Source organism: Nicotiana tomentosiformis, chromosome 9 (assembly GCF_000390325.3).
Source record: "Nicotiana tomentosiformis chromosome 9, ASM39032v3, whole genome shotgun sequence".
Taxonomy (NCBI): domain Eukaryota; kingdom Viridiplantae; phylum Streptophyta; class Magnoliopsida; order Solanales; family Solanaceae; genus Nicotiana; species Nicotiana tomentosiformis.
In genome coordinates, this window is record NC_090820.1 from 77,830,021 (window position 1) to 77,902,109 (window position 72,089).

The following is a 72,089-nucleotide window of genomic DNA, read 5'->3' on the forward strand; positions in this document are numbered from 1 at the left end:
ATAATGCATGTTTGAAAGGAAATGTCACTAATCAATTTAGGATGCGGCAATGGTTCATGTCAAACAGAAGAAATCCATGATTTATTGATTTGATGGGTGGTCATGAATTTCTTTATGTCTCCTTCATCATAGTAGTATTGCGAGGTTTGGAGCAGAATTTTATATGTAATGAGGTGCATTATCGGTGTTGGGTTCGGAAATTTGCAGCTAGTGTGGTTGGAAGATATTACTATGGGCATGTGAATTATGTGGTTCATCATATGGTTACGCCTTGGGTGTCTATGTATGCTTTGGTACAACTGGTGGAGAATGATGTGTTGTATGTATGCAAGAATCGAGCCTTATAGGAAATTACGGATGTTGGAATTTGGATCTAAGGCTTGTGGGCTAAGGTAGCAAGAAGGATTGTGGTGACACGGGAAGGTGCACAAGGTGTTATACAGTGATTTCGATGACTTTGGAATGATTCTTGGCACGTTCGAGGACGAACTTATGTTTAAGTGGGGGAAAATGTAATGACCCGATCGGTCATTTTGAGCTCTAGCGCGTCTTTCGGCGGTTTGAGGCCTTGGGCAGCTTCACTTTATGTATTATAACTTTCACTTGTGGTTGGTTTCGGTTTTCGAGGAGTTCGAAGTTGATTTGGAAGGATAATTCTCAATTCGAAAGCTTTAAGTTGGAAAAGTTGACTTGAATTTGACTTTTGAGTAAACGACCTCAGAATCGGGATTATAAGTTTCCTATAGGTTCGTAAAGCGATTTTGGACTTGGGCGTATGTTCGGGTTGAGTATCAGATGGTCCGGGAGTGTTTCTGTAATGACCCAGCCGATCATTTTGAATATTTACATTCCATTCAGTTTTTTGAAGTCTTGAGTAGCTCCGTACGATATTTTATGACTTGTGTGAATCGTCGGTTTTGGTTTTCAGGTGATTCACGATTAGTTTGGAAGAATGATTTTCATGTTAGAAGCTTTAAGTTGGATGAATTGACCAAGTTGACTTTTGTGTATTTGACCTTGGATCAGAGTTCCTTTAAGTCCTGATGGTGATTTTGGACTTGGGCGTATGCCTGGAATTGCATTTGGATATTTCTAGAAGGTTTCGACACCAATTGGCGAATGCTGGCAATTTAAAGGTTTGTAATGTTCATAAGTTGCACCTCAAGTTGAATTTCATGATATCGGGTTCAGATTATGATTCCGGAAATTGGAATAACTTCATTATGTCTTTTGGGACTTGTGCAGAAAAATTTGAGTTCATTCCGAGATGATTTGATATTGTTCGGCATGAGTTTTGGAAATTGAAAGTTCAAAAATTTATTAAGTTTGATTTGAGATGCAATTCATCATTTTGATGTTGTTATGTGTGATTTGAGGTCTCGAGTAGGTCCTTGTTATGTTTTGGGACTTGTTGATATATTCAGACGGGGTTTAGAGGGGCTCAGATGAGTTTCAGACGAGGTTTGGGTCATTTTGGATCATTTTCGCTATGCTGGTTTGGCAGGGATTCTGGTGTGGCCGTACCTACGGAGCTATGGGTGCAGGTGCGGAGCTGCAAAAGTAGCGAGAGAGTCACAGAAGAGAAAGGTATGGCCTGGGAGTAGAGTCTGCAGATGTGGTAGTTTAGGCGCTAAAGCACGTCTGCAGATGTGGTCACTGTGATCGCAGAATCGAAAATGGACGATGGGCGAGAAGGTCGCAGATGCAGAGTGCAGACGTATATGCGAGGCTGCAGGTGCGGAGACTTTAGGGCAGAAGCATGTATTGGTGTCGCAGATACGACAATTGCTGGGTTGAGGCTTTCTCGTAGGTGCGAGTCTTTTACCGTAGAAGAAAAGGTTGCAGGTGCGACCATTTGTTCGCATTTGCGAAATGACTGGGCAGAAGGATATAATATCAAGGGTTTGTTCATTTGGTCATATTTTGAGTTGGGGAGCTCGGATTTGGGTAATTTTCCCCACATAGATTGGGGTAAGTGTTTTGTACATGGTTTTGATTATATTTCGTGAATCTATCTTCATTTTTGGCATTTAATTAATGATTTCAAAGGAGAAATTGGGGGGGGGGGGGTTGCCTAAACTTTCATAAAGTGATATTTTGAGTTTTGAACATTGATTGGGAGTCGAATTTGAGTGAAACTAGTATGGTTGGACTCGTGATTGAATGTGTTATCAGATTTTATTAGTTTTACCGGGTTCCGAGGTGCGGGCCCGAGTTTGACTTTTTTGTTGACTTTGAGTAAATGAGTAAAGATTCGACCTTTATCATTTGAGATTATTTTCTTAGGCATTATTTGATATTTTTGAGTTGCTTTTGGCTAGTTTCGATCCGCTTAGAGGTTGATACGCGCGGGATGACATTTCTAGTTTCGATCCGCTTAGGAAAGTATCTTATCTCAACTTGGTTGAGACACTAGTTGCCTTAATTATTTGTAATAGCTACGTGCTATAGGTGCGCACATGTGTGGGTTTTGAGCCCATGTGCTAACACCGGGGGTTCTTATTCATGCTCGGGTTGTGCTTCGGTTATGATAAGCCTAGAATTGACTGTTAAGCTTTAAACTATGATATTTCTCACTTGTAACATTAGGTGAACTATTTGAGCCATGTATGAGGCTACATAGAGTTTACTCCGTGAATGAACTTGATAAATGCTATTCTGTGATGAGATTTGCCGATTTGAGCTATGATAGCACACTTTGTACATGCCTACACTTTAGCATGTCATTATACCAGTCCAAGAACATGAGATTGTTATTCATTCATCACCTACATATATTCTTGTTTAATTTCTCTTGTGTGATATGATTGTACTAGATGCATGTGACCACGCCAGGCGGATTATGTTGTTATGCATGTGACCACGCTAGGCGGAATGTGTTGTTATACCTGTGACCACGCCGGACGGATTGTGTTGTTATGCTTGTGACCATGCCGTGCGGTTTATGATATTGAGTCTGTGACCACGCTGGGATGGTAGCACGTTGAATTGGTCGTGCTAGCGTGTGTATACAGATCCATCCCCCTAGGGTCACCCTCTCCATGTTTCTCTCTTGATGGTGTACACGCAAATTGTGAGAAACTGATGGGTTTCTGGTTGATGTGAGCTGTGGGAGAGGTGGTTACTGTTATTAGATCAGGTTGCGTGCTGCAACAGACTAATATTTGGTTATTGCATTTTGTCTTTACTTGAAATTGCCTTGACTGTTTACCTGATTTTTGTCACGACCCAAAATCCAACTAGTCGTGATGGCACCTAACCCAACCCGCTAGGTAAGCCAATTAACAACTACCCAATTCCAATGAAATTTAATAAGACAATTAAGTGAAAGAAAATATCTGAATCTTAAACATTCCCCAAGGACTGGTAGTACAAATCATGAGCTTCTAAGATTATAATTTACAAAGCTGGTATGAAATAAATATATCATCTGTTCGAAATGTACATAAATAGACTTTTATAAATCTAACGCTACCATGACCAACATGCAGCTATAACCGGAATGCAGGTAAGTCTTCAAATCCCGCTCCCGTCGATCACAGCAACATCATCATCCAATATTTGCACGCAAGGTGCATAAGTATAGTATGAGTACAACCGACCCCATGTACTCAATAAGTAACAAACCTAACCTTAGGTTGAAGGTAGTGACGAGTTGGGACAAGGGTCAGAGTCCAACTCTAATAACCAGAAACAGTTCATAACAATATAGTAAAGATGTTCCAAGAAATAACCTAATAAATAAATGTTCAGCTCGTATAAAATTTCGAAAAATAAATGCTTCTTTTCAAGTATACAGTAAAACTCAATTCCTTTGCCGAAATCACCAAAACATGAGTAGGTTCGTAAAACTGTGATTTTTCCCAAAACTTTTCAACAATACTTAAGATGTTTCATTTTTCATATAGCACGAGTAAAATACATCTCTATGCCTACATGTCACTATGTAGGTAAAATCATGAATGACACAATGTCGTACAACATGGGGAAAATACATCTCTATGCCTGTATGTCTAGTGTGCATGTCAAATGTAATGTATCTCAGAGATGAACTCATGTACTCACACTCTCAGAGTACTCAATCTCACCGTCTCACCCTTTTCACTCATCATGCTCAATCATTCAATACTGTACATGGCTAATTCAACCTAGGGAAGATCCATCCCAGAATATATACATCAAATGACCATCAGTCACTCAGTACTGGGTAGGGCCAATCTAGCCCGTGGGGAAGATCCATCCCCAGGTATAAAAGATTCAGACAAGATCCATGTCCAAGGAAGATCCATCCCTCAATATAAATCAATTGCGCTTACTGGGGGTGTGTGCAGACTCCTGAGGGGCTCCTTTAGCCCAAGCGTTAAAATCCGCACGGACAACTCACTTGCTGCATTGACAACTCACGTGCTATAGTATCAATATCTAGATCCACACGGACAACTCACGTGCTTCACGGATAACTCACATGCTATAGTATCAATATCTCAAAATTAGGCCCACGACCTCACTCGGTCATCAACCTCTCCACTCTCTCGGGTTCACAATGTCATGAAACTAGACCAAAATGATGATATGATGTAGCAATAAATAACAACAGAGACTGAGATATGATATGCAATGAATGAATATGACTGCGTATGAAATTGCAATGTAAGCAAATAACTCAACAACAGTAATGACCTCAGGGGGTCCCAACAGAATAAACATGTAGCCTAGACATGGTTTATAACATGGATCACATCTCAATAGCTCTAGTACGTAGAGATTTCATGGTTACAAATAAGCTTAGGTAACTACACAGTACCACAGAAATAACGGAGTTACAATTCACATGGTGCACGCCCACACGCCTGTCACCTAGCATGTGCGTCACCTCAACAGCAAACACATAATACGAAATTCGGGGTTTCATACCCTTAGCACCAAGTTTAGAAGTGTTACTTACCTCGAACAAGCCAAATCCAATACCGAGCAAGCCAAATGATGCTCCACAATTCCATTCCGTGCGTATCAACCTCCGAACGGCTCAAAAATTGCAAAAAGCAACTCAAGTACATCAAATAAAGCCCAATGAAAGAATTCCAAATGATAAAGGTCGAATCTTAATAAAAAACCCGAAATCGACCCAAAATCCCAACTCGGGCCCGTACCTCGGAACCCAATGAAACATACAAAATCTGAGAACCCATTTAATTATGAGTCCAACCATACTAGTTTCACTCAAATCCGACTCCGAATCGACGTTCAAAACTCAAAAATTCGCTTTATGAAGTTTTAGAAAAAAAAAACCCAATTGTCTCTTTAAAATTCATAATCCAATTACTAAAAATGGAGATAAAATCTCGAAATATAATCAAAACCGAGTTTAGAACACTTACGCCAATCCTTGTGATGAAATTTGCCTCCAAAATCGCCTCAATCCGAGTCCCACATCTCAAAATATGAACAAAATGACCAAGCCCTCGATTTAAAACTTCTGCCCAGTCATTTCCGCTTCTGCGGACACAAGAGTCGCTTCTATGGCGTCGCTTCTACGACACGAGCTCCGCTTATACAGACTCCACTAGCCAGTCGACCCCTCGCACCTGTGGATCTCCATCTGCTTCTGTGCAACCGCAGGTGTGATGCCAAACGCGCTTCTGCGCTCCATCTCGCTTCTGCGCCCAAGACCATCACTTCTGCGGGGCCGCAGATGCGCCCCAATTTCCGCTTATACGATTTTCCTCACCAAGCTCTTCCTTGCTTCAGCGACCAATTGTCCGCTTCTGCGGACTCGCACCTGCGTCCATTCTTACGCAGATGTGGAAGCACCAGAACCAGCATACCTTCAACAATGCAATATGAAATGAAAATGATCTGAACCTCGTCCATAACTCACTCGGGCTACTCGGGACCCCGTCTAAATATGCCAACAAGTCCCATAACATAACATGGACCTACTCGAGGTCTCAAATCACACATAACAATATCGAAACGACGAATCACACCTCAATTAAAACTAGTATAAACTTTGAACTTTTAACTTCCAAAACTCGCACCGAAACATATCAAATCAACCCGAAATGAACCCAAATTTTGCATACAAGTCCCAAATGAAATAACGAAGCTATTCAAATTCTTGGAACCACAATTTGAACCCGATATCATCAAAGTCAACTCTCGGTCAAGCTTATGAACTTTCCAAACCTTCAAATTTCCAACTTTCGTTGATTAGCGTCGAATCCTTCTAGAAATATCCAAATGCAAATTCGGGCATACACTCAAGCCCAAAATCACCATCCAGACCTAACGGAATCATCAAAACTCTGTTCCCGAGTCAAATTCACAAAAGTCAAACTTGGTCAACTCCTCAATCTTAAAGCTTAAATCATGAAATTCATTCTTCCAAATCGATTTCGAATAAACTGAAAACCAAAACCGACGATTCACATAAGTCATAATACATCATACAGAGCTATTCGTGCCCTCAAACTACCGAGCAAAGTGCAAATGCTTGAAACGACCAGTCAGGTCGTTATAATTTTACTTGCATATCTTACTTATATGCTGGATTGTTGACTGAACAGAACACTTTAAAACAAATAATTATGAGCATCAAAAATAGTTTTACCTGAGATTTTCTTGATTTTATCATATATCTATTCTATACTTGTTAAAATTATGGACTGCATATGTGTTAGTGAGTATCATCTATAGTTCTTACTTCTTTTACCTCACCGAGGTTAGTTAGGATACTTATTGAGTACATAGGGTCGATTGTACTCATACTACACTTCTTTACCTTACGTGCAGTTCTTGGAGTTGTTGTTGTTGTGTATGGCGGGAGATGATATTGAAAAAGTACATGCGTTCCAGTTATGACTATCATTTTTCTTTGATAGCTTTAGATTCCAATTCTGTTCATGTACAATCCAAACAGATGTTGTAATTATTTCAGTTCAGATTTTGTAAACTCTAATTCTTAGTGGCTCATGACTTGTACTACGAGTCCTTGGGAAATTGTATAAAAATTTAGTTCTTTCACTCTTGACTCTTATCATTATCACTATATTGTGTTTTATTGTTATTTGGCTTACCTAGCAGGTTGGGTTTGGTGACATCACTACGGGTTAGATTTTTGGCAGTGATAGTTTCAGCGCTTAATATTGGAAGTTGGTATTTTGAAATTTTTGAAATTTGCTAAGTTTGACTTGGAATGGATTTCGGTGTTATAGGACTTTGGGTGGTGTTCTGGGACCTTGGATAGGTTCATTTTATTGATTGAAACTTGTGTGTAAAGTTTGGTTGTGATCCGGATTGTCTTAGTGTGATTCAGACGCGTTCGACAAAGTTTGAAAGTTAAAGGAAGGATTTTGATCTTTGATTCGTGATAAGTGTGGATAAGGTATTGGGCCTTGTTGGTAAGTGTGGATAAGGCATTGGGACTTATTGGTATGACTGGATGGGGTCTAGGGGCCTTGGGTGTATTTCAGGATGGTTTCAGACCAAGTTTGGATGATTTGTTACTGCTGGTGTTTGTTTCTGGTGTTATTCTTTGTGAAGGAGAAGGGATGCACACGTTCGCGAAGAAGGATTTGTGGATGCTAGGAATTTGTGCTACACATTTGCGATGGAGGTCTCATGTTCGCGAAGGTTTGGGGTAGAGGTGCATCGCGTTCGCGACAAAGGTGTCGCATTCACGTAGGTGAAGCTGGCCTGGAGACTTTGGCCTTCACGTTCCCGTAGGTTTGGCCGCGTTCACGAAGGGCCTGCTTGGGAAAGCATTGTGTTCGCGAGCCTTGTCTCACGTTATGAAGAAGGTTTTTGGAGTAGGAGCTGGTTGCGTTTCGTGAACGCGAGGGACATGCCGCTTTCACGATGAAGGGTCGTCTGGATAGAATATATATTAGCCAAATCGGGTTTTGGCTCATTTCATCCCTTTTTCTCATTTGGAGCTGATTTTGGGCAATTTGGAAGAGCCATTTTCATCACCTATCATGATTTAGGTTATTCCCAGTGGTTGTAAGTTAGATACATGGATTATATATGATTTTGAACATGAAAATTTGGGGAAATTATGAGATTTATGAAGAAAAACATAGAAACGGTAATCTTGAATTTTGACCATAAAATTGAACATGGAATTATGAATAAATTATATATTTGAGTTCGGGACGTACGACCTCAACATAATTCGTGCGTAATGTCGCTAGGAGTCAGAATTTTCATGAGATTTCCCTTTTGATTTGAGACTTGGCATTTACATGGTATTTCTTATCTGTTTGAGATATCACATGATATTTGAGGAATTCATACTGCCATTGTGTTGGAGGATTATGCTAGTTACTGTTTCTTACCTCATTATTGTCGTTGTATTTCATATCTATTTATAATTTATTGTACTGATTATTAGACCACTAGTAAGTGTCGATGTCGACCCCTCACTACTACTTCTTCTGGTTAGGCTAGATACTTACTGGGTACGAGTTGATTTACGTATTCATGCTACACTTCTGCACTGATTGTGCAGGTACTGAGATAGATACTTTTGGTGTCATTTGGGCGCATGGATGTAGTTGTTGAGAGGACTTTATGGTGAGATGAATTCCATGTTATGACCCGCAACACACATAGTTTCTATCATATTCATTTATTTTGTCCTGTCTATTTTACATTCCAGACAGATGTTGTATTAGTATTGTACTTCGTAGTAGATGCTCATGCACTTGAGACACCAAATTTTGGAAGTTTAGAATTTCTCTCTTGATTGTATTCCTCTATGATTTTTTAGTATATATTTTTTCCTTATTCGGACATTTAAAATAATAATATCTATATTTCTATTAAAAAACAAGAGATTTCGACTCCTTATTTCTTTAGTTGCTTCAAAATATATTTTGGATTAACTATTAATATGTTGATATATTTGTTGGCGTTGGGTGCCATCACGGCCTATAGTGAGATTTGGGCCGTGTCAAGTTGCCATGTGAAGTTGTTATTGGAAAGTATGTGGATACATGGGGATTAAAGTTTATTTTTGATCTCAGAGTTATTTCTTATTATGGTAAAGTGTCTTTGGAGAGTATGTTTTTTATTGTTTCTTATGACACTTGGTTATACCATAAAAGTGTGAACTGTGTTGAGAATTTTACAAGATTGTGATTTTACTGAAAGCATGGAACGTTACACTTTCTTGATTCTTCTCATGGGTATTATTTTCCTTGTAATTGAGTTTGTGTCATTTGTGTTGAAGATGTGTTCTTTATAGATTATGAGAGTTGGTTATATCATAAGAGTGTCACTTTTGAGTGCAAGACTGTGATCTTTGTTCTTTTAGCTTGGACATACAATGCTTTGATTGTGATTGGCTTGGTACTTATGTTTTCCCCTTTTTTGGTTTTGCAAGGTCCAAATTCGAGGACAGATTTTTTTTAAGGGGGGAGGATGATACACACTAGATGATCATGCTTAACGAGGATGATTTTCAAGTCAACATCATAGCATTTGAGTGCTTTAAAGGAGTTAAGATCAAGAAGGCTATTTTGGCAATTTATCTATTTGGGCTAATCTTATAATTTAGTTCTACTTAGTTTCCTTTACTAGCTAAATGTATTTTGGTTATTTAGCCTAAATAGCACTCTAGTATAAATAACTAAGTATTAGTGTATTTAGAGTTAGACTTGATGAATGATAAACTTGAAGACATGCAAGTATCACACTCTTTCCTTATCTTTTAATTAATGCATTTATGAGTTTATGTCTTTAATTCCTTTATTGCTTTGATTATGCTTTCATTAGTATTTTAGTATTAAATTAGTCTTAGTTGGTGAGCGATTAGTAGTGAATTATTAATTGTTTAATTATTCTATCCAAATTTTTAAGAGTTGCCAATCTTTTGAGAGTTTCCTTAGCTTAAGGTAATAATCAATTGAGTTCATAGAGGTAATTAGGTTTCATAGCCTAATTGATTCTTGTTCTTCCAATCAATTGTTGGTCAAGCTCTTATTTTGATTCCGCATATTTTTCTATATCCGTATTTTTGTTTATAGTCCGTATCATCTTGGTATCAAAGCGGAGGTTGAGGATTGTTCTATGACGATGGATGATAAAATAGATTCATGTGAACGATTTTTTTTAAGTAAAGTCAAAAGCGAATCATAATGTATCAATAATAATCAAACAACTATAGTAGCAATGTGGGAGGTGAATTTTCATTGGTGACTATTGAAAAGTTATAACTTAAGACTACTCCTTAAAAATTAATGATGAAGACTTTGGAAAGTGGCTTATTATTTAAAAATATTTTGCTTTATATAATTCAAATTTGGGATTTATTTTAAAAAAAGGAAGTACTAAGTGCACAACCAACTTTATTTGTAATTTCCTACTCATTCTTTTTCAATTCAATGACCGACTTCATTTGTAGTTTCCTACTTAATATTTTTAATTATTTTTTACTAAAATAATAAAATTATAAATACTTAATTGTCATGACCCTAATCTTCCACCGTAGGATGTCGTGATGGCACCTAGTCTCTAATACTAGGTAAGCCTAACATATATGAAAAATAACATAAATAATAATAAAATTTTCAAATGTAAACTAATCAGCTATCATAAAAGAACTCCCCAATGCAACTGATAATAACTCCCAAAATCAGGTAAGATTGAATCATAAGCTCTGTACGAGTATATTGAAACATCCACAATACATCACTATCTGAATAAGAGTATGCAATAGAAAAAACAAGGAAAGAAGGTGACTCCGAGGCCTGCGAACGCCGACACGTATACCTTGAAGTCTCCGATCTGGAAGCTCTACTCACCGGTGCCTAGCCTGGTATGAGATACCTGGATCTGTATAAAATGATGTGCAGAAGTGTAGTATGAGTATACTACAACGGTACCCAGTAAGTATCAAACCTAATCTCGATAGAGTAGTGACAAGGTCAGGTCAAGACACCTACTAGGATAAGAAAAAAAATTAAACTAGTATAATATAGTCTAAGAATGTAAACAAAGAAAAATAGGCAATAAAGAAATACAACAAGATAGACTACAACTGAATTCAAAGCAATAAATGCAATGAGGAAGGAACACATAATAAGAACATCAAAGAAACAATGCGGACAATACATGTGAGGTAAATAAGAGATAATAACAAGAATCACACTCGAGGTACCACCTCGTGATCTCAATTCACAATCATAATTTTTCCTCATATCACTACGGGAGCCTTACATTTAGTTTTAAAAATTATTTTTTCCGAAATAACTACCCACGTTTTAGCCCACCTTATCACGCCGCGTGGATTCAAGTAGTTTTCCTACTAGTAACACGCGTATCAAGCCCACCTTATCTCACCGCATGCGTATCATCCCCTAGTCTTATACCACCGCATGCGTATCAATATCACAACATATCACAACTCGCATTTCAAGTGTCCAAATGCCACAACTTGGCAAAAGAATCAATAATATCAATGTTTCCACAACAAATAACCCATGACTCAACCACAATGTGTACAAGAGTCCCAACAATAGCAACTGAAAGCGAATAGTTCAACAAAAATGGTATTTCAGCAATTTACAACTTTGCCTCAATGTGATCACAACTTTTATAACTTCAACACCAAAATTCAACAATAAGATATTTCAAGAAATAACAACTTCAAGTAAGGTAACTCAACAGTTAAATAATTAACAAGGCAATAAGAAGAAAGTAACTTCAACTAAGCATGTAAGGGCAATTAACAAGTAAGAGATGAGACAAGTATTAACAATGTCAAATAAAGCACTGTATAGACATATTAACAATGATGAATATAACATGTTATGGCAATTCGATTAAAGGCATAAAAAGAATCTACTTAGCTTATACCGGTCAATTACAATATATAGCCCGTATACCTACTCGTCACCTTGCGTACACGGCTTTCACTTACCACAAATGACACAAAATAACTCCAATCCTAAGGGGTAATTCCCTCACACAAATTTATGCAAGATACTTACCTCAAACAATCTAACTCAATCCACTAGTAAGCCTTTTTCGCGAATATCCAACTCCAAACGACTCAAATCTAGCCAAAATAACTTTATACCATAAATACAAACCATAGAAAACTATTCCGGTTAATAAAGTTGCAATCTTTAAAGAAAATTAAAAAGTCAACTCAAAAGGTCAACCCCGAGCTTACGTCTCGAAACCCGACCAAACTTATAAAATTCGAACACCTATTCAATAACGAATCAAACCATACTAAAATTATTCAATTCCGACCTCAAATCAACTTTCAAATCTTTAGATTATAGCTTAGGAAGTTTTCCCAAATTTTCTCAATTTTTCCAACTCAAAATACTAATTAAATGATAAAAATAATGATGGATTCATGTATAATAGTCAAATCCGAGTTAAAATCACTTACCCCGATCAACTCCTTGAAGATCTCTCTCAAAATCGCCCAAAATCGTGGTCTCTAACTCAAAAGATGAAAAATGGGAACAAACCCTCGATCTGCCCCTTTTCTGTCCAGTAGTTCCGCTTCTGCGAACCAATAGCCGCATCTACGGAAACTCCATCGCAGGTGAGGCTTCCACTTAAGCCATAGACTTCCGCTTCTGCGGAACAGAGACGCCCCTTCGGTCCCGCTTGTGTGAAGCACTGACCGCTCCTGCGAGCCTGCTTCTGCGGCGCACGACTGCACCTGCGGTCTATTACCAAAGGCCGAGATTCCGCATCTGCGCGCCATACTCCCCACCTATGGAACTAGTGCACAGTCCAAACTTTGCCTTTGTGACTCTGAGGCAGCATCTGCGGTACCCACACATGCGGCCCAAAGTGCGAAGGTGCGATTGCACTAGAATTAGCAGTGTTTCAGCAATCAACCAAGTCCAAAATGGTTCCAAATTCAATCCGAATCACATCCGGGGTCCCCGGATCCCCGTCCAAACATATCATCAAGTTCCAAAATACATAACTATCCTACTTGAGGCCTAAAATCGCATCAAACAACATCGAATCAACAAATCTCAACCCAATTCAAACTTATTGAATCAATGAACATTCAACTTTCAAATTAATGCCGATTCATACCAAACAACTCCAATAGACTTCAAAATTTTCACACAAGTCATAAATGATACCACAGACCTATTCCAACTTCCGAAATCAGAATCTCACTCCGATTTCAATAAAGTCAACTCTCGGTCAAACTTCTTAATACAAAACGATTTTCAGCACAAAATAATAACACCCAAACGATTTAATCAATATTTATTCAATAATTTAGAATTTTCAGATTCAAGACTTGAACTCAAGAATCAACAATAAAGGAACCTCTGTTGGTATTTTCCGGTCTGTGGGTTGTGCCAAATATCTAGTACTCCATTCGTTTATTTTTAGTTGTCCACTTTTTATTTTGTATTTATTTTAAGAAAAAATAAATGAAGTACATATTTTACAATTTTACCCATAATAATGATAACATTTTAAAAAGTCTTGAAAATGATTTGAGGAATGAGTAGTTAATGATAAGGATAAAACGAAAAAAAAAGATTGTCTTTTTCTTTATTTCGTGAAATGGACAAGTAAAAATAAAAAAATATTTTTATTATAATAGACAAGTAAAAGTGAACGGAGAGATATGATACTAGTGACTATAATAATTCTGGTCGAGTTGGTATATATGAGCTATTTTTATATTAAAATTATTTATATATAAGCTTAGTTAATCCCAAATAAGGATTAAAAATGAAAAGTTTTAGATCAATTCTAATACCTTATGAATCCTTACGTATCATTATGTACCTGGTAGGACCAACTTATTGTATGATAGTATTGCGTTGCGCGTTTGGTGAACTTCTACGAATTATTTTTGATTTCAAATAAGGAAGATATAATACACAAAATTTAATTGATTTTGAAATCCTATATTAAGAAAATAATTTAAATGATTACTCCTAAATATAAGAAAAATAATTTAAATGACTATATTGTCTGGTGATAAATCTATTTTTAAAGGATAAAAAAGATAAAAAATATTCTGCCAGGGGCATCATAGTTTTAATATAAATATAGATAAAAATGTTATAGATTCAAAGATATCTGGAAAGAGGGTATTTCACCATCACTCTGTCTATTTTCACTGTTATCTCCTACCATTCTCGCTACCTACCACTATCATCTACCGTCCACCCACAACTATCATCCTTCGCTACACACCACCAATGCTACTACTGCCCACTGTGAGCACCTAATTTTTGACTATATTTGAATTTTTATCACCTTCTACTTTGTAAATATTTTTAAAAATTTAATATATATATATATATATATATATTTTAGCTTTGTTATATTTTTTTTATATAGGGTAATAATTAAAAATAATTTAAAAGGTCAAATTATTACTATTAGTATTATTTTTATTTTTTATCTTTATTTTTAAATAAAATAAATTTTAAAAGAAACCGAAATTTTTTTAAAAAAAAATTAATTTTCGGATGGGAATAAAATAATAGAAAAATTAAAGTATGAAATAAAAAAGTAAAAGTAAAAGTAGGTGAAAATTATTTTTTTTAAAAAGTAAAAGAAAGTGGAAAATTTAATAAATAAAAGTAAAAGAATGTGAAAATTTTAAAAATAAAAAGTAAAATAAAGTTGAAATTAAAAAACAAAAGTAAAGGTAGCTGAAAATTTTAAAATAAAAGTAAATGAAAGTGAAAATTTTAAAAAGAAAAGTAAAATAAGTGGAAATAAAAAAAAAGTAAAATAAGTGAAAAATAAAAAAAGTAAAGTAAACAAAGTGGAAAATTAAAAAATAAAAGTGAAGGAAAGTGGAGAATTGTTTTTTTTTTTAAAAAAAAAATGGGAAGTGGGAATTCTTTTTAATTAAAAAATATTTAAATAAAAAATAAATCTGAAAAAATTCCGAATTTTTTTCTATAAATAGAAGAGAAATGTGAAGAGAAAGAGGGGAGAAAAAAGGAAAAAAAAAGGAGAAAAAAAGAAGGGAGGAGGGAATTGAGAGAAATAATTTTTTTTTCTTCTACGCTAAGGGAATTTCTACTCGTGTCATTCTTTCTTCGTCTTTCTTTCAAATAATCCAGCAAGTCATCACCCAAAACCCAACAAAAATACTTCATAACATCTTTTTTTACACGCCAAAAAGTGGAGTCAATAGTCGAGGTCGAGGATTCCGTTGTAGCTCCGTTCACTAGGTTTGATGTTATTCGTCGCTTATGCTTGTTCGACGTTCGTCTGAGTTATTGTACCTGTTCTTGGAGACTCATTTAATTGAAAATTTTGCATTAAAGGTTTATTCTTCCCTCTGTTCTTTTTATCTTATTTCATGTGATTTTATTTATTTGCTTTTAAACTTTATAAATAATAATGTAAGTTAGTACTTAAATGCTATATGCTTAATCATGTATTTGAAAATATGGTATTCAAACTTGCTTTAAAGTTGGAAAGATTTGGGCTTCAATTATTGGGTTGTATGGTATTGGTATATGATGGTTTATTTATTCAAATGTCTAAAATCATACACTTCTTTCACAAGTAATTCCATAATTCATGGCCTTCACAATAATCTCAAACTTAGGAAAGAAACAAATCATGAATGCGCTAGAATGCTGTAGGCGTACTCATAATTAATTGAATCATCGTGATTATGTATACGTTCATATGACATAATTACGATTCCCAAAACTAAAATCAAGGTATGCGTTCGCGCAACTTTGGGCGAAACAACTTTAAATATACTAAAAATGCTATTAATTGCGTACACGTACACGTGACATGATTTTGGCACAATAAACAAAACGGATTCACACACGTGATTCGTTTAAAAAATAATATTATATTTTAATATAAAAGTGGACAGATAAAACATGAAAATCAATAAATTAAGTTTATCTAAAATTAATTCAAGCCAAGTTGTAGTCAATAAAGCGACCTTACTAGAACCACGGGACTCAGGGAATGCCTTACACCTTCTCACCGGTCAACAGAATTCCTTACCCGGACTCTATTTTTGCAGACCAATAATAATAGAGTCAAACCTTCCTTTGACTAGGGATTCAAATAAAAGGTGACTTGGAACACCCAAAAAATCAATTCTAAGTGGCGACTCTGTAAATAAAATAAACCCTATTTAAATTTGTCACTTTAATTGGAAAAACTCTTTAACCCACAACAATCTATAACACATATATCTTTTGGGGCAAAAAGCGGTGTGACACCTGCTACTATCATCTACCATTCACCCACCCGAATTATAATATTCAATCACACCTACTATTATCGCCAAAATAATAGCCAACCATCATCACCACTAACTCACTATTTTCAAATATCACCACCAACCACCATTGTCATAATCACCGCCAGTTACATATATAGCCATCACCATATATCGTAACCAACAATTACCACCATCAGTCACCATCATACATCGCCAAACACTACTATTAGTCGCTATCACAATTAGCTATCATCATCATCATCCACCATAATTATCAGTTGTTGCCACCAACTATCAGTCACTACCTGAAATTTCAACCATGGGGTTGTAATGACGCCTAACATCTACTTGCTAGGCAGGCCAATGTTAGCTAATCAGTTAACCATTTTAACAATTTAAAACAGAGTAACAATAATAATTAACGCTTGGCAAAACTGAATTACATAAGATAAATTCATAAATAACACGGTCTAGACTAATCCCAAAAATCTGGTGTCACCGGTGTATGAGCAACTAGAGTACTACAAAGTATGGTCTGAACGAAGTACAAATGTTTGAAACAAAATAAATAGTAAAGACATAGAAGGGGACTTCAACGACTGCAAACTCTAGGTAGATCTACCTCAAGTCTCATGTAGTAGTCGAATATGAGCAGAACTCCTCTACGTGCCACTGGGAAAAACACCAGGATTTGCACAAGAAGTATAGAAGTGTAGCATGTGTACAACTGACCACATGTATTCTGTAAGTGTCGATCCTAACCTCGACGAAGTAGTGACGAGGCTACTGCAAGACACTCACAATAAACATGTACGGATAATAATAACATAATACAAAAATATAACTAAAGTAGTAAGCTCATAAAAACGAACTCGAAGGTCAACTACAAGAGGGCACTAGAATAACATGATCTCGAATCTCATATCACAGTACCGAGATAAAACTTTACAACTACAAGCAACTACACCACATCAAACAGAACATTAAGGATATTAAGGAACTACCAATACAAACGGAGAATAACCAATACCTCGTAATCCAAACCTTCACAATTCAATTATACGAGAATAGCTAAATGGCTCACATAATCAAAATAACATAATAACGTGCATCAAGTAATATAAAGACAATAAAAGCAAGTAAAAAGATGAGACAATGCAAATATACAATTAATGCAAGTAGGAACATGTAGCAGGTAAGCATATATTGAGTGAGAAATGATCATATCGAAACATGTAATAGCTAAATGACAGATAACAAAGAAATGAATTACAAGTACGAACATGTAGCAATCAAAGCATGTAACAAGAGATAACATTGAATAAATGAAGACATGAAAGTAAATAGACCAACCCGCATGCTTTAACCCGTTACAACGTATATACACTTGTCACTTCGCATATACGTTGTTTTCCCACATTATTCACATAACAAATAGACCAACAAGTCCTAATACCCTCAAGTCAAAGTTAGACACGTCACTTACCTCTTTGCGCAACCAACTCAACAATCAACCACAACTTTTCCTTTCGAACAAGCCTCCAAACCAACCAAATCTAGACAAATATCATTCAAACAATTCAAAATAAGCTTGAGAAACTACCCACGAATGAAAAAAGGTTCAATCTTTCATGAAATTTAAAAAGTCAACAAAAGTCAAACCTAAGCCCGCTTGGTCAAAATTCAAGATCCAGACCAAAATATGATTACCCATTCACCCCTGAGCCCGGTTATGTGATTTATATCAAAATCTTACCTTAATTTGAGAAATAAATCTCAAATTTACAATATCCCTAATTTCTAACTAAAACTCCTAATTTCTACCATTGAAATCCTAGATTTGATGTTAAAAATTCATGAAAACTAATGGGGAATTGATAGAAAATGAATTAAAGTTGCTTACCAATGATTTTAGGAAGAAACGCTATTAAGAAAACTTCCTCTAGGGTGTTTAGGGTTCACAAATGGAGTAAAATGAGCAAAGACCCATTTCCCCCTCTTTTACCTAGCTGCAGACATCGCATCTACGAAATCTTGTTCGCAACAGCGAGACTCTGATCGCATTTGCGATCACTGTCACTGCATGAGATGTCGAAAAAGTGACTAAATGTTCACATATGCGAACTGCTAACCATCGCAAATGCCTCTCCCCCACCCTTGCGATGACCTCCAGTCTAGGACCTGAATCGCAAAAGCGACAGAATTTTTGCTAAAGCGGAAACTCAGGATCGCATTTGCAACTTGTTCTTCGCATTTGCGAACAGCACCATGCTCGGCCTATAATTGCATCTGCGAGTCCAATTTTGCAAAAATGGGACTCGTAATTGCGAACAGGTTCTCGCAATTGTGAGACCTGCAATCAGACACCATCAGTTCCAAATCATTCCGCAACACATCTGAAACTGAACCAAGCCCCTCGGGCTACAAAAATAACATGGACACAAATGTATTAACATGCTACAAACTTGTTCGCTAACTCTAATCATCGACATAACATCAAATAACAAGAATCGATCATCAAAACTCATGATTTTCAACTTGAAAACTCATTTTAATAATTTTTTACATAACGCGCTGAAATGCGCTCGGCTCACCCCTGACCCCAACTAAACGTGTTTAAAATTTCAAAAATATCATACAAACCTACTAGAATCGTTGAAATACCGATCCAAGGTCGTTTACCAAGAATGTTGATCGTGGTAATAGAGATCTTGAAATACCATATGTACCCCTAGTAGGCTAGAAGGAAATTCAAGCCTATAAGCAACCTCCCCAACTCTCTCTAAGATCTCAAATGTGCCAATAAACCTCGGACTCAACTTGCCCTTCTTCCCAAACCGCATCATGCCCTTCATAGGCGACACTCGTAGAAAAACCTTCTCACCCATCATATAAGCTACATCTCGAACCTTCCGGTCCGCATAACTATTTTGCATGTACTGAGTTGTACGAAGTCGCTCCTAAATCACCTTAATCTTTTCCATTGAATCACAGACCAAATCAGTGCCCAACAATCTAGCCTCTCCGGGCTTAAACCAACTAATTGGCAAATGACATTGCCTCCCACATAAGTCCTCGTACGGAGCCATCTGGATGCTCGACTGACAACTATTGTTGTAGGCGAACCCTCTAGAGGTAAGAACTGGTCCCATGAACCTATGAAGTCAGTAACACAGGCATGTAACATGTCCTCCAAGATCTGAATAGTGCGCTTGGACTGTCCATCCATCTGAGGATGAAACGCGGTACTCAGATCGACCTACGTGCCTAACTCACGCTGCACGACTTTCCAAATATGCGATGTGAACTGCATGCCTCAGTCATAAATAATGGAAATGGGCACACCGTGCAGGAGAATAATCTCCTAGATGTTAATCTGAGCCAACCGCTCTGAAGAATAGGAAGTCACCACCGGAATGAAGTGTGCGGACTTAGTAAACTGGTCAATAATAACCTAGACTGTGTCATATTTCCTCAAGGTCCGTGGTAAGACTACCATAAAATCCATAGTGATGCGCTCACACTTCCACTCTGGTATCTCCAATCTCTAAGTCAATCCACCCGGTTTATGATGCTAGTACTTTACCTGTTGACAATTCAAACACCGAGATACATATGCAACAATATCTTTCTTTATCATTCGCCACTATTAATGTTGTTTCAAGTCATGGTACATCTTCATGACACCTGAGTGAATAGAATAGCGTGAACTATGAGCCTCCTCAAGGATTAACTCTCTCAACCCATCAACATTTGGAACACAACCTCCCTAGCACCTTCCCACTACACCGTATCCTTCAATACCAACAAGTGAGGATCATCAAACTGGCGAGCCTTGATACGCTCCAACAACGATAATTATACCACAACACAAGAAAGAAACTGGCTAGGCTCCGAAACATCCAATCTCAGAGATCGATTGGCCAAGGCCTAAACATCCATTGCTAGTGGCATCTCCACTACTGGTAAATATGCCAAACTACCCACCCATGCTCTCAGCCTTCCTACTCAGTGCTTCAGACACTATATTGGTCTTCCCCAAATGATATAATATGGTGATATCATAGTCTTTCAATAACTCTAAATATCTCCGTTGCTGCAAATTAAAGTCTTTCTGCTTGAACAGGTGCTGAAGACTCTGATGGTCAGTATAGATCTCACAGGGAACACCGTATAGATAGTGCCTCCAAATCTTCAGTGCATGAACAATGGTTGTCAACTCTAAGTCATGCATAAGTTAATTCTTCTCATGAACCTTCAACTGTCGAGACGCGTAGGCAATCATCCTACCGTCCTGCATCAATACCGCATCAAGCCTAGTACGCAATGCATCACAATACATGGGGTAAGATTCCGAACTTGTAGGAAACACCAACACTGGAGTTGTAGTCAATGCAGTCTTGAGCTTTGGAAATCTCAACTCACACTCGTCTAACAATCTGAAAAGAGCACCCTTTTGGGTCAACATGGTGAATGAGGCTAAGATAGATGAGAACCCCTCCACAAACCGACGATAATAACCCGCCAAACCCAAGAAGCTCCGAATATTTGTAGTTGAAGTGGGTCTAGGCCAGTTCTGAATTGCCTTAATCTTCTTAGGATCCACATAAATGCCCTCGAAAGATACAACATAGCCCAAAAAGGGCAACCCAGTCCAACCAGAACTAACACTTTGGAAATTTGGCATATAAACAATGATCCCTCAGAGTCTGAAGTATGATCCACAAGTCCTGCTCATGCTCCTCTCGACTGTGGGAGTAAACCAAAATATCATCAACAAAGATCATAAAAAAATCCAAATAGGGGTTGAACACCTAGTTCATCAAATACATAAAGGTTTCTGAGGCATTAGTCAAGACAAATAACATCACTAAGAACTCATAGTGACCATCCCGAGTCCGAAAAGCTATCTTAGGGACATTCGATGCCCTAATCTTCAACTAATGGTAGCTAGATCTCAAATCAATCTTGGAAAATATCTTGTCACCCTGAATCTGATCAAATAAGTCATCAATCCTCGGAAATGGATACTAGTTCTTGATAGTGACCTTGTTCAACTGTCGATAATCTATACACGTTCTCATCGTTCCACCCTTCTTCTTCACAAACAACACCGGTGCACCCCAAAGTGAGACATTAGGTCTAATGAATCTGTTATCAAGCAAATCCGGTAACTGCTCCTTCATTTCCTTCAACTCAACTAGGGGCATACGTTATGGTGACGTAGAAATGGGCTGAGTGTCCGGAACAAAGTCAATGCAGAAATCGATATCTCATACGGGTGGCATCCCCAGAAAATTTGCAAGAAACACCTCTACGAACTCGCGCACAACTAGTATTGAATCCTTGGAAGGTACCTCCGCACTAGGATCATGGATATAAGCCAAATATGTCAGACTCCCTTTCTCAACCGTATGTCGAGCCTTCACATAAGAAAGAACCTTGATAGTAGAATGGCAGGAGTCCCTCTCCACTCCAATCGAGGCATCTTAGACATGGCTAATATCACAATCTTGGCGTGACAATCCAAAATAGTGTGATAAGGTGACAACCAATCCATGCCTAAGATTACGTCAAAATCCATCATATCAAGAAGTATAATGTCTACCCTAGTATCATAGCTCATGATAGTGACCAAACAAACACGATATACCCGTTCTAACATAATAGAATCCCCAACATGTGTAGACACATAAACATGAGCTCTCAAAGAATCACGAGACATATCCAGATATGAAGCAAAATAGGATGACACATATGAATAAGTGAAACTCGGATCAAATAGAACTGATGCATCTCTATGGCAAACTGGAATAACATATGTGATGACCGTATCCGACGACTCTGCCTCAGGTTAAGCTGGGAATGCATAGAAATGGGAAAAAGCCCCACCACTATTACCTCCGCCTCTCCACGGCCTCTAACTGGATGCCCTCAACCTCTAACTGTTTGACCGTCATCCCGATCTGCCTGACCCCCGCCTCTAGCTGCCTGAGCGAGTGGTGGAGAACCCGATGACAGAATCATAGTATGAGTACACTGTTGTGGTATGCCGCTCCTCAATCTAGGACAGTACCTTATGATATGACTTGCATCGGCGCACTCAAAGCAACCCCGCGACTGACCTAACTGCTGAGTCTGAGATGATTCCTGATAACCCGAATGACCACCGTAGTAACTCTATAGTGGTAGTGTGCTAATAGGAGCTGAAGGTGTGCTGAATACTGGATGCTTAGGACGAGACCCATAAAAACCACGACTGCGCAAAGAGTTGTGTGCTACCTGAAGCGCTAATCGAATCAGCCTGTGAGGATGGCCTACGCCAAATAAACCCTGCCTCCAGATGGGGCACTACAAAAATCACCAAAATGACGAGGCCTCTTCTCATATGATGCCTCTCTTCCATGACCACGAACCCTCTCGATCCGTCTAGAAATCTCTATAACCCGGTTGAAAGAAATATCATCCTCAGTCTCTCTGGTCATCTGCAACATGATACTGAAAGTAAAACCATATATGAATCTCCTCATCCTCTCCCTCTCAGTAAGGATCAAGATAGATGCATCGAGAGATTGGTCCACAAATCTAGTCTATGTTATTCCCAAGAATAGTTGTGCGAACTGATCCCAAGTTAGTGGAGGGGAACCTGCTGGTCTTCCTCGAATATAGTCCTACCACCATCTCTTGGCAGAATAGGTCATCTGAAACACTCGCGAAGTCGACTCCATTGGACTCCAAAATACCTATGTTGCATAATACCTCGTGGAAATGGTCCAAGTAATCCTGTGGATCCTCAGAAGGTGTGCCACCAAAATGAATAGGAAAGAGCTTGGAAAAATTATCCAACCTCTTCAACCTCTCTAACAACATAGCGGGTCTCTCCCCGGGTTGTGTAGCAATAACGGACTGAACCACTCCAACTACTGGAACCGTCAAAGTCTAATATTTGGGAGCCATCTTCTCCGGAGTGTGAGTAGCGGGATTCTAGGCTCCTCCCCCATCTTGAGAGACAACTGGTACCATAGGAAATACTCTGGCCTAGGCCACACTCTCGATAAGGCTAACCAGGCGCACTAGAGCGTCTTGAAGTACGGGAGTGGCTTTGAAACACTCCAGGACCTGAGCTGGTCCAGCTGATGCAGTCTAATCAGGGATCTCCTCCTCTTGCTCAATCTGAGGCTCTGCAATAAGTGTTGTTACGCGTGCTCTAGGCTGAGCTCTACCTCTACCTCGGCTCCTACCTCGGCCTCGAATCCTACCCCTAGTAGTGGATGCAATCTGGGCTCCGGCTCCTGCCCGGCTGTGGATGTTGTGCGTGTCCTCACCATCTGCGAGAGAACAAGAATAGAATTGTTCAAACATCAATGATAGAATAAAGTCGCACGATAGAGAACGAAAGAAGTGAAATTTTCCTAAAACCTTATAGCCCTTAGAAGATAAGTGCATACTGTTGACACCCAATTTTGCCCTCATAGTTTCTCAAATAATATATATAAACATCATTATTTGGTTTACAAAATCTATACAAGAATTTTCTATAATGTTTCATAATTTTTAGAACTTTAGAATCGATTTTCTTGCATTTAAATTACTTAAATATTTATTAATTACTCCTTCAAATTATTTTTATGATGAATTAATTATCTAAAATTATTATTTGCACCTATATTACATGTTTCAAATACTTTTACTTCATTTTATATAATTACAATAGTATTTTTTAGCTATTTGCATAATTTTGCAATAATAGCCTATATTTGCATTTTTATTGCATTTGTCATTTTATTCAAGGTCAAAATAATATTTTACATTTTTAATAATTTTTTACTATTATTTTAAAGTATTAATTTGCATAAATAATATTTTTTAATATATTTATTTAATTATTTTATTAAATTATTTCCCTTTAATATCCTATTAAAAACTGGCACAAGTTTTATGCTAATTTTCAGACCAATTGTGGCCCAAACACTCAGCCCATTCACCTCAGCAGGCCAATCAAATAACCCTCTAATTTAACCCGGTCAGAGACCCGTTCACTTGACCCGCCCGTTCCCTATCCGATCTTGGTCGTTGATCTTAAATGATCAACGACCCCTAATAAACTAACCCCTTTTAGTTACCCAACCCTCTAATCCTAATCCCCATTTCCTTAAAGACCATTGCCCTGTTTCCCTCCATCTGTTCTCTCTTCTCCTCTAAAACCCTAGCAGTCTCCTCTTCTAAATCTCCCAACTCCAGTTCTAATATGGAATCTATCCACAATATGCCTTCCATATATGCTCCATCTCCGTGTTACTTACATGATTTTTGGTATCACTTAGTACTTGCCTATTTTTAGCAAGTACCGGGCCTGAATCATGTTAAAACTATCTTCAATCTTCAATATCTAGACGGTATTCCGTCTATATACATTCATGGCAAGGCGATATGAAGCCGATTCACCAAAACCTTTGGTCGATTCCTTGATTTATGTCGAATTAGGGTTCGGAATTTTATACTTTTCCTTTTACCCATTCTATTACTGATAGCATGTGGTACTTTCTTTTCATATTTATGTTTGATTGATTATTTTCCTTGTTTGTTTGCTTTATTCCTACTACTATATATCCCCCCCCCCCTTTCCCCTTTGAAACAGACTTTAAATCACTCGGATTCACTAAAAATCGAAGTTATTACTCTATTGTTCTCTTATTCTTTTGTTCTATACTCTGATTCTTGGCCGGCTGAAAGACAAGGCCACCGAGATTTAATTTTCAACTTTTCTTGGTGCGAGCACTGCCTAGGGTTCATTTGAAGCCCTTGGGAACTCTGATGCACTAAGAATCTAGGTTCTTGCTCTCTATTGATATCCAGAGCACTGTGGAATTTGTTCTTTCTTATTGTTGGTTTATTCAACTGATAACTGGTAAGTCTCTTGGCTTTATGGTTTCATTCTTCTGTGTTCATGCCATGCATATTCACGCCTCTGAATTTCATGACCTAAATATGCTCTTAGACCGTCTCTATGTGTAACTGTACTAGCATTGCACTCGTATTCTGATTTGAACCTCCTTAGTATTTGGCCTTTTACTTAAAATCTCCAGTTTTTATGAGATGTTATTTGAATATGCTTCCCTTGAATAATTTAGACCCTCTTAAGTTCATTTAGCCTAATGTATTGGTACCTAAATGTCTACATTACTGTTTGACATGAATTTTCTTTCCTACTCTACTTTGAATTCCTGCAATGGCTGCCTCACATCTATAATGTGTTATTAACTATGACTTGCTCCCCTGCTATTGTGTCACTCAACATGTATTTGTTTTGCTTGATTCTATATCCTTAGCAATTATTTGGGACCTTTAGAATGGCTATCTTAATTCGTGTTTCCTTGAAATGTTTGAGACTGTTTGTCTTAGTGATAAATTGGCATGTTTGCTTTCTGGTGTTGTGATGGATATTCAGCATGATTTGGGCCCCTAGGCTTTAAACCCTTTAAGTTAGTGCTTTACTTATACTCGTTTGGTAATATGCACCTTAGTATGATAATCTGGTTGATCTTGTAATCTCAGGGAACTTGATTCTCCTCCAACTCCCAATATGCTTTCTGCCAATATGTTATTTTTGCTAAGTGTTGCACCTGCTTCTAAATCTTGTTGACATTTTTGATTAACTGTTCTGTGTTCTCAACTTGGCTATGTCTGCTTTCTAAACTATAAGTGTATTTCCTCAACTTCTGTCCCTTCACCACTGTCCACTCCCTCTCATTTGTTACCTGTACTATTCTTAACCTATCATTCTTGGCCGACTGAAAGCCAAGGCCATCAAAACTCTTACTACTGACCTCCCTAGTGTGAGCACTGCTCGGGGTCCATTTGAGACCCTTGTGAACTTTGACACACTAGGATTTGGGGTTTTTTTTAGCCACTCTCTTTACTACTGAGACTTGAGCTATCTCTGACACTCAGCTCTTTCTTCCTACTATCTATTGAATATGTAAACTGGTTGGTTTAGGTGATTCAATGTCTGGGTAATATTGGTCAATCTATGGCTGTTTGGTTTGGCTTGAGTTCTCCTATGGCTTATGGGTTGTGCTGATGAATATAGTTCCCTGTTGGGAATCTGGGTATGCTATATAAGAGTTGTTGAAGGCCCGGGCAATGCTGGGTATTTCCTTTTGGGCCCGCTGTGGCCTACTGTCATTGCTTGTATAATATTTTATAATTACGTTTATCATTGGGTCTGTAATAACTCTGTAATGAACAATTGGGGTGATAGTGAAACTGAAAAACGGGTATACTCTGATATTTGCATGCAAGGGTAGAAAACATGCCCATAGGATTCATGTGATTTACTTGTTATCCGACTTGTTGTATATGCATTTTATTTCCACTGGCAGAAATCATGCCTTTAGGAAACTCACACATTCACATAACTTGTCTACCATCAAAGCACGGATGTAAACCCTCTATTTATTCTACTGCTATGTGATACTAGACAACATACAGGAAATAAATGCCAGTAAACTTTCTTTCGATTTGTATGATTATAGCATATTTATTAGATACTCTGCCTATAGGATCTCACTAGCTTATGTTCTATTTTTACCTAGAAATCATGCCTATAGGACCTTGACTAATAAATTAGCTATTGTTATTGTTATTGATCCGCCTAGATAACCTGCTCATAGAGGTAAAGTGTTATAAAATCAAGGTTCGATTGTCAATTGTTAGAGATCCTGCCTATAGGGTACTGTCATTCGCTTAATATTGTTTATCCCCTTGTCAAGGCTGGGTTCCCAAAACTATTTTCATTTGCTTAACTATGCCACTATTAGATATCATGTATGTAGGACAATGTCACCTTTCTAAAACTGGTATCTAAAACCAGCGTTAACAGCAAATGGTTTACTGCTTCCTCGTCTAAGCCACTAGAAGCAGTAATGTCATATATGCACGTTTGAATCCAAGGTCACATAGAAACCATGTCGACAACTTAATGATTTCTAATTGGCTTTAGTTCTGAAACTGTCCAATGCTCAATGTGAGAACCTATTTTATGTGCATTTGTTGTCTAAGTGGGAGGGTAACTTGAGCCTTTAACTGCTCTCATTTGAAGTCCAATTTGTTTTGTATGTCGCATAGTTTTATCATTTTGAACAGCCTAAGTTAAGTCTAGAACCACCATAAATAGAGGTCCAATGCTTCCTGGACCATAGGTATGGGACGGGTAGTGCACGCATAGGGCACGACTTAGAATTGAATTAAAGCGCTTAGGTAAACAACTTTAACATAGTAATCGAGTAGTAGGAGATGATAGTTTATGCCCGCTGAATAATATGAGTAACTCCCTACCTCAAGGGAGTTGCGAAGTATTATTTATATTGCACGGGGTGATCCTTTAAGCTAAAAAACTTAGGACCCCCCTTCTCTTATTTATTCGTTTAATCATCTAATATAGGTTAGTAGTTATATCCTTGTAATCCTTACTTCTCATTGTGTTAATAAATTCATTTCACCCATACTCTCTTTGTTTATCTTGCCTAATTATAATCCACATAGTCTTAAGTTCGGCCGGAACCCACAGTTGTGGACCTCGAAGAGTACCTAACACCTTCTCTTTGAGGTAATTTGAGCCCTTACCCAATCTTTGGTGGTGTTGACTAGTCAAACAGAGTTATTTGCATGATAGGTGCCCTAACGCACCTTAAAAATTATTAGGTGGAGACTCCTTTAACGCTTTACCTCCCACTCAAAAGAGTTGTCGCACGTCGAGGCCTGCTTTCGCGAGAAAATGGGGGCGCGACACATACGTCTCCATACCGATTCTCCACACTATACTAAGCTTGATCATGACTTGTGAGATCTAGGCAACCTAGTGCTCTGATACCAACTTATCACGACCCGAAATCTCAACCATGGCACCGTGATGACGCCTAACATCTACTGGCTCAGCAAGCCAATATTAGCTAATCAGTTAACCACTTAAATAATTTAAAATCGAGTAACAATAATAATTAACGATTGGCAAAACTGAATTACATAAGATAAATTCATAAATAACACGGCCTAGACTAATCTTAGAAATCTTATGTCACTAGTACATGAGCAACTAGAGTACTACAAAGTATGGTCTGAACGAAGTACAAATCTTTGAAACAAAATAAATAGTAAAGACATAATAGAATAGGATTTAAGGGACTGCGAACGCCGGACAACTCTACCTCAAGTCTCCTATAGCAGTCGAATCCTTGCATAACTTCTCTACGTGTCGCTGGGACCAACACCGGAATCTACACAAAAAGTGCAAAAGTATAGCATGAGTACAACCGACCCCATATACTCTGTAAGAACCGAGCCTAACCTCGACGAATTAATGACGAGGCTATGGCAAAACACTCACAATAAACATATACGAATAATGATAACATAATACAAAAATATAACTAAAGTAGTAAACTCATAAAAACGGACCCGAAGGTCAACTACCAGTGGGCCCTAAAATAACATAATCTCAAATCTCATATCACAGTACCGAGATAAAACTTTACAACAACAAAAAACTACAACACATCATACTCAGTTGTGGCACGCAACCCGATCCCAACACTTAACACAATAACTGTTGCGGCGTGCAACCCGATCCCAATATTATATCATATCATTATCTGTTGTGGCGTGCAATCCGATCATAATATCACATCACGAATTATTGCGGCGCGTTACACATTCCCAATATAAACTCATTAACATAAATAACTCAACACAACTAATTACATAAGCTCAACACAATAGGGAAATGAAATATGCAGAAAAGTAAGGAACTACCAATACAAACGGAGAATAACCCATACCTCGTAATCCGCAACCTTGACAATTCATTAATATGGATCACATAATCAGAATAACATAATAAAGTGAATCAAATAATATAAGGACAATAAAAGTAAGTAAAAATATTAAACAATGCAAATATACAATTAATGCAAGTAGGAGCATGTAGCAGGTAAGCAGATATTGAGTGAGAAATGATCGAATCGAAACAGATAATAGCTAAATGACAGATAACAAGAAAGTCAATGTATAACAAGTAAGAACATGTAGCCGTCAAAGCATGCAATAAGAGATAACATGGAATAAATGAAGACATGAAAGCAAATAGGCCAACCCGCATGCTTTAACCCGTGACAACGTACATACACTAGTCACCATGCATATACGCTAGTTTTCCACAAAATTCACATAATAAATAGACCAACAAGTCATAATTCTCTCAAGTCAAAGTTATACACGTCACATACCTCTTTGCGTAACCAACTCAATCAACCACGGCTTTTCCTTTCGAACAAGCCTCCAAACCAACCAAATCTATCCAAATATCTTTCAACCAATTCAAAATAAGCTTTAGAAATTACCCACTAATAAAAAAAGGTTCAATCATTTGATGAAATTTAAAACGTCAACAAAAGTCAACCCCGGGCTTGCTTGGTCAAAATTTGAGATCCGGACCAAAATTCGATTACCCATTCACTCTCGAGCCCGGTTATGTGATTTGTTTCGAAGTCTAACCTCAATATAAGGTCTAAATCTCAATTTTATATAATCCTTAATTTCTACCCAAAACCCTTAATTTCTACCATGAAAATCCTAGATTTGATGTTAAAAACTCATGAAAAGTAACGAAAATTTGATAGAAAATAGATTAGAGTTGCTTACAATGATTTTAGGAAGAAAAGCTCCCAAGAAAATTACCTCTCAAGTTTTGTTCGCAAATGCGACGTCCGCAAATGCGAGACTCTGATCGCATTTGCGATTACTGTCACTGCATGAGATGTAGCAAATGCGACTAAATGTTCGCATATGCGAACTACTAACTGATAACGACCTAACTCTATCCTTGTCTTTGATTCTATCATTAACCCATCGAAAATGCCCCTACCCCCTCCCCCGTCGCAATTGCAAAGACCTCCAGTCCATGACCTGAATCGCAAAAGCGACATAATTGTCGCAAAAGCGGAAACTTAGGGTCGCATTTGCGACCTGTTTTTCTCATTTGGGAAGAGCACCTCGCCCAACCAATAATCGCATTTGCGAGTCTAACTTTGCAAAAGCGGGACTCGCAATTGCGAACAGGTCCTCCCAATTGCGAGACCTGCAATCAAATACCAGCAACTGCTCGACACCAGCAGTTCTAAATCATTCTGCAATGCAATCGAAACTCACCCGAGCCCCTTAGTCTCTAAACCGAACATGCACACAAGTGTATTATCATTCTATAAATTTGCTCGCTACCTCAATTCATCAAAATAACATCAAATAACAAGAATCGATCATCAAAACTCTTGATTTTCAACTTGAAAACTCATTTTCATAATATTTCACATAACGCATCGAAATACACGGGTCAGCCCAGGCCCAAACCAAACGTGCATACAAGCCCAAAAAATCATACGAACCTACCGGAATCGTCAAAATACTGATCCGAGGTTGTTTACCAAAAATGTTGACTGTGGTCAACTCAAGTCCCATTTTATGCCTAAAATTATTTTTTCTTCAAATTTTTACGTAACAACTTTCTGAAAAACGACACGGACCACACACGCAAATCAAGAAACATCAAATGAAGCTAATAGAGGTCTCAAAATATGAAAATAAAGGCTAGTACTCAAAATGACATACTGGGTCGTCACACTATCATCATCAATCACTACTTTTAACCATTCAACCACTGTCACCATTAGCTACACATACAATTACAACACATCATCCAACGTCACTGCTATTCAACACTCACAACCACCACCGTTTTGAACCTCCAATTGATGGGTTGTTGTTAGCTCATGCATGCAGTTATGCACTCTTTGAATAGGAATCTAGCTTTTCAAAGATCCTGGCTTTCCTACTCTGGTAGGTCTTCGAGATCCTTTTCATGACCTATTTTGGACGATATTTATCTATGCATTATATTTCTTCAACCGTTTTGAGTGAAATGCGGCAAAAGAAAAAGAAACGATATCACCCTAAGGACGCCGTGAAGGAAAAATCGAATTATTCCGTGGAGTTGGAGTGAGCAAAACAGTACTTATTAGCTTATCATGACCACTACCAGCTGGCAGCTACTATCCAAATTTATTTCTTAGCATTATTTGGTTGATATAGAGTTATGCATGAATACATATATTATTTTACGTGAGATAGAATGAAAAATAAAAATATATTTATTGGCAATACGTGAATAAAATAATTACTAAACACAAAAAAGCTATTAAAGTAAGCATTCTCATATTTTCACTCAACAAATAAAAATTGTCACATTATTATGTGACCTCATAAATATTTCCTACATTATAATTTCTGTATAATTAATACGGGAATCAAACGACGCCCAACATCTTTTCTCTCGTTAGGATCAGCTGTGGCATGTTAACAGTAAAACTAGGGACGGCGCCATCGGTTAGGTATAACTTATAAAAGCATACATTACCGAAATAGCAGCTTAGCCCTTCCTTTTTTATGCAAAATTTAACCCAAAAAATGAAATCCCTAAAAAATTCTTTTCCTATCGACCCTAAATCCAATTTTTTTTTGTTTTTGCATTTTGATTTCTGTTAATCCTTTTGTTAAAATTATAAAACTTTTCTTTCATATTTAAATATTTCTTGATTGTCAATCTCTAGCTTTTTGTCTGCAGAAATGCCACTTCTATGTTGGTAATTTACTTGCAAACATGAAATAGCTAGTTATCAAGATTCCAATGAAGGTGCTATGAATTTCTTAAAAGATTTTAGATACTTTCAATTGCTTTCTTGGCACTTTTTATTTCAAAATTAGAGCAATCGTATTTTTCTTGTAAAGCCTATTTGAATACGAATTTTGCCCAAATTCAGAGCCTGTGAAATTGCATTGGATGATATTACGCACATTTGATTTGGAGGTGAGTAGTATTTGTTTTATATATGAGCCTAATGAACAAGAAGAATTATACCTCCTTTTGTTATTACAATTGTGTTCGGGCCAGCTTACGCGCAAAGATTGTACATTGCTCTAATCGCTTACATATAGATCGATGGTTTATATTGGATATAATAACTTTAAAAGATTTATGATTATTAACGTTCATTTGGTTAGCAGATTCAGAGTTTGAAAATAATTTGTTGCTAGAGTTATATGGTGAAAGAATAGAGATTGATGATTCATATAGCCGATCACAACTAGTTTGACATTGATGCGTAGAAGACTGATTGATTGATTTATTGTTGCTCTATGAATCTAGAAAGAACAACGGAGAACCATGAAAATTTAAACCTTTTTTTAATTGTTTTTTCTTTCAATCCACCCCAGAATCCTCGAAGTCACCTTCTAATTCCCATTTTGGTGAAACAAATTGGTGATGTCATGTGGCATAGTATGAAAGGTGTGGCCTAGCAGTCAATGAATTGGATGAAGGTCATGAGAGACCATGTTCAAATTTCAGTAGAGACGAGTGATTTCTTCCCATCTATTGAAGCCTTGGTGGGTACCAGAAATGCTACAGTTATCAAAAAAGAAAAATGATGAAACTGGGAAAATAGCTCTAGATGGATTTTAAGAGCAAGGGCATTAAACTTGCGGTGGTTATTCATCTTAAACTCGACAATATTGGTTTATAGTCTTAATTTTACACATAGTTAGATATCTTAGTCGGGGCCTAAAATAAACGCCTCCGGCTAAGAGAACTGGCAAATGTAGTTAGTAGTTGGTTTTGAAGAATAATGCCTGATTCTTACTTAACTCCAAACTTCTTTCCTGGAAGAGTATTTCTGAGCTCATAATATCTGAAATTCTGTCTGTATTTTTAACATATTCATCTTACTATGATCTGATAACTTAAGTAGTGTTGGATAGTTTATATGGCAAAAGGTCAAATATACCTTTCTACTTTCGAAAATGGTTTAAGAATACCCCTCATTATACTATTGGGTTATTTATACCCCTGCAATCATACTTTGGGTCCCTCATTTAAACGGACAGACACGTGTCATCGTCCGTTAATTAAAAAGACCAATTATCCATAGCTGAAAAATAATTTTTTTTTGTAAAAACTAGAAAAAACTAAAAAACTATTTTTACTAAAAACTGAAAAAAGCGAAAATATTTGTTTTTCCAGTTTTTACAAAAAAACTTCTTTAAGAAAAACTGAAAAATATTTTCTAAAACAATATTTTTGTAAAAACTAAAAAGTAATTTTCTAAAGCAATTAAAAACTGAAAAAAAACTGAAATATTTTTAACTAAAAACTGGAAAAAAAAAAGAAAATATTTGTTTTTTCAGTTTTTACAAAAACACTACTTTAGAAATATGCCTTTTAGTTTTTTTCAGTTTTTACAAAAATATTATTTTAGAAAATATTTTTTAGATTTTTTTAAAGCAGTTATTTTGTAAATACTGGAAAAAAAAGATATTCTCATTTTTTTTTCAGTTTTTAGTAAAAACAATTTCAGTTTTTACAAAAACAATTGCTTTAGAAAATTGATTTTCAGCTTTCTTTTTTCAGTTTTTTCAAAAACATTATTTTAGAAAATATTTTGCAATTTTTTCTAAAGTAGTTTTTTTGTAAAAACTGAAAAAAAAAAATATTTTCGTTTTTATCAGTTTTTAGTAAAAATAATTTCAATTTTTTCCAGTTTTTACAAAAAAAGAATTGCTTTTCGGGTACGATTAATGGGTATTTTTTATTAATTAGAAGATATTTAGAATTGACCAACATGACGATGACACGTGTCACTTCGTTTAAATAAGGGGTATATTTGAACCCAAAGTATGACTGCAGGGTATAGATAACCCAATAGTATAACGAGGAGTATTCTTAGACTATTTTCAAAAGTATAGGGATATATTTGGCCCTTTGTAGTTTATAATAATAAAAAGACGTCTGTTCTGAAAAGGTTTCAACCTTTTGAAATTATGTTCTATAAATAAGAACGTTGTTGGTACTTCCAGACGAGAGACATTGTATTCCCAGAGATCGTTGTCTGCTATCCATAAACTGGGGCAATCAATCTTTCGAGGAAGTGTTCTACACGCCTCAAGCTATGTTAGGCTATCTATATTTTCCCCCTATCTTTATCAACTTTTCTAGCAAGTAGTAGATGCTTTGCTGATTCGTCCTTGTTCTGCAGGAGAAAGATTTGCTTGAGTTGCCGATAGCATTGAAGAATTGTGTTTAATCAGAGGGAAAATAAAATATGGAGAAAGCGAATGCTAGCAATAAACCTGTAATGCAACATCCTGATTCTCACTTATCAGCTTCTTCATCATCTGATTCGTCACTAGAACTAAGTACTCATCCAAAGGAGTCTCTTGGAGATTTATATACAAAATCCGAACCAGATGCTTCCCTATCTCCTAGTCCAGGAGCCTCATCGTTTCCTGATGTTTCTTCTCAGACGCCACAGTGGAGTATGATGAGTAATTCTCCGCGTGCTGAAACAGGAAATCCATTATTCCCCGATGCTTTTCCTCAGAATCTTGAGCCAATGAAATCCCCTCCATCACATAGTACTATGGATCATCCTCCAGGTTATGATCCTAATCGTATTCCTAAATCCATTTTTTCGAGCAAGCCTACCACCCCGGAATGGAGCACTGCATCAAATGAGTCATTGTTTAGTATTCAAATGGGAACCAACAGCTTCTCCACAGATTACTCTTACTTGCTATCCAAATCTCAAGAACTCAACAAGCCTGAGGACTGGAAAAACTCTCCATATTATGCATCCGAAGTTAAATCCAATGACAGTAAGAACTTATCTTCCCCCCTTCCCCCTCTTATCGATGTAAGCAGAGATAGGGATGGAAAAAGTGCAAGAGCGTCGGAAGGTCCTGGTATGCAAGAGAAGAATGTCGAGACCCCCAAAATGGTATCAGAGGAAAAACCTGTGAATAATAATATCAAAGGAAAGACAAGTAGTGTCATTGAAGAGCCTGCTGCTACCACCTCCAACAGGACTGATGACAGAGCTGTTCCACCAACTGAGGCTACTCGTATTTCTTCACCTGCTCGTACTTCTTCACCTTGCCACTCCGAGGCGAGTGGAAACAGCAGTAGTTCCTTTGCTTTCCCAGTGTAAGCTCTCCTTTCAGTGTTTTACATATAAATATTGGAACATAAACAAAAAATTTCTTTTTTCTTAACACATAAAGAACATTAACATTTTATATCCTACAAAAGTATAAGGATACTTGGCAATTATGACAATCATCACCTTTTTCGTCAAAATAACAGCTGGGATAAAAGGTAAAAGCATCATACTGCTTTTTTGTGTAAAAGAGACGTTGTAATTGACATCCAGAAACATAGAACTTTCTGCTATTTTATTTTTTCTAATTCATAATTTCATTCTCTTGTTGAACTTTATGCTCTATAGCATAAATTTTCCTCTCATCAAGGTTGCACCATGCACTATATATTTGTTTTGTGCTCATATTTGTACGAGACATCATGTTACCAAATTGCTGTCTAACATTATCCATTTATATATTTTGTGTATTCCTTTTTAAAGACAAACACAAAGATTTTCCTGCCAGTCTAAAAGCATACTTTTAAACTTCATGATTCATACATAGGGTATGCTATTCTATGTATTGATGTCACTATCCTTCGAGGACGTTACCTGTATTCTGAATTTATCTATCAGAAAAAAGTAATTATTATCTTTCCTATCTTTGCAAACATAACATTTATGAGTCTGGACCAAAGAAGCAGAATTTCAGACAAAACCTTTTAGCTTATGAAATAAGCATTGCATTGTTGTATTTAGTATGTGACTAATATTGTTGTTTTTCTGCTCCCAATTATTTGATAAGATATAAAAGTTTGCCTTTTGAAAAGAGAGGGGTCGCCTTTTGATGTTTTAAAAGCGTTTCATCTGACAGATTGGATTCAGCATTTTGTTTATGCCTTGGGGATTTTTGATGTAGTGATCTTCCTAATGTTCTTTAATAATTAGAGAAATTTTATATTAGCGCCAAACTTCTTTTGAAGGACAGTTTTAAAACCTTTGGAGAAATGGATTTAACCTTCTATTCGTTTTTGGATCTGGACTTGATCATGTTATTGCACTGCTAATCGAGAATAAACGCTTTTTTCCATGTTTATCATTCCCTCTCTCTTTATCTATCTATGCTAAGGTTTCGTATTTGAGATGATGTAGTTATCTTTTGTGATATATGGTTTGCGAGGAGTCATTACCATGCATGAAATACATTTGAACTGTATCTGATTAATTTTTTGTTCAATCCAGACTAGTAAATGATGGTGCGAAAAGCAACTCGCTGAAAGGTGCCACTGAGAAAGTAGAGAAACCTCAATCTCAACCAGAGTTCCAACCAGAAAAGCAGCCACAACACAAGCAATCAGAATCACAGCTTAAAGCAGCAGAGAAAAGTTGGTGTTCATGCTTCACATGTTGGCCTCACTGTTGTTGATATATGATTTTCCTCTCCTATGTACATTGATCAGAATATTGGCTAAACCATCTTGACTTCATCAACGACGCTTCTCAGCTGAATTGAGGAAAGTTGGAAGTTAGGTCAATATAATGAAATGATATAGTCTTCACTAAGAAGCTTTACAGATAATATTGTGGTGCCTGAAGATCCTTAATATCGTAAGCATTAATCGGTTGATCTTCTTAGAAATTTAACAGTTTGCCCTCTTAGGAAGTGTTTGGTGAATATGCATGCTTTCTGGTGAAATATTGGTCTAACACTCTTAACTACCATAAGTTGCAGTGGTCTTCATTAGTCACATTCTACTGATCTCAGCGAAGGAGTTTCAGCTGTGAGAAAATTGTACAACTTTGTAAGGGAGGAAATTCTTTTTCTAGGATGACTATTTGTTTGCAGATTGTAGTGGCCAAATCCTATCATGGGCCGAGCCGAGCAGTGTCCGGCACCAAGTTCAGTTCGAGCAAGCCATATTGGTTGACATGATATTCCATCACAAATGCACCAGGCCTTTGGTACGCTTTCTGACCCCGTCAAGATAGACCAGATCAACTCACAATATTCATGGTGTGAAATATGCGAAACAGACTCCCCAGACTTCCAAGGACGTGCCTGCATCCAACTCCTCGCACCCCTTCCATCTTAGTCGGGCTGTTGGACACGTCAATCCACTATATAGAGGGGATCAATCCTCTTCAGCGGCAACACTACAACTTTGATTACTTGAATATCTTAAGTTCTCTCATTATAAGTTCTGTTTGTTGTAAAACACATTGCTGAGCCTATTTAGTCTGTATCGTGAATTGGCTGCTTTAACACACCACTGTAACTCTCCAAGCTCAGAGGCGCATTACTGTATAAGAACTCTTTGCTGCTTTCTCTTTATCTTTTGTCCATTATGTCTTGGTTTATACATCTAAGCGGTGGATTCTAAAATCCACACAGATGCAACTGGGCAGCAGTTTAGGTTGCCCCATTTATCTGTCATAGATTTCGTTCAGCTGAATACATATTTTCAGTGAGATAATGTACGAGGATGGCAGCAGATTATGGGGATAATTGATAAGCCAGAATGTAATGTGGATGCTGTATCGTTAAAATATGTTCATATTTAATGATCGCACGAGAAAGCGACACGTGGAACCGAATGCAGAAGATAGCTAAACCTGAAGGCAATAATTTCGCTTGCCATCGGAGAAAATGATACTCATAACAACAAAATTAATGCCTGCATCCGGTAGCATTCAGTGGAGAATATTCTACAACATTAAGTGCATGATCTATTACAGAGAATATGACATTCACTGTCCACCGTTACACATCCTTCAATGGCACTCATAATTGTCATTAAAGAGGAGCTTGATCCTAGGATCTTATTCCCTAAGTGCAGCTATAAATAGTGAGTCATCTTATCATTGTAATAGACATAAATTTTCTGACAAGCATACACCATATTCTATCAAAAGCTCAATAACATTTTACTTTCTTGCTTATTTGTATTGTTCTTATTGCTCCCGATAGCTCTGCGCCCGAAATCAAGATATCTGTCGTCTATTTCAGTTTTAAGGCTAAGTCTTATATTTTTGTCTAATTCATCTATTATTTTTTGGATCAAATTAATTCACTTGTCTATAAACCACGTACAAATTCAACTATACCATTTTACGGATAAATAGATGCAACATCTGAAGCCTCAGTTAAGGAAAACTTTAATAGTTTAATCTACTCAGGAATTGATATTAAGTCCATTAGCCAGATACATGATGACTTCATTTACTTATTTATTTTATAATTACGGTATCTGAATCGTTTTGTGTGCACCTCGACTATTCCATTAGTTACCTGTCAAGAATTGACAACTTCCTTATACGAAAAGGTAAAAACAAGATGAGTTTGACTTACCATGATTTTTGGCCTTCCACCCATATTTAAGGGCCAGTTCTTTCCACGTATGGGTCTCGCCGTAGTAATGTCCAAAATTTTTTGGACCCACTGGTCCAAGTCTTCAACCCTAGGTGGAACCCACGGAGTCCCTGAAATAAGCGAAAGAAGAAGGGTCAATAACGATATGAAATGATCTTTAATGGAAGAAAAGACAAATGGTGAACTTACAAGTGCAGTTCCATAATTTCGGAAAGGATGAAGGCGTAGCCGGAATGATGTCACTGGGGGCGACTGAAGCGATCCTTTCCATCCACCCACGGTCGTTGTCATCATCCATACTGGATAGCAGAGCATGGTGGCCGCGCTTGCTGAAATTTATCATTCCGCCGCGGAAGATTTTTAAGGAATAGAGGTTCATCAATCGAGCTAGGGTTAGCTCTTCTCCCGTCTCATAGCACAGGCGCCGAAGACAAGTGATTGTCCTCCACACAGAAGGACTTACCTGTGTCGAGCATACCTAGTAGCGGATGCAGAACTCCATGATGATAGAGTCAAACTCTCCACTCAAAGAGAATGGTCCCAAAGTGAAATGATACATGTAAAAATACGTAAAACCCTTCCTGGGTAAGGTTATTCGATCTGCCGGGTCGGGAGTGATAATGTCTAAATATTGACAGTGGCAGTCTTCCTTCACAGCAGGAATACTGGAAGGATAGATGGAAGAAGGATATGTGCTTACTGCCTACGTACGAGGGTGAGCGGAAGGATACTTCTCTTCAAAGTCTTTGACGGTGACAAGACTCTTTGGGATGCTGGAGCTCACCGTAGGTGGAGCAGCATCATCAGCTATACCTTTGTTCTTTGAATAAATAGGGTTAATGGAAAAAGTGACCATTTTTAATCAGAAAAGGGGGAACGTTTTCTCTCAAGAAGAAGATTAAAGAAAGGTTGAAGACAAAGTACGAGTTGAGTAAAAAGAGTTTGAGAAAGTGTAAAGAATTATGAATTGTAAATGAAGAGGTCTGATGCGTATGAGTAAAGGTATAGGCAGCTAAAATCGTGGTCATAATTACCTCAAAAATCGGAAAACGTGAGGCTAAATCGTGGGATGACACATGTTCGGGGCATTAAATGCGGAGAGACGGGCGTTTAATCAACCGTGAGAAACTTTTCCGAGGGGGTCAAAGAATTACCCGCCAAAAAAGGTATTTATACCAACTTTTCGGTGACACAAAGTTATGCCACCGGAAAGCATGGGGACTATCTATATAGGGTAAAATATGTTCATATTTAATGATCGCATGAGAAAGCGACACGTGGAACCGAAGTCAGAAGATAGCTAAACCTGAAGGCAATGATCTCGCTTGTCATCGGAGAGAATGATACTCATAACGACAAAATTAATATCGTCATCCGGTAGCATTCAGTGAATAATATTCTACAACATTAAGTGCATGATCCGTTACAGAGAATATGGCATTCACTGCCCACCCTTACATATCCTTGAATGGCCCTCATAATTGTCATTAAAGAGGAGGTTGATCCTAGGACCTTGTTCCCTAGGTGCATCTATAAATAGTGAGCCCAATTATCATTGTAGTGGACACAAATTTTCTAACAAGCATACACCATATTCTATCAAAATATTAATAATTTACTTAATGCCTCCAGATAGCTCTGCGCCCAGAATCAAGATATCTATAGTCTATTTTAGTTTTAAGGCTAAGTCTTATATTTCTTTCTAATTCATCTATTATATTTTGGATAAATTAGTTCACTTGTCTATAAATCACGTATAAATTCAACTGTATCATTTTAGGGGTAAACAGTTTGGCACCCACTGTGGGGTATAGACAGTCGTGTAATTGAATTGATCCCTGCATCTGTTACTAACTTGTGTGATTCTTTGTTCTTAGCCAAAAATCATTAAATATGACAGATAATGGAGTTAACAACACACACAAAGTTGAGGCCCAGGAAATCAGCCTCGGGATGAGAATTCAATGAATGATACCCGCAAGGAGGTGAACGAGGCCACGCCGGTCCACGGCGGCCGATATCTGTGACATGTTCGGGAGGCAACTCCTGATGATGTTGAAGAAGAGCACGCCGTGGAAGTAGTCAGGGTCTTGCAAGAGCAACATGAGGCCATTATAGGCCATCTCACACGATAGGATAAGGTTATGACGGAACTAAAGCAGGCATTGTGAGGCACTTCTAACAATGTAAATGGGCAAGGCCCAATTCTTCCGGTGCTCCCGCAAAACAATGACGCAGAGGGTCGACAAAAACACCCCGATGGGCGAGGTCGGCTCTGATGGGGCTGGGGGGAATGGATACGGTCACAACAATGAGAGTGCTCCCTTTAAAATCGAACTCATGTGATTTATGAGGGAAGTAAATGCCATAATGGATCAAATTCCGGGTGCACCACTAGTGCTGAAAGAGCCGGACTAAAAAAAGTACACACATTTGCCGTATAAACCAAGCGCGGAACTAGAACTGATCCCGAAGTTTTTTTAAAACGCCAGACGTGCCAAAGTATGATGGGACTTCAGATCCTCAAGAGCATATCACCACCAATTGTAATGACCCAGCCGGTCGTTTTGAGAGTTAGAGCCCCGAACCCTTATTAACTGCTTTCCCCATATCTATTTCTGCTATTGTGACTTGCCGGGATGATTGGTTTTGAGTTTTGGAGTGTTTTTGGACACAGTCTCTAAATGAGAGTTTAAGCCTTAGGATTTGGACCGTAGTTGGAACTATATGAAGACGACTCTGGAATGGAATTTTGTTGGTTCCGTTAGCTCCGTTAGGTGATTTTGGGTTTAGGGGCGTGTTCGGATTGTGTTTTGGAGGTCCGTAGCTCATTTAGGCTTGAAATGGCGAAAGTCGAGTTTTTGGAATTTTGGGTCGGTAGTGGAATTTTTGATATTGGGGTCGTTTTCCGATTCTGGAAGTTGTAGTAGGTCCATAATGTTGATTATTACTTGTGCACAAAATTTGAGGTCAATCGAACGTGATTTGATAGGTTTCGGCATCGGTTGTAGAATTTTGAAGTTTCAAGTTCTTTAAGTTTGAATTGGAGGGTGATTCGTGATTTTAGCGTTGTTTGATGTGATTTGAGAGCTCGACTAAGTTCGTATGGTACTTTAGGATTTTCTGGTATGTTTGGTCGAGGTCCCGGGGGCCTCGGGTGTGTTTCGGATGCTCAACGAGTCATCTTTGGACTTAGAGAAGTAGCAGATTTCTAGTGTTTTATTGCAAAAAAATCCTTCATCGCATTCGCAAGAGGTGCCTCGCGATCGCGTAGAGTATCTGGGAAAGGCAGAGAAGTTGTTCCCATGTTCGCAAAGGTGTGGGACCTTAAGCCTACGCGTTCACGATATGGTCCTCGCATTCGCGTAGAGGAACGGGGCAGAGGAAGCTTCAGGCATTAAGCATACGCATTCGCGAAGAGGTTCCCGCATACGCAAAGAGTCCGTCAGTGGAAGGTACGTATTCGCGAGAGTCCCCTCGCATTCGCGAAGGAGGAATTTTGGGCCAGTGGAAGATTGCTCATCGCTTTCGCGATCGTGATGTCGCGTTTGCGAAGAAGAACGCACCTGGCAGAATTTAATGTTCAAAAACGAGGGTTGAGTTCATAACACAAAAATTTAATTGAGAGCTCGGTAGATGGCAAAATTTGGAGAGATTTTTGGAGGAAGTTTGTGGGTAATGATTCCTAACTCCTTTATGGTTATATTCCACTAATCTATGGTTGATTTCATTATTTAATTTCAGATTTTGGGGTTGAAATTGGAAAAGGTTTGGAAGAACTTCTTTAACAAAGATTTCGAGTTTTGAAAGGGGATTTGTGGTCGGATTTGAGTAATTTTTATATGGTTAGACTCGTGAGTGAGTGGGTCTTCGTATTTTATGACTTTTACCCGATTCCAAAATGTGGGCCCCACAAGCGATTTTTGAGTTAATTTCGGAATTTTTGTTAAAGTATTGATTTCATTAATTAGATGAGTCTATTATGGTTATATTTATGATATGTAATTGCTTTTGGCTAAATTTGGGCCATTTGGAGCCGGATATTCGTGGGAAAGGCATTGTGACCGATTGATTGAGCTTGGTTCGAGGTAAGTGGCTTGTCTAACTTTGTGTGGGGGAAATCCCTTTAAGATTTGGAACTATTGTGATATGTGAGTGTCGTGTACGTGAGGTGACGAGTACATACACAGGCTAGTTGTGGTAAAACCCGATTTTTCTTACTGAGCAACAATATGTTTTTATGTTATTTTGAGCTATACCATTTTAATGAGCACTAATCTATTTTCATTCTTAATTGAGTTATTCCAATATGTGTAGCTATCATGTTTAGTCTAATACAACATGTCTACGTGTCTTAATTGTTTATGTGAATTATGTGCAACATGGTTAGTGAATTTCCTGCTTCTTCCCTGACTGGTAGTTAGTCTAAATCGTAAGAATTTCGTGATGTAGCTGTATTTCTATCGTTCGCGCTGCATATTTACTTTGGGACTACGGAACGGTATTCCGAGTTATCCCCATGTACTGCATATTTACTTTGGGACTAAGGACGTATTTCGAGAGATCTCTCTGTCTTGAATATTTATTTTGGGACTACGGACGTATTTCGGGAGATCCCCGAGCACTGCATATTTACTTTGGGACTACGGACGTATTCCGGGAGATCCTCCTGTACTGCATATTCATTCGGAACTGCGGGATAGTATCTCGGGAGATTACCCATTGTGTTTACCTTGTTCTGAGACGAGGGCTCATTTAACTGTTAATTGTTTGAGAATTTCTTTATCTGTGTTACTGTAAATTTTATTTATATCTTTTACTGTTTATTTTATTATATTTACTCCGGTAGGGCCTTGACCTGACCTCATCACTACTTGACGGAGATTAGGCTTGGCACTTACTGGGTACCATTGTGGTGTACTCATGCCCTTTCCTGCACATGTTTCGTGTGCAGATTTAGGTGAGAGCTATCAGCCTCGGGGTTAGTGCGTGCTGCTGATTCTAGGAAACTTCAAGGTACTTTTGCTTGCGTCTGCAGATCCTCGGAGCCCCCTTCTACTCCCTTGCTTAGAGATTTTCCTTATTATCTTCAGACTTTTGTATAGAGCTACATAGAGTATAGCAGATTGTGACTTCGTGATATTCCAGGTCTTGGAAAATTATTTTGTATATGCGGAGTGGTACTACTTTTGGTTATTCACAATATGCAGATTTTCTTTAAAATGTTGTGTTTTCTTTACATTTTTCGTAATATTAGGCTTACCTAGTCATAAAGACTAGGTGCCCTCATGACACCTTACAGAGAGTTAATTTGGGTCGTAACAAGTTCGTATCAGAGATCTAAGTTCATAGGTGTCATGAGTCACAAACCGATTTAGTAGAGTCTCGCGGATCGGTACGGAGACGTTTGTACTTATCTTCGGGAGGCTATGGAACTGTTAGGAAGAATTTCACTACTTTGATTCCTTGTCGTGAGAAAATTGTTGACTTCAGAGATTCTAAATTTCTGTATTCTATTCTATCACAGATGGTGAGGACACGTACAAGCGGATCTAATGAACATGCACTTGCGCCCCCTGATAGAGCCGCGAGAGGCTAGGGTAGAGGCTGAGGACGTCCATGTGGTGCAGCCATAGCACCCGCACGAGCTACTACAGAGGAGCCCCCAGTAGATCAAGCTGGAGGGCAGACACCTGAGATACCTGTTTCTGCACCAGCCCTCCAGGAGACTCTAGCCCAGTTTTTGAGCATGTTCAGCACTTAGCTCAGGCTGGATTAATTCCACTTGCTCCTGCCACATCTTAGGTCGAGGGAGGAGCACAGACTCCCATCGCCGATACTCCAGAGCAGCGGGTTCAGGTCGACCAGGTTCCATAGATTGTACCAATGCAGTCGGTAGCTCCAGCTCAGCCCGAGGTTAGGGCATCAACTTCTGAGGTGGAGCAACTCAGACTTGAGAGGTACAAGAAGTTCCACCCCACCTACTTTCAGTGGATTGGCTACAGATGATGCTCAGGGTTTTCTGGAGGAGTGTCATCGTACTCTTCGTACTATGGGCGTAGCGGAGACGAGCAGAGTGTCTTTTACCACATTCCAGCTTAGAGGAGCAGCCTATCAGTGTTGGCATGCTTATGAGTTGAGTAGTCCGACTGAGACAGCTTCACTTACATGGACTTAGTTCTCGGACATGTTTTTGAGAGAGTACGTCCCTCAGAGCCTCAGGGACTCATGGCGCGTGGAGTTTGAGCAGCTGCACCAATTTGCTATGATTATGTCATAGTATGTAGTTCGCTTAAGTGATTTGGCCTGACATGCACCGGCCTTAGTTGCCACAATTAGATAGAGGGTTCGACGGTTTATTGAGGGACTCCATCCTAGTATCTAGAGTAGTATGGCCAGGGAGTTGGAGATGGATATTTCTTATCAGTAGGTTGTGAGTATTGCTAGGAGGTTTGAGGGCATGTTTGCCAGGGATAGAGAGGAGAGGAAGGCCAAGAAGTCTCAAGAGACTGGTTATTATTCTGGAGCTCGTATCCCAGCAGCTCGCCATGGTAGGGGTTATATGAGCCGCCCCGTTCATTCAGATCTTCCAGCCGCCAGTAGTGTTCCAGCTCCTTCTAGACCCCAGGAGCATTATTATGCACCGCCAGTATCTAGTGTGCCTCCTTCACGGGGTGTTTCTAGCGGCCAAACCAGCAGACATGGCCCGAGCCAGTCACAGCAGCCATGCCCTCCCAGAGCTTGTTTTGAGTGTGGCGACACTCGCCATATGGTGAGGGATTGCCCCATGATTAGGAGGGGTGTACCTCCACAGACTTCTCAGCCACAGCGTACTCCACCAGGTCCTCACGCTATGATTACAATGCCATCTACCACCCCACCTGCTCAGCCAGCCTGAGGTGGAGGTCGAGGAGGTAGAGGTCGCTCTAGAGGGGGAGGCCAGGCCAGATATTATGCACTTCATGCTCGTACAGATGGAGTTGCTTCTAATTCTGTCATTACAGGTATTTTTCCGGTATGTGATAAAGATGCGTCGGTATTATTTGACCCAGGCTCTACATATTCTTATGTGTCCTCTTACTTTGCCCCATATTTGGGCGTATCTAGGGATTCTTTGAGTTCCCCTATTTATGTGTCTACTCATGTGGGAGATTCTCTTATTTTGGACCGCTTGTATCGATCGTGTTTGATTTCTCTTACTGGTTTTGAAACCAGAGCCGACTTATTATTGCTCAGCATGGTAGATTTTGATGTTATCTTGGGCATGGACTGGTTGTCGCCCCATTATGCTATTCTTGATTATCATGCCAAAACCGTGACGCTGGCTATGCCAGGATTACCGCGGTTAGAGTGGAGAGGTACCTTCGAGTATACTCCCAGCAAAGTTATTTCATTTCTTAAAGCTCAACGAATAGTTGAGAAGGGGTGTGACGCGTATCTAGCTTATGTGAGAGATGTTAGTATTGATACCCCTACAGTTGAGTCAGTTCCAGTAGTGAGGGACTTTCCAGATGTGTTTCCAGCTGATCTTCTGGGCATGTCGCCCGATAGAAATATTGATTTTGGCATTGATTTGTTGTCGGACACTCAGCCTATCTCTATTCCTCCATATCATATGGCTCCTCTTAAATTAAAGGAGTTGAAAGAGCAGTTACATGAATTACTTGAAAAGGGCTTCATTTGGCCCAGTGTGTCACCTTGGGGTGCTCCTATCTTATTTGTGAAGAAGAAGGATGGTTCTATGCGGATGTATATTGATTACCGCTAGTTGAACAAACTCACAGTGAAGAACAAGTATCCATTGCCTCGTATTGATGACTTATTTGATCAGTTACAGGGTGCCAGAGTGTTTTCCAAGATTGACTTACTTTCAGGTTATCATCAGTTGAAGATTCATGAGCCGGATATCCCGAAGACTGCTTTCAGGACCAGATATGGTCACTATGAGTTTCTTGTTATGTCTTTTGGACTGACCAATGCCCCAACAGCTTTTATGCACTTGATGCACAGTGTGTTCCGGCCTTATCTTGACTCATTCGTCATTGTGTTTATTGAAAACATTCTAGTATACTCTCGGAGTCGGGAGGATCATGAGCAGCACCTGAGGATTGCACTTCAAACCCTGAGAGAAAGGAAGTTATATGCAAAATTTTAAGAGTGTGAGTTTTAGCTAGACTCAGTGGAATTCTTGGGTCATATAGTATCGAGTGAGAGGATCCAGGTGGATCTGAAGAAGATTAAAGCAGTGCTGAGTTGGCCCAGGCCGTCCTCAGCTACAAAAATTCGGAGTTTTCTTGGTTTGGCGGGGTATTACCATCGCTTTGTAGAGGGATTCTCATCTATTGCAGCACCTATGACCAGGCTGACCCAGAAGGGTGCTCCGTTCAGGTGGACAGAGGAATATGAGAAGAGCTTTCAGAAGCTCAAGGCCACTTTGACTACAGCTCCAGTATTGGTATTACCTACAGGTTCGGGGTCTTATACTGTATATTGTGATGCATCGCAGATTGGTCTCGGCGCGGTGTTGATGCAGGACGGTAGGGTGATTGCCTATGTGTCTAGATAGCTGAAGGTGCACAAAAAGAACTATCCTGTCCACGACCTTGAGTTAACAGCTACTGTTCATGCCTTGAAGATATGGCGGCATTATTTGTACGGTGTTCCTTGTGAGATTCACACCGATCATCGGAGTTTGCAGCATCCGTTTAAGCAGAAAGATCTTAACTTACGTTAGCGGAGGTGGTTGGAGCTACTTAAGGATTATGATATCACTATTTTGTACCACCCTGGGAAGGCCAATGTGGTGGATGATGCTTTGAGTCTCCGAGCAGAGAGTTTGGGGAGTTTAGCATATCTACCAGCAGCAGAGAGGCCATTGGTATTGGATGTTCAGGCGTTAACCAGCCAGTTTGTGAGGTTGGATATTTCTGAGCCGAGTCGAGTATTTGCTTATGTGGTCTCTCGGTCTTCTCTTTATGATCGTATCAGGGAGCTCTAGTATGATGATCCTCATCTTCTAGTTCTTCAGGACAGGGTTCAGCGAGGTTATGCCAAAGATGTGACTATTGGTGATGACGGTGTGGTGAGGATGCAGGGCCGGATCTGTGTGCCTAATATAGATGGGCTTCGGGAGTTGATTCTTGAGGAGGCCCACAGCTCGCGGTACTCTATTCATCCCGGTGCCGCGAAGATGTACCAGAATTTGAGATAGCACTACTGGTGGAGGAGGATGAAGAAGGATATAGTTGGGTTTGTGGCCAAGTGTATCAAATGTCAGCAGGTCAAATGTAAGCACTAGAGACCGGGTGAATTACTACACAGGTTAGAGATCCCAGAGTGGAAGTGGGATCGGATCGCCATGGACTTTGTAGTTGGACTTCCACGGACTTTGAGAAAGTTCGATGCTATTTGGGTGATCGTGGATCGGCTTACCAAGTCAGCTCATTTTATTCTAGTGTCGACCACTTATTCTTCTGAGAGGTTGGCTGAGACTTATATCAGAGAGATTGTCCGTCTTCATGGTATCCCAGTATCTATCATTTCAGACAGAGGTACACAGTGCACACCACGGTTTTGGAGAGCCGTACAGTAGGAGTTTGGTACTAGGGTGGAGCTAAGCACAACCTTTCACCCTCAGACGGACGGGCGGTCCGAGCGCATGATTCAGATTCTTGAGGATATGCTCTGTGGAAGTGTGATGGAGTTTGGAGGGTCATGGGACCAATACTTGCCACTTGTAGAGTTTGCTTACAACAACAGTTACCAGTCCAGTATTCAGATGGCACCGTATGAGGCTTTGTATGGTAGGCGGTGCTGGTCCCCAGTGGGATGGTTTGAGTCGGGCGAGGCCCAATTATTGGGTACAGAATTGGTCCAGGATGCCCTGGATAAGGTAAAGATGATTCAGGAGAGACTTCGCACAGCCCAGTCCAGGAAGAAGAGTTATACGGATCGGAAGGTTCGTGATTTGGCATTTATGGTTGGTGAGTGGGTCTTGCTTCGGGTATCGCCTATGAAGGGCGTCATGAGATTCGGGAAGAAGGGCAAGATGAGCCCGAGGTTCATTGGTCCTTTTGAGATATTGCGACGAGTTGGGGAGGTTTCTTATGAGCTTTCCTTGCCTCCCAGCCTAGCAGGAGTTCACCCGGTATTCCACGTGTCTATGCTTCGGAAGTATCATGGTGATCCGACTCATGTATTGGATTTCAGCTCAGTCCGGTTGAGGAGCCAATAGCCATTTTGGACAGCAGGTCATAAAGCTAAGATCAAAGAACATTGCTTCCGTGAAGGTTCATTGGAGGGAATAGCCGATCGAGGAGGCGACTTGGGAGACCGAGCATGATATGCGCAGCCGTTATGCTCATCTTTTCACCACTTCAGGTATGTCTCTATGCTCGTTCGAGGACGAATGATTTTTTTAAGAGGGGGAGGATGTAACGACCCGGCCAGTCATTTTGAGAGTTAGAGCCCCGAACCCATATTAACTTCTTTCCCCATATCTATTTCTGCTATTGTGACTTGCCTGGATGATTGATTTTGAGTTTTGGATTATTTTGGGACACTTAGTCCCTAAATGAGAGCTCAAGCCTTAGGATTTGGACCGTAGTCGGAACTGTGTAAGGCCGACTCTGGAATAGAATTATGTCAGTTCTGTTAGCTCCGTTAGGTGATTTTGGGTTTAAGGGCTTGTCTGGATTGTGTTTTGGAGGTCCGTTGCTCATTTAGGCTTGAAATGGCGAAAGTTGAGTTTTTAGAGTTTTAGGCCGGTAGTGGAATTTTTGATATCGGGGTCATTTTCTGATTCCAGAAATTGGAGTAGGTCCGTAATGTTGATTATGACTTGTGCGCAAAATTTGAGGTCAATCGGACATGATTTGATAGGTTTCGGCATCGGTTGTAGAATTTTGAAGTTTTAAGGTCTTTAAGTTTGAATTGGAGGGTGATTCGTGATTTTAGCATTGTTTGATGTGATTTGAGAGCTCGACTAAGTTCGTATGGTATTTTAGGATTAGTTGGTATATTTGGTCGAGGTCCCGGGGGCCTCGGGTGTGTTTCGTATGCTCAACGAGACATCTTTGGACTTAGAGAAGTAGCAGATTTTTGGTGTTTTATTGTAGAAAAATCCTTCATCGCGTTCGCGAGAGGTGCCTCGCGATCGCGTAGAGCATCTGGGAAAGGCTGCGAAGTTATTCTTCGCGTTCACGATGTTTTTCCCGCGTTCGCAAAGGTGTGGGACCTTAAGCCTACGCGTTCATGATATGGTCCTCGCGTTCGCGTAGAGGAATGGGGCAGAGGGAGCTTCGGGCATTAAGCCTACGCATTCACGAAGAGGTTCCCGTATTCGTGAAGAGTCCGTCAGTGGAAGGTACGCGTTCGCGAGAGTCCCCTCGCGTTCACGAAGGAGGAATTTTGGGCCATTGGAAGATTTTTCATCGCGTTTGCGATCGTGACGTCGCATTCGCGAAGAAGAACGCACCTGGGCAGAATTTAAGGTTCAAAAACGAGGGTTGAGTTCATAACACAAAAATTTAATTGAGAGCTCGGTAGAAGGCAAAATTTGGAGAGATTTTCGGAGTACGTTTATGGGTAATGATTCCTAACTCCTTTATGGTTATATTCCACTAATCTATGGTTGATTTTATCATTTAATTTCGGATTTTGAGGTTGAAATTGGGAAATGTTTGGAAGAACTTCTTCAACAAAGATTTCGAGTTTTGAAAGGGGATTTGTGGTCGGATTTGAGTAATTTTTATATGGTTAGAATTGTGAGCGAATGGGTTTTTGTATTTTGTGACTTTTACCCGATTCTGAGACGTGGGCCCCACAGGCGACTTTTGAGTTAATTTCGGAATTTTTGTTAAAGTATTGATTTCATTAATTAGATGAGTCTATTATGATTGTATTTATGATATGTAATTGCTTTTGGCTATATTTGGGCCATTCGGAGCCGGATATTCATGGGAAGGGCATTGTGACCGATTGATTGAGCTTGGTTCGAGGTAAGTGGCTTGTCTAACTTTGTGTGGGGGAAATCTCCTTAAGATTTGGAACTATTGTGATATGTGAGTGCCGTGTACGTGAGGTGATGAGTACGTACACGGACTAGGTGTAGTAAAACTCGATTTTTCTTACTGAGCAACAACATGTTTTTCTGTTATTTTGAGTTATACCATTTTAATGAGCACTAATCTATTTTCATTCTTAATTGAGTTATTCCAATATGTGTAGCTATCATGTTTAGTCTAATAAAATATGTCTACGTGTCTTAATTATTTATGTGAATTCTGTGCAACATGGTTAGTGAATTTCCTACTTCTTCCGTGATTGGTACTTAGTCTAAATCGTAAGAATTTCGTGATGTAGCTGTATTTCTATCGTTCGCGCTGCATATTTACTTTGGGACTTCGGAACGGTATTCCGGGAGATCCCCCTATACTGCATATTTACTTTTGGACTACGGACGTATTCCGGGAGATCCCCTTGTCTTGCATATTTATTTTGGGACTACGGACGTATTCTGGGAGATCCTCATGTACTACATATTCATTCGGAACTACGGGACGGTATCGCGAGAGATTACCTATTGTGTTTACCTTGTTCTTAGCTGAGGGCTCCTTTAACTATTAATTTTTTGAGAATTTCTTTATCTGTGTTAGTGTAAATTTTATTTATATCTTTTACTGTTTAATTTATTATATTTACTCCGGTAAGGCCTTGACCTGACCTCGTCACTACTCGATTGAGATTAGGCTTGGCACTTACTGGGTACCATTGTGGTGTACTCATGCCCTTTCCTGCACATGCTTCGTGTGCAGATTCAGGTGCGAGCTATCAGCCTCGGGGTTAGTGCATGCTGCTGATTCTAGGAGACTTCAAGGTATTTCCGCTTGCGTCCGCAGATCCTCAGAGCCCCTTCTACTCCCTCGCTTAGAGATTTTCCTTATTATCTTCAGACTTTTGTATAGAGCTACATAGAGTATAGTAGCTTGTGACTTCGTGATATTCCGGGTCTTGGGAAATTATTTTGTACATGCGGAGTGGTACTACTTTTGGTTATTCACAATATACTGATTTTCTTTAAAATGTTGTGTTTTCTTTACATTTTTCGTAATATTAGGCTTACCTAGTCGTAAAGACTAGGTGCCATCACGACACCTTACGGAGGGTTAATTTGGGTCGTGACATCTATACAACAGCGGTGAAGAAAAACGCTTTAGCTCCTCACGAGATTGAGTTTGTTTTGCTGAAGAAATTTGGGGAGACTTTGACGAAGGGAGCCCTTACGTGGTATTCGCTTTTACCTGAGCATTCCATAGATTCCTTTGAGATGCTCGCGGACTCTTTCATCAAGGCCCATGTGCCAGAAAAGTACGGGCCCGAAAAGCCGATATATTCAGGATTGCGCAAGGAGAGTCCGAGTTGCTGCGGGAGTTTGTAACTAGGTTCTAGAAGAAAGGATGTTTCTACTAGCCGTTCTGGATGAATGGTCGGCTGAAGCATTCACCAAAGGTCTGAATTCGAGAAGTTTCGACGATTCCCGAAAGTTGAAAGAAAGTTTGCTCGAGTTCCAGGAAACAACTTGGGCGGATGTTCATAATCGGTACGAGTCAAAAATAAGGATTGAAGATGATCAACTTGGTTTCTCGATGTCAGTTAAGGGTCGAGATGAGGAGAAGAATAAAAAATATGATTTCGATACAAATCGACGGTCTTCGAGGACTCGGTTATTGCCCTATGAATGGGACGAAGGACGTGGTAGAGGTTTCCGGTCGACAGATAGATTCGCTACCGATAGGAGAACTAATCGCCGCCGAAACAACAGGTCATTGCAGATATGGAAACGTCAGGTTCTCAAGATTCTTCCTACCCCAGACTTTCCGAATACAACTTCAATGTCAGCGTAGTGAAGCTGGTATCGGCTATGAGGAACATTAAAGATGCATGGTTCCTGAAGCTAATGAGATCTGATCCTAGCTAGAGGGATCCTAATTTGTGGTGCAAATACCACAGGACAAACGGTCACCGGACAGGGGACTGCCGGTATCTGTGCGAAGAGGTGGCGACATTGCTGAAAAACGTTCATCCCAGGGAATCTTTAAGTGACCTGGCTAAACCAACTACGGTCGCAATCGTGATAATGCAAAGCCTTCAAAAGTAGGAGAAGACCCACATTCCTGATGATCAACATGATTTTTGGGGGGAACAAGATTAATGTGGTTACATTTTCGGCGGCGAAAAAGATGAAGGTATCAGTGACCCACAGCAAAAGACCCTGGGAAGTTATTGAAGACGATATTATTTTTACGGAGGAAGACACAGATGGACTGTTGCTACCACATTTGGTAATCTCTCTAAATGTTTTAGATTTTAAGATTAAACATGTTCTGGAGGATCCAAGAAGTTCGGCCAATATTATCCAATGGAGAGTATTGGAGAAAGACAAGCTCACTAGAAGTATCATTCCAGCCACAAAACTCCTCACCAGGTTCAATCTAGCAAGCATGACAACTCGGGAAGAGATCTTGCTACCCACGAATGCCGAGGGGGTGATGAAGATGACCCTTTTCGAGGTAGTGGGCGGCGATATGAGTTATAATATCATTCTGGGGAGACCATGGTTGCACGAAATGAAGGTTGTGCCATCAATATATCATCAGTTGCTAAAATTTCCAACTCCTGAGGGAGTTAAACAAATAAGAGGTGACCAACCGGCGACAAGGGAGATGAATTCAATCTCAATCTCTAGTAGGAAAGGGAAGGAGCATGAGGCATAGCAATTATAGGAGCCGAAGCTTATTCCTGAGCCAAGCGAAGTCAACCAAGGGAAAGGGCGTCGGAATCCTATCAGGTTCCAAGGTATTTCTAGGTACCAGAAGAGACGAACACAACAAAGTCCACATTAGAAGAACTTAAGCAAGTCGCATTATTCGAAAATTTCTTGGAGAGGAAAGTCCACTTGGGAACATGACTGCACCCCGAACTCAGGTCTGGATTTATTGAATTTCTTAAATTTAATGTCGATTGTTTTGCGTGGTCGCATGCGGATATGAAAGGTATCCCGCTAGATGTATCCATACACAATCCAATATTGGATCTAAGCATTCCTCCAGTAAGACAGAAAAAATGTCCTATTGCCGAGGCCAGAAATAAATTCGTCAAAGAAGAGGTAACTCGCCTGCTTGATATCGGTTTGATCCGAGAGGTAAAGTATCGCAACTGGCTAGCTAACGTAGTTGTAGTTCCAAAGAAGAATAATAAATTTCGCATGTGCGTAGACTATAAGGACTTAAATAAGGTGTGCCCAAAAGATTTTTTCCCATTGCCAAACATTGATCAAATTAATGAGTTTCCTCGATGCTTAATCTGGGTACAACCAAATCAAAATGGACCCAGAGGATCAGGAAAAAACTCTGTTCATCACGAATTTTGGCACATATTGTTACAATGTGATGCCCTTCGGGCTAAAAAATACTGGAGCCACTTATTAACGACTCGTGAACAAGATGTTTGAAAAGCAAATAGGGAAAACCATGGAAGTTTACATAGATGATATGCTCGTTAAGTCTTTGAATGCAGGTGATCATCTCAAACACTTGCAAGAAACTTTTTGTCATGCTCCAAACCTGAAGAAGCATGGCCGGTACCCGGTGCCATACTCGGCCCGAGCGTACCCCTCTGTAACTGTGAACTCTGGAGGGTAACCCTCAACTTAGGCCGATGAGGCCATATTCTGAATCATTTGAAAATAATGTCTACAACCAGCAATACCAAATTAAACATTTACATAGGGTTGGTAAAGCCACAATACTGATATAAAAATGTACAGAACTCGTCTACAAGCCTCTAGGAATAACTGAATTGTATCATGGTCGGGACAGGGCCTCGACCTACCCATCAAACCTATATATATAAAATGGAATCCAAGGTATCGACCTGGTAACTTCGAGGTATTAGAGCTTACCAACCAAGCTGATGTTTGGCTTTGTCTACTGCGAAGGGTCTATCTAGCTGTCTATTAGTACTTGCAGGCATGAAATGTAGCGTCCCCAGCAAAAGAGACGTCGGTACGAAATAATGTACCGAGTATGTAAGGCAATAAGATAACTGAAATCTGAAACTGAACTGATAATATAATAACTGAAAGTACTAGGGGAGTCAAATATAATTTGAAGATATGCTTACATGCTGATACTGACTCATCTTTCTCAATATAGTAAGTAAAATAGATGTCCGGCCCTATAAGGCTTGGTATGTGTAACTGCTCGGCTATAGTAGGCTCGCTCATAGGCGATCGGCCATACTAGGCTCTGTATCTCGGCCATTCTGGGCTCGCTCATAGGCGCTCGACCACATTAGGCTCGGTATATATCTTACCATCTGATCAGAGGTTGCCCAATAGGGGCCTGCCCATCGATTATAGCTCGATGGTGGTGAAAATACTGTAATATTGTATATATATAAACCTTATGCTCTCTTGACTGGAAGAAGACAATACTCAATTGAATATAAAGTCCCTATAAGGGAGAACACTGTAACTTATGAGACTAGGATAATGTATATAAATTCGGGAGTATGAACTTCTCTTTATGCTTCGTTATCAAACACATGTAGTTACGGGATCATGCCAAAATGAAGAAAGGTTTAGCCTTAACATACCTTAACTCCATTGAGTCCTTAATACCTTCCAAGAAATTCTTCAAACAACTCAACTCCATCTACCACAGTATAAAGAGATTCAAAATCAGTGCTGAGTAAAGGCTAAGTCCGCAACTTAAACTAGTAGCTCGTTTACGTAAATTTGGGAAGCATCTCCCCTGTAACTAGGCCCTCCTCCAATACCATATACCAAAAATAACAAGAACACAACAATAACAACATGTAAGCATCATTTTCCATCCTTATCCCCATCACAATATACCACAAAATAGCCCACACACCCTAATCACTTCATATATAAAACGACAATCAAAGTAGTGTCAAACAACCTAAAATGTAATGACGAACAACTAGCCCACCATTCCGTCATTATGTGGTGTTTCTCCACAAAATTTTTCCTCCAAAACTCCATTAAACAGTAGCAAAATAGATATCCCAACTGCAATATGAAACAGCCCACAAAATAGTCCACTACAAGTCAAATAACTCGAACTTACGGCTTCCGATCACCGTCCCGTGAGTTTTAACTATTACAAAACAAATTTATCAGCCTTTCCTGATATTTAAAAGCTTAAATACAGAAAGTAGGCATATTATTAACTATTAAATACATTTCAAAACTCAAACTACAAAGAAAATGAGAGGCGATATAGCGATACTTACATCATAGGGATCATTTTAATGTTATCGCTATTTGATTTCGTGTCCGGGATGATAATCTTGTTTGAAGAACTTGTTGAGAGATTAAGGGTAAGGTTAGGGGTATTATTTGGGCGTGCTCTCAGGAAAAATGGAGAAAGAGACGAGCGAAGGGATGTAAATATCCTATTTTTTAAAAAGTCAAAAAGGTGCTACTTGGCACCTTTTGATTGGCCCATCTTCAGACGCTTATATCCTTTTATCCGGTCGCCGTATGAACAAATGATTTAGAGCATTGGAAAATGCATTCCAATACCTTTAATTTGGCATATAATGTGTCCCAAAAATACCCCACGATATATATATTGCTCAAATACCTCCATTACAAGGCAAATCCTTAGTCGGTATTTCCGCAACTTAAATCCGATTTTTTTCAAACTTTATATTTTATATCCAAACATCATATATAGTCATATCATGACTTTAAACTCATTTAAATCATGATTAATGAGTCTCATATCCATCTTAACTTACTTAAGACTTCGGTAAACCTTTCTTATCCTTGTAGAAGGATTTCGTCCTTTTTGAGCTCACATTAGATAATCCTATGATGATAGTGACGTCTGAAGTACGGTGTGTAACAACATGTCCCCTTAGAAATATTTGTCCCCGAATGATAATTCTTAAAGGCTTGCAAAAATGGGATGTAACATCATTAAATCACCTTATATACTTTCAAAGAGGATCTCATTTTCAAGCTTACATCAATTGACTTACGATATACTTTGACATACAAAAATATGGGGTGTAACATCATTCCCCCCTTTGGAACATTCGTCCTCAAATGTTGACCGATGCGCTTATCATTCTCATAACCTACGACTCTTATAAATACTTTAATATTGTCTTTTGCCATCTAGGAAACTGTTCTATGAATAAATCCAAAGGCCAGGTCATTCCCCCCTTTAGGCCTCTTTCTCATGCCACGACTCGTGGTCAGAATTCTTCCAATCTCGTAACTATTGCTACCTTCTATCATGCATATTGTATGACTTTATCATTGTAAGTGCGCCTATGCGACTCTTCTCTCATTTTCCTCCAGCTTTTAACCAATCTCTAGGCCTCACTTTGTGAACATATACAGGACTACGACAAGTTGTCCCTCTGGGCATCTATAGGTATACTGAAGTTCTTCGCTTGGTACTTTGTTGAATGTACCACTATTGCTATATTTTGTTTCCCAGCCTTGGTTATCTGTCCTTATGGCTTTACTACAACTAGGTAGGTCATGCTATACCATAACACTTACTTCGGTTTATTACTACCTAGGTCTGCTACCCAACTCCAGGTTACTCTCTCGTTGCTTATCCTATATGTATAAATCTAACTCCTTTAGTTCTTCCTCATTACTGTTCATCTTAATAATGACGGCCTAATCTCATCTCATACTTTGTAACTTTTATCCATTAATTGTTGATTCACCTTAATGTTGATCCATAATCTACCACTGATAACTTGAAACTTCTTACATAATACATTATCACTAAGGCTCATGTTTCATCGGGGAACATTTGAAGTGATTTGCCTGATCCTCCTAGGTATGATACTATACTTCAATAACCGTATTTCATAGCATCCCAACGTGATTCATCATATGGGTTCTAATCCTGTGCAACTCATGAAATCCCTTTTCTCAAAATTGTTACTCAATCAAAGGCCTAAACGTCATCCTCTTATCTATCACCATTACACCCTTATTCTACTACCAGGGTAGCATTTCATCTCTTCTAATTGCTCTTAGTCTTAGACTCCTCCGAATCAATTCAAGTTATACTGAGCTTTCTATAACTTACGGAAACCATCAACTCTCTTATTTTGATAGGCTTAATCCCGAGGCCTTACCTATTCTTGTCACCTTCTCACTCATCTTTTCTTATCCTTACTCCCATCTACCTAAAACCTTATCACTCTACCATATTTTAGCTTGCGACCTACACATATCTATTTATACTACTCGTGACCTTCCTTTAACTTTCTAGCACCATAGATTTCCTTTCATGTCTTCTCAGTTGCCTTTAAACATAAGCAATTACTTTTCATGGTCATTCTACCACTTGTTGCATGAATACATGGCTTATCTCATTGCCCATAATTACTGGAATTTCATGTAACTCATATGATCTCAAATATCAGCTTTTGATTTTTTTTTTTCTTCCCATTCATTAGCCACGTTAGATGCCACTTTCTTATGGAGTACATACAATGGTGTAGTGACACTGTTGTTACAAGACCATTTCTTCTTTATGTCAATATGCTTAGATGGAAGCCTTCTTCCTTATTTTCCAAGCTGGTCTTTCTTTATAGTACTTAAGGAGACCTTCTGGCTCTTGTAAAGTTACGACCTTGTTATATTATATACCCGAAGGAATTTTCGATGTTCTTACTCGCCTACAAATATCCTTAGTTATATACCTTTGTTCCCTTGTGCTCGTAGGGTTACTTCTGAACTCAAATTTTGATTTTATCCTTAGTGGCACTCTCTCTTATTTCCGTAATACTTATACGGTACCTTTAATTACTCTAACTCCTATATGAATATTTCTCAAGGGTTACGATGTCATATCTGCAATTTTGGGTTACTCGATGTTACACCCCATGTTTTTGTACGTGAAAGTACATCGTAAGTCAATTGATGTGAGCTTGAAAATGAGATCCTCTTTGAAAGTATATAAGGTGATTTAACGATGTTACGTCCCATTTTTGCAAGCCTTTAAGAGCTATCATTTGGGGGAAAATGTTTCTAAGGGGACATGTATTTACACCCTGTATTTTAGATGTCACTATCATCATAGGATTATCTAATGTGATCTCAAAAAGGATGAAATCCTTCTACAATGATAAGAAAGGTTTACCGAAGTCTTAAGTAAGTTAAGATGGATATGAGACTTGTTAATCATAATTTAAATGAGTTTAAAGTCATGATATGACTATATATGATGTTTGGATATAAAATATAAAGTTTGGAAAAAAATCGGATTTAAGTTGCGAAAAAACCGACTATATATTGAAGGTCCAATCATAGGGTGCCAAGTAGCACCTTTTTGACTTTTTAAAAAATGGGATATTTGTATCCCTTAGCTAGTCTCTTTCTCCATTTTTCCAGAGAGAACGCCCAAATAACACCCCTAACCTTACCTTTATTCTCTCTACAAGTACTTCAAACAAGATTATCATCCGAGACACGAAATCAAGTGGCGATAACATTAAAACGATATCCCTACGACGTAAGTATCGCTATATCGCCTCTCTTTTTCTTTGTAGTTTGAGTTTTGAAAAGTATTTAATAGTTAATAATATGCCTACTTTATGTATTTAAGATTTTAAATATCAAGAAAGGTTGATAAATTTATTTTCTAATAGTTAGAACTCACGGGACAATGATAGAAAGCCGTGAGTTCGAGTTATTTGACTTGTAGTGGACTGTTTTGTGGGTTGTGTCGTGTTGCATTTGGGATGTCTATTTTTATACTGTTTAATGGAGTTTTGGATGAAAAATTGTGTGGATAAACACCACATAATAACGGAATGGTGGGCTGGTCGTTTGTTGTTACATTGTTTAGGTTGTTTGACATTACTTTGGTTGTCGTTTTATGTATGAAGTGATTAGGGTGTGTGGGCTATTCTGTGGTATATTGTGATGGAGATAAGATTGGTAAATGATGATTACATGTTGTTATTGTTGCGTTCTTGTTTTTGTTGGTATATGGTATTGGAGGAGGGCCTTGTTACAGGGGAGATGCTTCCCAAATTTACGTAAATGAGCTACTAGTTTAAGTTGTAGACTTAGCCTTTACTCATCACTGATTTTGAATCTCCTTATGTTGTGGTAGATGGAGTTGAGTTGTTTGAAGAATTTCTTGGAAGGTATTAAGGACTCAACGAAGTTAAGGTATTTTAAGGCTAAACCTTTCTTCATTTTGGCATGATCCCGTAACTACATGTATTTGATAACGAAGCATAAAGAGAAGTTCATACTCCCGAATTTATATACATTATCCTAGTCTCATAAGTTATAATATTCTCCTTTTCGGGACTTTATATTCAATTGAGTATTGTCTTCTTCCAGTCAAGAGAGCATAAGGTCTATATATATACAGTATTACAGTATTTTCACCATCATCGAGCTATAATCGATGGGCAGGCCCCTATTGGGCGACCTCTAATCAGATGGTAAGTTATATACCTAGCCTATTGTGGTCGAGCGCCTATGAGCGAGCCCAGAATGGCCGAGATACAGAGCCTAGTATAGTTGATCGCCTATGAGCGAGCCTACTACGGCAGAGCAGTTACACATACCGAGCCTTATAGGGCCGTACAACTATTTTACTTACTATATTGAGAGAGATGAGTCAGTATCAACATGTAAGCATATCTTCAAATTATATTTGACTCCCCAAGTACTTTCAATTATAATATTATCATATCAGTTTCAGATTTCAGTTATCTTGTTGCCTTACATACTCGGTACATTATTTTGTACCGATGTCCCTTTTGTGGGGATGATGCATTTCATGCATGCACGTACTAATAGACAGCTAGATAAACCTTCCTAATAGACAAAGTCAAACATCAGCTTGGTTGGTGATATCCACTTCCTCGGAGTTACCAGGTCGATACCTTGGGGTCTATTTTATATATACAAGTTTGATGGGTAGGTAGAGGCCATGTCCCGACCATGATACAATTCAGTTATTCCTAGAAGCTTTTAGATGAGTTCTGTACATTTTTATATCAGTATTGTGGCTTTACCAACCCTATGTAAATGTTTAGTTTGGTGCTGGTTGTAGACGTTATTTTCTGATAATTCAAAATATGGCCTCATCGGCCTAAGTTGAGGGTTACCCTCCAGAGTTCACAGTTACAGAGTGATACGCTCGGGCTGAGTATGGCATCGGGAGCCGGCCACGCCTCTTCAGGTTTGGGGCGTGACAAATTGATGTTACACCCTATGTTTTTGTATGTGAAATTACATCGTAAGTCAATTTATTTAAGCTTGAAAATGAGATCCTCTTGGAAAGTATATAAGGTGATTTAACGATTATACGTCCCATTTTCGCAAGCCTTTAAGTTGCGGAAAAACCTCCATTACAAGGCAAATCCTTAGTCGATTTTTTCGCAACTTAAATCCGATTTTTCCCAAACTTTATATTTTATATCGTAACATCATATATAGTCATATCATGACTTTAAACTCATTTAAATATTTATTAACAAGTCTCATATCCATCTTAACTGACTTAAGACTTTGGTAAACCTTTCTTATCCTTGTAGAAGGATTTCGTCCTTTTTGAGTTCACATTAGATAATCCTATGATGATAGTGACGTCTGAAGTACGGGGTGTAACAACATGTCCCCTTAGAAACATTTATCCCCGAATGATAACTCTTAAAGGCTTGTGAAAATGGGACGTAACATCGTTAAATCACCTTATATACTTTCAAAGAGGATCTCATTTTCAAGCTTACATCAATTGACTTACGATGTACTTTCACGTACAAAAACATGGGGTGTAACACTTTTGACATTTTAAGGAAGCACAACACGAAGCTTAACCCCGAGAAGTGTGCATTCGGGGTCAGCTCCGGTAAGTTCCTTGGATTCCTGGTGTCACAAAGGGGGATCGAGGTTAACCCCGATAAAATCAAGGCCATCAAAGACATCCCGAACCAGCTATCAAGCGTAAAAGAGGTTCAAAGGCTAATGGGGAGATTGACCGCTTTGAGCAGATTCATTTCCCGGTCTTTGGAGAAATGCCTTCATTTTTTCTCGCTGCTCAAAAAGAAGAACAACTTCGAATGGAGCCCGGAATGTCAATAGGCTTTGAGGGATTTTAAAAGGTATTTGTCAGGTTATCCGTTAGTATCGAAACCGGAAGAAGGCAAAACCCTGTTGGTCTACTTAGCAGTCTCGGAGGTAGAGGTAAGTGTTGTTTTAGTCCGTGAAGATGAAGGTACGCAATATCCTATCTATTATGTTAGTAAAATTCTAACGAGAGCAGAAACTCGCTACCCGCATCTAGAAAAATTGGCCTTAGCCCTCGTAGTCGTCGCTCGAAAACTAAACCTTATTTCCAATGTCATCTGATAGTTGTGGTGACCACATTTCCCCTGCGGAATATCCTGCATAAACCCAAACTTTTGGGTAGGCTGGCCAAATGGGCCATCAAAATGAGTGAATTTGACATAGAATATAAAACTAGGACTGCGATTAAGTCATACGTTTTGGCCGACTTTGTGACCGATTTCAGTCTGGGACTGTTACCTTTGGCACCAAAGAAGCAGTGATGGTGTCAGAATTGATATCAAGAGTTTGGACCCTATTTATGGACGGAGCTTCCAACTTAAAGGGGTATGGTCTTGGCATAGTACTAACCGCACCTTCAGGAAAAATCCTAAGGCAGCCATAAGAACAACCCGCTGACTAACAATGAGGCAGAGTATGAAGCTTTGATTGCAGGGCTCGAATTGCCTAGGGGACTGGACTCCGAGGTCATAGAAATCAAATGTGACTCCCAGTTGGTGGTAAATTGGGTCTACGGGATCTTCAAATACAAGGAGGAACGCATGCAACAATACGTAATGAAGGTTCAGGCTCTGCTCGCACGGTTTCAGGAATTGTCAATCACGCACATCCCGAGGGAAGAAAATGTAGAAGAAGATACATTAGCTAACCTTGGCTCGTCTATGAAAATAAAAGGATTGGACTCTGGTACGGTCGTACAACTTATGCACTCGGTACTGGATGCAGATAGCTATTACGAGGTAAACGCGACTAATTTAGTCTAGGACTGGAGAAATGAAATTATTGACTATCTCGAACACGGGAAACTGCCTGAGGATCCTAATGCATCTCGGGCGCTACGAACTAAATTATACAGAAAATCTTTCCTAGGCCCGTTGGCCCAATGTTTGGGAGCCTCTGAAGCTAACTATGTAATGCGAGAAGTCCACGAAGGGATCTGCGAGAATCAATCGGGCGCAAATTCCTTAGAACTAAAATTAATAAGGGCGGGATACTATTGGCCCCGGATGGAATAAGATGCCAAAGCATATGTTCAAATGTCAACGCTATGCACCATTGGTACATCAACAGGCAGAGCCACTACACTCGGTTATGTTGCTATGGTCGTTCATGAAGTGGGGAATGGATATTGTCGGACCACTGCCACCAGCCCCCGGTAAATTAAGATTTCCTTTGATTTTAACTGACTATTTTTCTAAGTGGGTTGAAGCAGGTCCTTAACAAAAGATCGGGAAATGTGAAGTGGTAGATTTCTTATGGGAAAACATAACTTGCAGATTTGGGATACCAAAAGAAATAGCCTGCGACAAAGGGCCACAATTTATAGGCGCAAAATCACAAAATTCCTCGAAGATTTGAAAATCAAGAGGATCACATCATCACCTTATCGTCCGAGCGCAAACAGCCAAGAAGAATCAACGAACAAAGTGATCATACAAAATCTTAGAAAGAGATTAGAAGTAGCTAAAGGAAAATGGCCTGGAGAGCTTCCAGATGTACTGTGGGCATACAGAACAACAGCCAAATCAAGCACGGGGGAGACTCCTTTTTCACTTGTGTATGGGGCAGAAGCCCTGATCCCGGTGGAAGTAGGTGAACCTACCATGAGGTATTTCCGGTCAAACGAAAAAGCAAACAATGAATCAATATTAGTCAATTTGGAGCTGCTCGATAAACGCAGGGACTTAGTGCATATAAGGATGGCAGCTCAAAATCAGCGAATGGAGAGATATTATAATCGAAGAGCCAACTTCCGTTATTTCAAAATAGGAGACTTGGTTTTAAGAAAAGTAACTCAAAATACCCAGGAACTCAATGCGGGAAAGCTAGGTCCAACATGGGAAGGCCCCTACCGGATTTCAGCTGTCACTGGGAAAGGGTCATACGAGTTAGAGAGTCAAGATGGAGAAAAGTTTCCAAGCAACTAGAATGTGGCACACCTCAAGAGATACAATTGTTGATGAACATCACTTGTACTGAAAGTATGTGCTGCACTCTTTTCCCTTCGTCCGGTTTTTGTCCCAATTGGGTTTTTCTGGCAAGGTTTTTAATGAGGAAGCAACAGAAAGCATACTATGAAGGAAGTTTCAACAGGAGCAATAAGACCTTTTAATGACAAGACACACAAGAGAAGAACCACTACAGAGTGGTTAGATAGTCTTTTGCTTGATAGCAAAGTTCCTACCGGGAAGTTGAGTTTGCTGTCAAATAGAGATTACCCGACCATTCACAAGTGCAATCCACTGAGGGATTGTTATTAAATCTTTGGATTGATAGCATAAATTCCTAAGGGGAAGTGAAGTTTGTTACCGAACTGAAGATTATCTAGCAATTCACTAGTGGAATTCTCGAAGGTGTAAAACTCCCAGTGTTCTAACTTGCATTCTTTGCATTTGAACACTGGGGGGGATGATATGAATGGCAACAAAACTGCCACTTCCAACGGAAATACAAAACCCGGAAACATAGTTGTATCATCGATACCGGGGACTACACAGAAATGGCAATTTCATTTTAGCACAACAAATGCTTATGTACTTTTGAAAATGGAAGGAATAAAGTAAAGTCCTTTTATTTCTATCTTGTTTCTTGTCTGAATGATGAATTGATTTTATCATTTGAAAGTTAAACAAGTACTTCAACTGCCAGTGCCGTAATGAACAAGAGACGTCATCTTCAAAAGCATTGTAAACATAAAAATGACCTCTCTTATGAAAACCCCCACGTTAAAGAGTTGATTTCGGAAGAACTTATGCCCGGAATCCAAATGCTTTCAGGGAAAAATACAGCTGAAGCCTTGCATGATTAGACGCAAATAGTAAAACTTGCGCAAACACTTAAACAAAAAAGACGCAAAGAGAAAACTTGCGCAAATATTTAAACAAAAGTACGCAGAAAGGGAAATCAAAGACTAAGCCGATGCATCTCCGGAACCCGAAGGAAGAGAAGCATTTGCGCCCCCACGGCAAGTGGGTAGATCCGCCGCCATATCGATATCTTGGCCTTCATCATTTTAGCCTTCAGCATCCTCGCCTTCTGGTTCCTCTTCAGTTCCCAAGAACTCAGAACCAGAACCAGAAGAATCGATAGCATCAGGACTGGCCGAAAGACCCCCTTTAGTAGCTAATTCCAGCTCACGGTTCCTCTTCCAAGGTTTTCCTCCTCATGCTGTCCATAGCATATGTTTCTTCAACCCCGAGGGAAGCCTCTCGGCGCTTGAGTTCTTCTTTAAGTTGGTCAACCTCAGCAGAAAGTCTTTCCCGTGCGGATGTAACGAACTAGAGGCTGACATCGAGATCACGGGCAGTAGAGCTGAAAAGTCTATTATGCTCAATAGTATTTTTATGTTTATCCTCTAATTGGGAATACTTCACCCCGGTGGCAACAAGCTCTTCAGTTTTGGAGTTCAAGGCCGCCTCAAAATTGTTCAATCTTTCAGCGGAGGTAGCCTCACGATCGGATGCAGCAAGAACAACATTATGGATTTCAACATATTTTGCCCTAGCTTCTTCAAATTGAGCCCTCAATGGGGCGACTTCTTGGCTAAGAGTCTTTACTTCTTGCTCGCTTTGCTGCAACTGAGCCTCCAACACAACGGCCTCAACAGCTCTAGCTTCCATCTCTAAGAGGCAAGCAACAGTTTGGTCCGCTCAAACAAAAGTTGATCCCACTCAGAGGTAAGTTCCTCCTTATCTCAAATCAACCTTTGGAGTCCCTCGGAAGCAAGAAAGTTGGTCTGCAAAATGCAAAATACAAATTCAAAATCGTATTATATCAAAGATAGAAGAGATAACGAAGGAAAAAAATAATATACAGTTGTTGCATTGTGCATACCATTGTTCAACAAACACTCTCCCGAGAGAGCTTGTATCTTTTCCCTATCATTTTCTAAAGCCCTTGATAGTTTGCAAGTTCCACCATCCGGGACAGCAGGTGACATTCGATAGAGACCGAGAGAAAAACGCTCCTCCTTCTTTGCAGAACTTCTGAGGGGGCGGCATAATTTTGCCCCAAGTTTCCATGAACTGGGGACTGGGGGAGATGGGCATCCTCTTCTCGGGCAGTTGCGGCCGGTGGAGATGATGTAGCAGTTTTTGGTGGTGAAGGAAGAGTTGGTGAAGAAGTAGATTAAGCTGATGGCATTGAAGGATGAGAAGTGGTTGCACTTGTTGGTTATTGGTTGCTCATAAACTGAAGACGACAGGGACCTGGTACTCAGCCTCACTGTACCGGGCACGGAGACTGTGATCCGGAAGAGGGAGTTAACATTTTCCACCATCTCATACCCCCCAGAGTATCGAGCCATTGTCCTCGGTTGGTGTAACTAACTCAACATATTGAGCAGTCTGTTGAGCTGAGGAAGGTCGTCGTCTTGTATGTAGAGAAGCCCCCTCCTCGCTGGCTTCCCCATCATCATCAATCATTATGGTATCTATGGTCGGCCCGGGCCTTAACACCACAACTTCCAGAGATGACTCGGGAGAGGCACTCTTCGGCTTTTTATTTTTTCCCTCGGCCACTGAGGAACGTCTTCTTTTTGGTTGCTTGTTCTCCGGCCGGGGACTCCGAGAAGAAGCACTCACACCAAATGCAGGTCCCGGAGAAACCCTTCTGTGTAAAGGCCTCCTGCAGCAGCCTCGTCGCATCAGCAAGATTAGCCAAAACATCCTCCTCGGGGACAATAACTGAGCCCTGAGGTAGACCTGAACCCAACAGGAGAGAAGGGTTAAACAACTTCCTTATACGAAAAGGTATAAATAAGATGAGTTTGACTTACCATGATTTTTTTCCTTCCACCCATATTTATAGGCCAATTCTTTCCACGTACAGGTCTCGGGCGTAGTAACATCCAAATTTTTCTGGATCCACTAGTCCAAGCCTTCAGCCCTAAGTGGAGCCCACTGAGTCACTGAAATAAGCAAAGGAAAAATGGTCAATAACGATATGGAATAATCTTTAACGGAAGAAAATACAAATGGTTAACTTACGAGTATAGTTCCATAATTCTGGAAGGATGAAGTCGTAGCCAGAATGATGTCACTGGTGGAAATTGAAACAAAATGTTCCATCCACCCACGGTCATTGTCATTATCCATGCTGGATAGCAGAACATGGTGGCCGCATTTGCTAAAATTTATCATTCCCCCGCGGAAGATTTTGGGAGAATAGAGGTTCATCAATCGAGCTAGGGTTAGCTCTTCTCTCGTCTCCTGGCACAGGTGCCGAAGACAAACGACTGTCCTCTACATAGAAAGACTTACATGTGCCAAGCACACCTAGTAGTGGATGTAGAACTCCGCGATGATGGAGTCAAGCTCTCCATTCAAAGATAACGTTCCCAAGGTGAAGGGATACGTGTAAAAATACATAAAATCGTTCCTGGGTAAGGTTATCCGTTCCGCAGGTCAGGAGCGATAATGTCTAAATCTTGACAATGACAGTCTTTCTTCATAGTGGGAATACTGAAAGAATGTATGGAAGAAGGATATACGCTAACAACCCACGTACGAGGGTGAGCGGAATGATACTTCTCTTTAAAGTCTTTGGTGGTGACAAGACTCTTTGGGATGATGGAGCTCACCGTATGAGAAGCGGCATCACCAGCTTTACCTTTGTTCTTTGAAGAACTAGTGTTTCCGAAAGAAAAGGCCATTTTTTATCAGAAAGGGGGGAAGGTCTTCTCTCAAGAAAAATGTTAAATAAAGGTTGAAGACAAAGTACGAGTTGAGTAAAGAGAGTTTGAGAAAGTGTTAAGAATTATGAAGTGTAAATGAAAAGGTTTGATGTGTATGAGTAAAGGTATAGGCGGCTTAAATCGTGGCCATAATTACCTCTATAACCTGCAAAAATAATGCTAAATCGTGGGATGATGCGTGTTCGGGGCATTAAATATGGAGAGACGTGTGTCTAATCAACCGTGGGAAACTTCTCACGGGGGGTCAGAGAATTTTTTGCCAAAAAAGGTATTTCTACCAACTTCCCGGTGACACAAAGTTATGCCACCGGAAAGCAGGGGAACTATCTATATAGAGTAAAATATGTTCATATTTAATGATCGCATGAGAAAGCGATATGTGGAACCGAATGTAGAAGATAGCTAAACCCAAGGCAATGATCTCGTTTGTCATCGGAGAGAATGATACTCATAACGACAAAATTAATGTCGTCGTCCGGTAGCATTCAGTGAAGAATATTCTACAGCATTAAGTGCATGATTCGTTAAAGAGAATATGGCATTCACTGCCCACCTCTACCTATCCTTCAATGGCCCTCATAATTATCATTAAAGAGGAGCTTGATCCTAGGACCTTTTACCCTAGGTGCATCTATAAATAGTAAGCCCTATTGTGCACACGTATTTTCTGACAAGCGTACACCATATTCTATCAAAATCTCAATAAAATTTTACTTTTTTGCTTATTTGTATTGTTCTTATTGCTCCCGATAGCTCTCCGCCCCGAATCAAGATATCTGCTGTTTATTTCAGTTTTAAGGTTAAGTCTTATATTTCTGCCTAATTCATCTATTATTTTTTGGATCAAATTAATTCACTTGTCTATAAACTATATATAAATTCAATTGTACCGTTTTACGGGTAAACAGATGCAACATCTAAAGCCCCAATTCAGGAAAACTTTAATAGTTTAATCTACTCAAGAATTGATATTAAGTGCATTAGCCAGATACATGATGACTTTATTTACTTATTTATTTTATAATTATGGTATCTGGATCACTTTGTGTACACTTCGACTATTCCATTAGTTACCTGTCAAGAATTGATATAGAGTGCATTATTAGCTAAATATATGATGAATTGATGACTTCTGTCTTTTTCCTAATAATGGTGGTGTTCGATTCAATTTGTGTGCACCTTGGCTATTTCATTGAGTACCTGCTCTTCTCCACCAGCACTAGTACCGAGTAACTGATGGTAGGCTATAATCTCATATTTTTATCGCTTATTGCACTCTAATTTACTCTAATTTAATCTTTAATTGATAGTGTGTTGCACTTATTGTGTGTTTTATGCCTTATAGGAGTGATTCTGAGCTATGTAGATGTTATGGAATAAATTTGAGTGATTTAGAGCTTTGAAGTCTGAGTAAAAGCCCAAGGGATTAAGCCGGGATCGTGTTCGGATGTCGAGGACCAAGTCTGGACATCACAATGCAAGAAATATCTATACTCTAAGAAATATCATTGCATTTATATTCACTTGTTCATGTAATCGATAGAGGCATAACTTGTGATATCTTTGCATTATATTTTTGGTTAAGTTCATTAATTCTGCTTAGTAATCGAAAGAGGCTAATTGAATCATTGATTAAACCTAGTTAGGAGGATAATCAAGAGAGGTTCTCCTAAAGACCAATCCACTACGCATTCTTGCATATCTTCACGTGCTTAAATTGGTTCATCTTGTGAGGTTAAGACTTAATCGAGATAGGAATTTTTACTGAACGTTTGAACTAATAATTGAGGGAATTCAAGAGACTCACTTAACATTAGAAGTGAATTACCTAGAGATAGATCCCAAACAATTATCTTGCACCTATCCTATCAATCCCTATTTTCTCCCACTGATAACTTCCTTGCCTACTTTTGTTGCGATAGTCATAAGTCAATAGCCTTATATTCTTAGTTAACTTTAGTTAGTAATCATATAAATCTCAATTGTTGATTCTCCTAGATAGGAATTAAACTAGAAACTAAGAAAATATTATTTAACTCCAATCCCTGTGGATACGATATTATACTATATTATCTTTGACTAGTGAGCATAATTTTAGTGTGTGTTTCGAGCTCGCAAAATTTTGGCGCCGCTGCCGGAGATTGGTAATTAATAGTGTTTAAAATAATTTTTTGTGCTAATTCGGAAATTTATTAATTTTTTTTTTTTTAGTTAACTTGTCTTCAAGATTTCTTTTGTAGTACCTGACAAGTGCTAGAGAGAAAGCTTGAAGAAAATATTCTTGATATTGAACTCTAAATGCTATGAAGATGGAGTATAACCAACCTATGAAAACGGTTAAAGAGTTAGTAGCTGAACATTATCACAAATCTACTATTTGTTTTAAATGTAGTGAAAATCCTCTATGGGTTGATTATATATTAGTCGCTTATTGCACTCTAAGCACTTTACTTGTGTTTGAGCTTTAATTGATAGTGTTTTGCACTTATTGTATATTTTATGCCTTGTAGGAGTGATTCTGAGCTATGTAGAAGTTATGGAATGAATTTGAGTGATTTGGAGCTTTGAAGTCTGATTAAAAGCCCAAGGTATTAAGTCGGGATCGTGTTCGGGGGTCGAGGACCAAGTCTGGACGTCAAAATGCAAGAAAAATCCGTACTTTGAGAAATCCCCACTGCCGCAGCGTGTGGGGCACCGCGGCTGCCCATTTTCCTGATGTGTGTCAGAAATCAACTCTCTTGATTTCCCCACTAATGCCCCGCATGGCGCGTCGCCCCATGCGGCGCGTCTGTGTATTTTTTACAGAGTAAATATCCTATTTCGGCTAGAAAAATGTGATTTCGTCTGGGGCCAACCCTACTTGGTATAAATACATGAAAAAAATATTATTTTCTAGACTTTTGACACATATTTGACCTAAGGAAGCCAAGTAGGAGTTGGAGGAGCAAAAGCACAAGGATTTCATCATTCCTTTCTCACTCAAGACCTGAGTTTGGATTGAATTTATGTTTTCCTATACTTTAATTTTATTTGTGATGAATTACTCCATATCTACGGAGTAGTTCTATTTAGGGTTTGATGGATTTGGTGTATTGATTGTTTGTGGATTATGACTCTAGTTTTATGTATTGAATCGTTTTGGATGATTTAATCGTTGCATCTATATTCACTTGTTCATGTAATCGAGAGAGGCATAACTTGTGATATCTTTGCATTATATTGTTGGTTGAGTTCATTAATTCTTCTTAGCAATCAAAAGAGGATAGTTAAATCATTGATTAAACCTAGTTAGGAGGATAATCGAGAGAGGTTCTCCTAAAGACCAATCCACTACGCATTCTTACATATCTTCACATGCTTAAATTGGTTCATCTTGTGAGGTTAACACTTAATCGAGAGGGGAGTTTTTACTGAACGTTTGAACTAATAATTGAGTGAATTCGAGAGACTCACTTAATATTAGAAGTGAATTGCCTAGAGTTAGATCCCAAACAATTATCTTGCACTTATCCTATCAATCTCTATTTTCTCTCACTGATAACTTCCTTGCCTACTTTTGTTGCGATAGTCATTAGTCAATAGGTTTAGATTCTTAGTTAACTTCAGTTATTAATCATATAAATCTCAATTGTTGATTCTTTTGTATAGTAATCAAACTAGAAACTAAGAAAATACTGTTTAACTCCAATCCATGTAGATACGCTATTATACTATACTATCTTTGATTAGCGAAAATAATTTAAGTGTGTGTTTCGAGCTCGTCAGTAACTCTTCCTAACAAGGTTTAGGTGAAGAAATCAACTAGTATTTTTTAGAATTCTGGTATTCCAAAATTTTTATCTCACTTTGTTAACCACTATACCACACTGCCCATAAATAAAAGTTTGTACTACACATTTTCCCTTGAGTATTTGACCCTTTTAAGTGCTACCACTGACATTAGCATCTTTTCCACCAACAGACTGCATTGTACTATATTTCTTCCTTCAGCTGGCTCTGCTTGAACTATATTGATAACAAATGCATAAGATCAGCATAACAAGTAGAGGATATTTGGAAGACTTGACTTGGATATGGAAAGTTTTGAATGGAAAAATTAAGGATAATACCCTTTAAAATAAAGTCACCATTGTAGAAAATAGTTGGATTGTTGTTAAAGTTGGAGTATATGTAAAGTTTGTTGTCCAGTAATGTGAAATGGAACAAAAGGTCCTTGCTTTGATTTAGTTACTTTTTGACAATGTTTGGACTAACCATGGTTAGTAAGAAATGTACTCTTTTCTTATTGGACTAACCATGGATTCGATCTAAATTATTCTTTCTAATGGATGTTTCAAAAAATTCACGTGAATGATGCCTTCACTGTCTTAATTGCTCGTTACTTGAAAGATCTCATGCCTTCA

At 38.9% G+C, this 72,089-nt stretch overlaps 2 protein-coding genes across 3 annotated transcripts; both read left to right on the forward strand.

The window, feature by feature from the left end:
- Positions 1-31,779: 31,779 nt before the first annotated feature.
- Positions 31,780-37,576, forward strand: LOC104120597 (uncharacterized). 2 transcript variants are annotated; one of them, XR_691693.4, is made up of 4 exons: positions 31,780-32,138; positions 34,363-35,309; positions 36,487-37,206; positions 37,279-37,576. XR_691693.4 is itself a non-coding variant. In XM_009632393.4 (3 exons), exons 2-3 carry the CDS (start codon positions 34,429-34,431, stop codon positions 36,668-36,670), a joined length of 1,065 nt encoding a protein of 354 aa, XP_009630688.1. In that variant the 5' UTR covers positions 31,780-32,138; positions 34,363-34,428; the 3' UTR covers positions 36,671-37,576. The 2 variants fall into 2 exon arrangements, 1 of the variants encoding a protein (XP_009630688.1); XM_009632393.4 differs by having other exon boundaries at positions 36,487-37,576.
- Positions 37,577-52,800: 15,224 nt separating this feature from the next.
- Positions 52,801-53,388, forward strand: LOC104120600 (uncharacterized). Its single transcript, XM_009632397.1, has one exon. The coding sequence runs from the start codon at positions 52,801-52,803 to the stop codon at positions 53,386-53,388; it is 588 nt and encodes a 195-aa protein (XP_009630692.1).
- The last annotated feature ends 18,701 nt before the right edge of the window (positions 53,389-72,089 follow it).

What these genes read in the sequence shown, in the direction of transcription:
- LOC104120597 (XM_009632393.4), top strand. Translation starts at nt 34,429, where the DNA reads ATGGAGAAAGCGAATGCTAGCAATAAACCTGTAATGCAACATCCTGAT. An exon ending in AGTTCCTTTGCTTTCCCAGT is followed by an intron (nt 35,310 to 36,486) that starts GTAAGCTCTCCT and finishes TGTTCAATCCAG; the next exon opens with ACTAGTAAATGATGGTGCGA.
- LOC104120600 (XM_009632397.1), top strand. Translation starts at nt 52,801, where the DNA reads ATGATTTTTGGGGGGAACAAGATTAATGTGGTTACATTTTCGGCGGCG.